The 72,089-nt window shown below is 41.1% G+C and overlaps 3 protein-coding genes across 3 annotated transcripts; all 3 read right to left on the bottom strand.

The window, feature by feature from the left end:
- Positions 1-37,404: 37,404 nt before the first annotated feature.
- On the bottom strand, positions 37,405-40,199 carry LOC113303590 (putative disease resistance protein RGA1). Its single transcript, XM_026552636.1, has 2 exons — positions 37,751-40,199; positions 37,405-37,655 (listed from the first exon to the last, which is right to left on the bottom strand). The coding sequence occupies exon 1, from the start codon at positions 39,529-39,531 to the stop codon at positions 38,272-38,274; it is 1,260 nt and encodes a 419-aa protein (XP_026408421.1). The 5' UTR covers positions 39,532-40,199; the 3' UTR covers positions 37,405-37,655; positions 37,751-38,271.
- LOC113304912 (putative disease resistance protein RGA3) lies at positions 39,748-41,443 on the bottom strand. Its single transcript, XM_026554033.1, has 3 exons — positions 41,150-41,443; positions 40,432-41,031; positions 39,748-40,128 (listed from the first exon to the last, which is right to left on the bottom strand). The coding sequence occupies exons 1-3, from the start codon at positions 41,441-41,443 to the stop codon at positions 39,748-39,750; spliced, it is 1,275 nt and encodes a 424-aa protein (XP_026409818.1).
- Positions 41,444-47,716: 6,273 nt separating this feature from the next.
- LOC113304911 (phospholipase A1-Ibeta2, chloroplastic-like) lies at positions 47,717-49,387 on the bottom strand. The gene has a single exon (XM_026554031.1). The coding sequence runs from the start codon at positions 49,385-49,387 to the stop codon at positions 47,717-47,719; it is 1,671 nt and encodes a 556-aa protein (XP_026409816.1).
- Positions 49,388-72,089: the final 22,702 nt, after the last annotated feature.

Raw genomic sequence — 72,089 nt, 5'->3', positions numbered from 1 at the left:
TTATTCTCACCGTACAGTCTTTTGTATACTGCATTATTCTTCTCTTGAACTTTTTAAGGTTCACTTTTTCCTCATCAAACCAAATTCTATTTCTTAAGAACCATAGTTCCATCATAGGTATGGAAGCAACAAGTATCAAAATATCTCTTGCAGCTCCACTTTTATGCTTAGGAAAATGCATAACATCTTCATATGATTCTGGATTATAGAATAGGAAAATACTTCCAAGCCATTTCCATATTAACTGAATGAAGTTGTAAAACCACAAAATATGCTCCAGGTTATCAATATCAACACCACATATATAACATTTTGAAGCTAAACTAAATCCCTTTTTCGTCCTACTTTCGTCAGTTGCACAAATCCCTCTCACTAACTTCCATACATTGCTTGCTGTTGTGGGATGAAGAATTGGATTCCAAACATATTTTCCCCATGTTACTTTTTGATAATTTTATCTAATTAACTCCACAACTGATGATACAGTGAACTCTCCTGTCATTGTCCCAGTTCAAATTCTTGTATCATTCTTCTTAGACAAAATTGGTAATTCCTCCTTTTGAAAATAATGTAACATTCTTGGGGGATTAACCATTCTCCATTAAAAATCAATTCAACAACTTTCATGTTTTTGTTCTGTAACATATATTCATCTACCTCAATCATATCATTTAGAGACTTTTCTTTAATCCAAACATCATTCCAGACTGAAATATGCTCACCTGATCCTGTAATCCATCTTGTATGTAACTTTACTTCATCCATAACCCACTTTAATCCAGGCCATACTGAAGATTTCTTGTATCCGGTAATCCAATCACCATTTGAATTTGTAAATTTTGCTCTCATACATCTAGCCTATTCAGCCTCAGAATTTTGAATTTTTCAAACTAATTTCATTAGCAGATCTTTGTTTATTACTTCCATTCTCCTGATGCCCAAACCTCCTTCTTCCATTGGAGCACATGTTGCATCCCACTTTAGAGTTATACTTTTTCTCTCATACGGATCCCATGTCCACAAAAAATTCCTTATAAGTCTTTCACAAATCTTCACCACACTTGCAGGCCACTTATACACTAACATGTTGTATATGGGAATGATGCATAATACTGACTTTACCAGTGTTATTTTCTTTGAATAGAAGCATTTTCCCAATCCATCCAGTCAATCTATTTTGCACCATTTCCACCACACCCCAAACAGTACTTGATTTTACAGCTCCTGGTTTTAAAATTACACCCAAATACTTATCTGGGAATGTAAAAAGATTCATTTGAAGTTCATTTGCAATCTGTTGTTTTCTGGCTTCAGTTACGCCTCCCACAAACAACTTTCTCTTCATTTAATTAATCACTTGTCCAGAGGATGATTGATAGTCAATTAACAACTTCATCACTTTTTGTATATTTCTTTTGTGCCCATTGAAAAATAAAAAAACATCATCTGCAAATAGAATATGTGTAGGGTGTACACCTCTGAAATTTACCATTGGTACTATTTTATTTTCCTCCACCATTTTACACAAACTTCTACTCAATACATCCTCAGCAAGCAAAAATAAAATTGGTGATAATGGATCATCTTGCCTCAATCCTCTGCTCACTTCAAAGAACCCAATTGGCCCACCATTTACCAAAACTGAAACTCTAGCTGAAGTAAAAAGTTAATGGAGCCACATTATGCACTTTTGAGAAAAACCAAACCTTTTCATGACTTCAAAGAGAAATTCTCAGCTTAGTGAATCATAAGCTTGTGTAATATCCAATTTTAAACCTATATTTCCACCTCTTCTTTTTGTGTCAAGTTCATTTATCAATTCAGATGCCAAAACAATTTGTTCTTGAATACATCTAGTTATTATAAAAGCACCATGTTGCTGAGACACTAGTTTCTCCATCAGTCCATACATTCTAGAGGGCATAATTTTTGTAATAATCTGAAAACTGAAATTACTCAGTCCTATAGGCCTAAATTGGTTTGGTTTTCAGCACACTTTACTTTAGGTAATAGGAATATAAAGTTAGAATTAAGACATTTTGGAATGAAACCTTTCCTCCAACAATATTGTATTGCATTAATTACTCCATCACCAATAATCTCTCAAGCATATCTGTAGAAGAAACCTGAAAATCCACCAGGACCAGGGGCACTGTCAGCATTTAATGAAAAAACTGCTTCTTTAATCTCTTGAGCTGAAAGGATTCTTTCTAACATATTGTTGTCATCTGAATTGACCACTTCTGGTATAGCATCAAAAATTCCTTCCATAAAGTTGGCCTCTTTGAATTTAAATTTATCTTTAAAATGATTCTCCAAAGAGTTAGCAAGCGTTGCCTGATCACTAACTATAGTACCATCATCATCTTCAAGTTCAATCATAACATTTGCAGTTTGTCTTAGCTTTATTGTTGTATGAAAAAATCTGGTATTTGCTGCACCATCCTTTAACCATTGTACCCTTGCTTTTTGCTGTAAAATTGAATGATGTTGTTGTGTTACTATCTCCTGCTTTCCTCTTGCTACCACCAAATTGTTCAAAAGTGAAATATTACTTGGGTCTTTATCTGAATTTATAGTTGCCTTCATAACTTCTTTTTCAGCTTATACCAATTTTATTCTTATATCACTAAAAGTTCTCCAATTGCATTCTTTTATTCTTATCTTCATGGTCTTCATTTTTTTCATGAACAAAAAAACAGGATTACTTTGCACCTCTTCAGTCCAAACTTCTGTGATTACTCTCTTGAAGTCTTCATGTTCAAGCCAAATCTTTAATACTCTGAAAGGAGCATTTTTTGGTTTGGGAATCATTACACAAGAACCCATTAATGGAATGTGATCAGAAATACTTCTTACCCCCTACCTTATAACTCCATGTAGGATATTTCTCAAACCATTTTACATTACATAGAGCTCTATCCAAAGTGCATATAATTCTTTTAACTCTTGCTCTGTTATTGCACCAAGTATACTGCAAACCTGAACTTGGAGCTTGGACTAAACTGCAGACTCATCATTTCATGAAAGTCTTGCATTTCTACTCTTGAAGGAGATCTGCCACCAAGTTTTTCATCAACACTTAATACAGTATTAAAATCACCAATTAACATCCATGGTAGATCCATAGCATTTATATTCATTAACTCGGTCCATAATTCTCTTATATCCACATAGAGTGAAGCTGCATGAATACCAGAAACTAAAACCCCTCCCACATTTACAGTAATAGTCTTGTTATTGATACCACTATAGGTTCAGTAATTGAAGTACTCCAAAATAACCATATATTCCCTTTATCATTGTGAACTGAATTATTTATTAACTTTTTATTCATACCTGATAACTTTAGGCTTTTGCAATCTTTAGAACTCCATTTTATTTTTGGTTCCGCTACCCAAACTAAAGTAGAACTAAAATTCTTAACTAAACTTCTTAATTTCTCTTTGGATCTAGGTCTCTTAAGCCTCTGAGATTCCAAAAAATTGTCTTCATAGAGAAAGATTAGATTGAGAAGTACAAGGACTTCTCACCCCTTTTTTCTCTTTCACTGAATTCATAAAAGTGTGCTTCCTTGTTGTAATCAAACTGATATTCTTTGGTTTAACAATTTTCTTCACAACTTCTTGTACCCCTTGCTCCCTTTCAGCTTCCAGGGTGATTTTAATAATAACAGAAGAACTACTAGTTGCAACATTCAACAACATATTTACACTTAAGGAAGGAAATTCATCAATCACTAAATTCCGTAGAATATGAAATTTACTTGTATTGCCATTTTTCTGAACATTAGCATTCTCATTTGTCTTATCCAAAGGAGGGATAATAGCATCAACTATTTCATCTTCACTAAGCATTTGATTCTCATCATCATTATGTTTCTTTGTCTTGGAAGTGTTACAAATATCAAAGCCAATAAGAGTCTGAATATGCTTCTCCTTAAGTTTCCATATTTTTCTTTGCACCTTTGGTTCTTCACCTATAACACCTTCCTGCATCGGTTCTTTTTCTGCACTCTACATTCAGTAACCAGATGACCAACCATTTTACAATGGCTACAGAAACTAGGAATTTTCGGAATCTGAACCTCTTGTTTAAAACTGCCATATTTAGTCTTGACCAAAACTTGATTAGGAATTTTTGAGCTAAATCCACTTCTACTAAAACACTGGCATAATATCCAACCTCCCTTTTTAGACTTATGTCATCCACCTTTATAGCTCTTCCAACTGAATCACCTAGAGAGATTAATATCTTTTCCTTCCAATATTCAATAGCCAAACCAGGAAAATTTACCCATACAAAAGCAATAGTAGTTTTCTGGTATCAATATTCAATAGCAGCAGGATTAAAATTTTGTTCCCAAAGTCTTAGCTTAAGTATCTGATGATCAACTTTCCATAAACCATTCCAAATATGTTTCATATCTACTTCATTTGTTAATTTGATGATAAAAAAAAACCTTTTCCAAGACGAATCAATTGGTAGGTATCTGTTGTTTTCCATTGTTTCCTCAAAGATTCTTCAGCAGCAGCAAATTTTAGTTTAACAAAATCTAATCTCCCAATTAAACTATAATTCCATTCACTAGTACTTTCATCAATTTCCTCATCAGGTATATATAAAGATGGCACAAAACTAGCAGCTTCACCTTCAATTCTATTCTCATGAGATACAGAGAAGAAACTAAAATTAGGGTTATTCAAATTCGATCCCATTTTTCGATTAACCAAAAACCCAAAAATTCTCTTACAAACCACCAAAAATCAAAATAGAAATCTCTTTCAGACAGTTTAATTATCAGTAACTAAGATCGAAACTAAAATCGACACCAATCATTGGATTCAGCCGAGAAAATCACCTGAATTAATGAAGAAGAATATCGAAATTCGATGTAGAAAAGAGAAAAAAAAAATCACCGAGGTCGTCGCCCGATTCGCAGAGCGCAACTCAGCCCGATTCGCAGAGCGTTCACTAATACTTTACCACACTTTATTGCCATTGTAATATTTGGTCTAGTGGTCTTTGAATCTAGGCTTGTGAACCTATTATGCATCCAAAAATAATGTGAGATAGTTCCATATTCTTTTAGAGAACTAACATTGCAGCAAAATTTGATTCACTTCTTCTTCTTTATTATTGCAGAAGCAGCAGCTGGTTGATTGTATTTTATACCTTCTTATGTTCAGATTATCTATTGTGGGGAAGGCATTTTGAATTCCTAGCCAGGCTAACAATTGAGCTTTGGTAGGCACCTTTTTGTTCCAAACTTGCTTGTAGTCTGATTGTTACCACCTTGTTGTCGCATGAGCCATTTGTAGCCTTCCTGGGAAGTGTAGCTGGATGCTAGCTTGTAGATGATTGAGTCTGACTCATCCCACAACAAGGGTGGATCTCCTAATAAGCTTAAGACGTTTAGAAGTTCTGTCTAACCTGTTCGTTAGGATGTTGAGAGAGTTGAAGATTTCAATCTCCATTACTGATCAGCTCTGTAACCTTGGAATCTTTCTTTGTGGATGCTTTGAAGGCCTTTTTGTTAGTGAAGTAAAAAGGGGTAAGAGATTTCCAGGGATCCTTCCGTAAGCTTTGATGGCGTTCTAAGTTAGAGGCTTGTGATTTAACAATTTCTATAAAAATAAACTAATAAATACTCCGCAGAATATCCATTTTAATGAAGATGTCGATTATTGTAGTTAGGTTTAATTGTGTTCTATTTATTAGTGAAATTCACCGATTAGCAAAGAAGTTTGATCAAGTTAATAAATTTTTAGTTTGCAGTCCATTATCATATTGGGAGGATGTTTAATTACACCTTAAATAACTTTTCCAAAATTACGAAAAATATTATCAGTGATAGGTTCGGGACAAAAGCTTTATAATAACTTACTGAAACAAAAATGTATACTTTTAGTGAAACAAATAACTTTTTATACTGATTATCGAAAACAATTTCTGCTTCTAGGCGGAAACCATGCTAGTTGTCTCCCCCGTAAATGCACCTTGTAATTTTTGACATGCGTATGACCCGACAGTAAAATAGTTTAGTTAATTAAGCGTCACCTACGATTATTTCAGCCTTGTAAGTTTACACCTATGCAAACAACGACACTCCACTGAGTTACGCAACGGATGACTTAACTTTATTTTTCTATTGGGTAGTTATCTTTTTATTGTTTTTTTTAATGAGGTTCAAGGATATAGCCAACTAGGGTAGAATGGTAAAAGAGTGTCCTGATGGTTGGAAAAAAATCCACAGTAGGGGGATATGCGAATTTTGTTGGGGATATGAGATGATAAAACAAAAAAGGTCGTTTTGAAGCAAAATGAAGAACCTTGTTTCTTTATATTTTTTGTAATAACTAAATTACTCTTATACTTTTAATAAAGTTTCATTTTTTTTAAAAAATAATATTTATTTATTTCGTAAGTTTTTTCTTGAAGTATTAATTTTTAAAAATTTTCTGTTCTTGTTCTTTGTGGGAAATCTGAAAGAAATTAACTTCAAAATTTTAAAATGGAAAATAGAAAATAAAAACCTCTTGAAATCTCACTTCCTAGATGGATCTCTCCTAGCTAATAGGAACCTGGTTAAAGTAAGCTCAGTGCCTACCTTGCCGGGGATGGCTCCCATGCCTAATTTTGCCTATCCAACTCTATTTTCGGCCATCCAAAGTCTATCTTTGCCTCCCTTCAAAAAAAATTTCCTACCCATAGGAAATTTTTGGCTCCGCCACTGAACAAACTATGATGCATTTTTCTGTTATGAAACCAAAACCGGTGGAAATGGACTAATAATTCGTAACTTTGGAGGTAGTCACTTGGGATCAAAATGTGAAAGCTACGTTGGTGCATTTAGACCTGAACACTAGGAGTGCTTAGTTATGTTGGAGGAAGTAGTGCATAATCCTTGGGACAGACTACCGGAGGCTAGTTTAGCTAAATGTGCTTGTAGAAAGAATGTTTCTGTCGGTTAGGAAATTATCCTAGTTTTTGAACTTTTACTATTTTATTTGGCATTCCCGGATAATAAATCTCATATACAAGAAGCATTTTGTCGAGTCCAACTTTGTGCACCCCTTGGAAACCGGGGTGCACATTCCTCCCCTCCCTATTGGAGGAATTAGTCGCCTAAAACCAGTTTTACTCCAACTTAATTTCCTTATTTATTTATTCACAAATAAAAAGAAAAAAATAGGAAATAGGAAAGCTCTTAAAATTTGGTTCTATTCCTTTATTTTTTGTCGTTCTTGACAATAAGAGTTGGTTTATCTTCATCGTCCTTTCAATAAAAAATCTTAGTCATGGTCCTTTGAAAATAAAAATTTATCATATTCGGATGAACTCATTTTTTCTTTTCCATTCAACCAGTTTATCTCTATACCCATGGATTTGGAATTTTCGAAAAAAAAAATTCTTTTCATCTTAATACTAGGTTGGAAACCTGAAATAGATACCTATCATAGATTTTCCAAACTTCTGTTAAAACATAGATTTACAAAATTTGGGTTTTTTTTTTTCTTCGAATCTATGAAGAAAATTATAGGATTTAATTTCGGGGGAAAAAGGTTCCCGAAATAACAAAGATTTCGTGTAAGGTTGAGTTGCAGAACTAGGTTAGGAGAAGAAACTAAAGCCGCTGGTGGTTGAATCGAAAATGGGTTTTGTTCTGACAGAGGATAACTTAGGGTTTGAATTTGATTTAAGTGTCACTAGTTGAAGACATGGAGTTGGTGTTGTTGGAAAGTGAAAATACAGTATAACTTCTTTAATATAATACTCGATAATATAATATTCTCGCTTAAATAATAATTTTCCCGGTCCCGATTCGGTCTCATAGTGGTAAAATAATAAATTCGATAAAATCATAAAATAATACATTTTAAAAATTCCCCTTAAGGATTAACAGGTCCCAAATAATATATAAAATAATAATACTACTGTTGATGGTGGTTTTTAGCTCAGGGTTAAAATCGTAAAACCTTAGTCTGACGTGGCGTCACTCTGTAAGTAAACGGAGCCGTAGGTACCAATATCTTCACTAGCACATTTATTGAGCCTTTCAATACGTCTACGAGAAATTTACCAGGGTACTTTTTTTTACATATATGTTATGTTCGACGACAGAACCCTCAGTACTGACTGACATCATCTCCTCACATGCCATCCACGCATGCTGGACAAGCTTGCCAACAGCGCATGTCGTATATTCTAATTAGGGTTTCAACACGCTAAACCTTAATTTCTACACCTAGATGGCCTTAGACACGTCACCGCGCCAAAGGTATGCCAACCATGCCAGTCGCACCACCGTCCCAAAGGAATTCCAACCATGCCAGCCACACCTCCATGCCAAAGGCATGCCAACCATGACAGCCGCACCACCATGACAAAGGCATGCCAACCATGCCAGCCACACCTCCGCGCCAAGGGCATGCCAACCATGCCAGCCGCACCATCGTGCCAAAGGCATGCCAACCATGCCTCCGCGCCAAAGGCATGCCAACCATACCTCCGCGCCAAAGGCATACCAGCCGCACCACCGTGCCAACGGCATGCCAACCATGCCAGCTACACCTCCACGCCAAAGGCATGCGAACCGCACCACCGTGCCAAAGGCATGCAAACCATGCCATCCACACCTCCGTGCCAAAGGCATGCCAACCATTCCAGCCGCACCACCATGCCAACGACATGCCAACCATGCCAGCCACACCTCCTCGCAAAAGGCATGCCAACCATGACAGCCACACCTTCTTTCCAAAGGCATCCCAACTATGGCAGCCACACCTCCGCGCCAAAGGCATGCCGACCATGCCATCCGCACCACTGTGCCAACGGCATGCCAGCCATACCTCCGCGCCAAAGGCATGCCAACCATGCCAGCCGCACCACCGTGCCAACGACATGCCAACCATGCATACCACACCCCGCGCCAAAGGCATGCCAACCATGCCACGCGCACCACCGTGCCAACAGCATGCCAACCATACCAGCCACACCTCCGCTCCAGAGGCATGCAAATCATGCCAGCCGCACCACTGTGCCAAAGGCATGCCAACCATGCCAGCCGCACCATGGTGCCAACGGCATGCCAACCATGCCAGCCACACCTCACACGCTAAAGGCCCAACCATGCCAGCCGCACCGCCGTGCCAACGGCATGACAAAGCCATGCCGACGATGCCTCCATGCCGCTGGCTACCAAACCGAGGGTTGCAACAATCAATGGCTACCCCTGCTTCTGAGATACAGATATCAGCCGTATAAGTTCGCCACCATCCGCATGGAAACTTCTGGCCCAATGAAAAATTCCACGGTTTATGCAAAACCCTAATTTGGTCGCGCCTAAAACATGCCTAAGCCATGACGACCATGCCTCCATGCCACTGGATGCCACACGGAGGGTTACAACAATCAACGACTACCTCTTCTTCTGAGATGCAGATCTCAGCCGTACAAGTTCGCCACCAAACGCATGGAAACTTCTGGACCAATGCCAAAATTCCACGGTTTACGCCAAACCCTAATTTGGGCGCGCCTAAAACATGCCAAAGCCATGTCGGCCATGCCTCTATGCCGCTGGCTGCCAAACGGAGTGTTGCAAAAATCAACGGCTACCCCTCCTTCTTAGATGCAGATCTCAGCCGTATAAGTTCGCCACCAAACGCATGGCAACTTTTGGCTCAATGCCAAAATTTCACGGTTTACGCCAAACCCTAATTTGGCCGCGCCTAAAACATGCCAAAGCCATACCGGCCATGCCTCCATGCCGCTGGCTGCCAAACGGAGGGTTGTAACAATCAACGGCTACCCCTCTTTCTGAGATGAAGTTGTCATCCGTACAATTTCGCCAACAAACGCACGACAACTTCTGGCCCAATGCCAAATTCCACGGTTTATGCCAAACCCTAATTTGGCCGCGCCTAAAACATGCCAAAGCCATGTCGGCCATGCCTCCATGCCGCTGGTTGCCAAACGAAGGGTTGCAACAATCAACGACCACCCCTCCTTCTGAGATGCAGATCTCAGTTGTACAAGTTTTCAACCAATCGCATGGCAACTTATGACCCAATGCCAAATTTCACGGTTTATGCCAAACCTTAATTTGGTCGCGCCTAAAACATGCCAAAGCCATGTCGGCCATGCCTCCATGTTGTTGGCTGCCAAACAGAGGGTTGTAACAATCAACTACTACCCCTCCTTCTAAGATGCAAATCTCAGCCGTACAATCTTGCCACCAAACCAAACGATTTGTCGCAACCTCTTGGCTGTGATGCCAAAATTCCGCGGTTTGTCCCAAACCTTAATTTGGCCGTGCCAAGAGCATGCACGATCCATGCCTCCATGCCGTTGGCTGTCAAACGGAGGGTTGCAACAATCAATGGCTACCCCTCCTTATGAGATGCAAATCTCAGCCGTACAAGATTTCAACCAAACAAAACGATTTGTGGCAACCTCTTGGTTGCGATGCCAAAATTCCGCGGTTTGTGCCAAACCCTAATTTGGCCGCGCCAATGCATGCATGAGCTATGCCTCCATGCCGCCGGCTGTCAAACAGAGGGTTGCAACAATCAACGGCTACCCCTCCTCCTGAGACACAGATTTCAGCTGTACAAGCTTGCCACCGAACCACACGACTTGTGGCAACCTTTTGGCTACACTGCCAACTCTTTGGTCACATCATCCTGATTGGCCGCGTCAAGAGTCTGCAGCATGGCTTGCGCAGCTGGCTATCGACGGAAGGTAGCCACAATCAAACGGCTACCCTTCCTCTCAAGATACAAAATATCGACCGTCGAAGGTCTCCACCGAACCGGCAAGCATCTCAATTTTAACTTTCCAAACAATAGCAACATGCTACACGTTTTCCACGAAAACACTCGAGACATCAAGACATGTCACAAACTGGGGGATGCTCATCAGGGTATTGGTCTGGAGATTTACAGCATGCGGCGTGCAATACGCCCGTTACAAGAAAGTGTCATAAGAGTAAGGAAGTTAGTAATGACAGGAAATAATGGTGAAACGTATCCTTCATTATGGAAACATCAATTTCAGGCGTTACCCGTTACCACTTCTTACGAGGTCAGGGTACGTTTTGTTGCGACTTGTATAAATAGGTCTCACCTATTTTCACCAAAAATAAGTTTTGGTCAGGACAATACAACACTCAGAAATCACTTGTTATCATTCTACATTGCTAGCGTTTCACTTTATGATACAAGTCGTAAAACAACCACTCTTCCAGAATCAACTATTCTGGTATCAACACTCTCTTCGCTTCCCTCCCCAAGACCAACCCTTCTTCTTCCCTTTGTGATCGAAGCAAGTCTGGAACGGCCATTTCTTGGTTTAGGCCGTATTTTTACAAATTTATCTCTCGAATCTAAAGTACTCCCGTGCAGTACATTGTTTAGGGTTTAGACTCGTTTCTCACCCATACACGAAATTACCAAAATGAGCAGAAATCGTTTTAACCCTCAAACAATTGGCGACCACAGTGGGAGATTAATCTCTCGGTTACAATATCAATTTCCAATTCCCGATTACATCTTTCAATTCCGATCTCAATATGGTAGAACCCAGGTCCGGATCAGCAGCAAGCCCTGAGAACACCAGCGCCGAAACCATCCCCGGTACTAAAACTCCTTCCAGTGGCATTAATACGCTACCTATCAACACCAACGGCACGGAAAGCGATCCTTCAGGTGTTCCACCACCGTCACCAAAGCTGCTGCTACTCCACCTTCAGGGCGAGAGACTGGGGAAGGCAGAAGAAACTGACCTCCTTTTACCACTGTTTATTTGATGGTAAGACAAAAGGATATCGTAAGGCTCATACAGACATGGCTACAACTCAGAAAGAGATACCTATTTTCCTAAAAATACTAACGGAGCGTCCACCACAAGATTCATGTCAACCCCAGATGGAGCTGACAAGGAATACTTTTAACAACCGGTGCAGGCACTTCAGCAGGACGCACGTTTATATATGAATAGGATCGCTTTGCTCTTGAACGCCCAGTATAGGAGAATCAACAATCAAATTTCATCACACGTGAATATCAGGAACGACCTCTCCAAAACCGAGGCAAAGAAAATTAACAACCCTCCTGAGTTCACAGAGACCATCTTCCCGCCAGGAGGTGCATGATTTCTGGGGATTTCGCCCACAAAATCGTGCAGTCTATGATGAAACATTTATGTGAGATTTTATATTTATCTAAGACACAGCGTCAAGACATATTTGAATCCCTCAACCGCATTGCATCAGGAAGGAAGTTGTTTCCATCTATGGAAGTCGTTCCCAAACCCCAACCTCTCCTGGGAAGCACGATTGATAGATGGAACTGGGGACTCCTAACCAGTGTTCGCTTGAAGGATGTCGAGTTTGACAGAATGCTGATTGACGCGGTCTCCGACTTCAACATTGTAACCCTCGAGGCTCTGAGAGTTGCAAGGGAAAATAAAACAAAAGAAGCGTATTCTTTCCCAGAGAGAAAAAAATGACTTGCCGACCAACACTATTCGTGTCGTCTTCCCGTATGCCATATCATATCAAGTCGTTTTTCGAAGTCAAGGGTTAATAGCGCCCTCACTGAAGTTTTCTATAGGAGCTGCTTCAACGCTCTCTCCAGAAGTCGCTCCGCTTAAACGTTCTCCAACAGCGGCTCTGCTTCAACGTTCGCTCCAGCAGCCGCTCCGCTTCAACGTTCGCTCCAGCAGCCACTCTGCTTCAATGTTCGCTCCATAAGATGCTCCATGATCCGAAGTCGAAGCTTCGGCGTTTTTCTCCATAAGTTTCAACGTCGTCTCCAAGAGCCGAAGCCGCTTCAACGCCTCCTTCATGCCAAGGTTCATGCCCATGGACGCCGCCCCCTCCTGCCGAGGATCATGTAGTAGCCGCCACCCCTTGTTTCCAAGGATCGTGTCGTAGCCTCCACTCCTCCTTTCAAGGATCTTGTCGAGTCCACCGCTATTCCTTGCCGAGGATCATGTAGTAGCCGCTACTCCTTCTTTCCAAGGATCATGTCGTAGCCGCCACTCCTCCTTTGAAGGATCGTGTCGAAGCCGCCGCTCTTCCTAGCTGAGGATCGTGCCGTAGCCGCGACTCCTTCTTTCCAAGGGTCGTTCCACCACACTCCCCATGTCAAGGATCATGATTGCAGCCATCCAATTTTCGTAGTCGTGGCCACCTTTTGATCCATCCCGCTAAAGCTCGTGGTCATGGACAGTTTGCTCGCTGACGCATCCAGCTAATCCCTTTACTTCCATGGACTCCCATACAATTCCATCTAACTACTTTTTTCCCACGACAATGTAGTCTCTTCTGATCACATCTGGTGCCAGGAGTTGTTGCCGCTCATTTGTTGATTCCAGCCAGGGCTTCACCATATCAACAATTACTAAAAAGATAGAAACTCGTAAACCGCACTTGGGGACTGAGGATCTACACGGAAGCCCTTCACTGTCAAAGCTCAGAAGACACGATCAACTAAAAGGTCATAGCCACGACAAGGACATCTACTCTTCAAGGGTGTGGCGTAAGAATATCATCACCTCTCTGTCTAGAAGACTCCTGCAACACTTTACGAGGCCGCGGTGGATCCCAAGCCTGCTTAGAGGAAACAATTTCAGAAACTAAAGAAAAGTGCGACTGGGGACTGCTCATCACAATCCATCCCGACGACCATCAAAGATTCATGAGATAACTTCAGAGATGCGGCTGAAACATTTTCTTGAAGAAACATAGGGAGCCACGATAAAAAACATAACTCTCTCATTTCTACATCTTCGTTATCCAAAATATTTCGTCAATTGTGATATTCTGAGCATCCCAACGTGGAGGTAGATTCAGGCGATGCAATTAAAGTAGGCTACACATGGGGACTACCAGCATGGACGCTTTCACTCCTCTCAACCAGGTTATTTCTGATTTCAACATCATCACTGTCGAAGTTTTACGAGCCACAGGAATTTATCAACATGAAGCCGTACATGTGCATCGAAGACCACAAAAGTATGCCACAAAGATACATTCACATGTTCGGCCATGATATCGGATCTAACATAAATATAACTGGGGACTTCCCACCGCATCCCATTCCATACGATAGTCCAAGGTTCAGACGATGGTTCGAAGGATGTCTCTTGGAACAAAGTCTTTGAAAACTTGATAGCAGCACATCGGCAACAGAACGTCTCCCAACCCATCTATTTCATCTTGTGGCTCCGGAAGATTTGGACCGACAACGCAACCACAATCTCCAAGGTTACCCCTGACATGATCTTTGCCGAGCATATATTGCATCCATCCATCCCAAGAATGCGATGGAGTTTGGTAAATTTTGGAATCCACTGGAGAGACACTACAGACGAAAGCACGGATCCGGACGACCAACAGAAAACAAAAGAGGGTCGATACCTCTTTTCATGCGTACGGAGTTTCTATAGTTTGAAAATAATAAAGATTCCTTCTTGATCCATGTACGGGAATAGATGACTGGACGCGACTACGCCACCTCGGGCCCGCAACATCCCTCCTGAATTCTTCCTGAGTTTTTCTATCGGACCGTGTTCACCTCCTAGACGAACTCAAAATCTAAATATTCCCGCGCGAGGAGATAGGAAATTCTTTTCCGATCGGAATGGAGGGGCGGACCGTCAAAATCCGAGTTCGTACGAGAATTCTACAACGATTCATGCCAAACCCTAATTTAGATAAAGTTGCCATCATTCCACGGAACTGAAGCCAGTCGTCATCCTTCCACGGAACTGAAGCCAGTCGTCATCCTTCCACGGAACTGAAGCCAGTCGTCATCCTTCCACGGAACTGAAGCCAGTCGTCACCCTTCCACGGAACTGAAACCAGTTTCCATCATTCCAAGGTACTGAAGCCAGTTTCCACCATTCCGTGGACTGAAACGAAAGAAGCACCAACGGCTCACGCCCAAGCCATGCCAAGACCAAGCCAGCGCCCGCGCCCGCGCCAAGTTTATGATAGTGGCTCCATTCCAAGCCGACCAATGATGACGGCTCCATTCCAAGCCGACCAATGCTGACGGCTTCATTCGAAGCCGACCAATGCTGACGGCTTCATTCCAAGCCGATCAATGCTGACGGCTCCATTCTAAGCCAACCAATAATGACGGCTCCATTCTAAGCCGACCAACGCCAACGCTCCATTTCACACCAATTTTATGCTGGAGGCTCCCTTCCAAGCTGATGCCAACAGTCTGCATATCAGCCAGCAACCATCTCTACCACCCCGCAGCCTATCCAGCGGCACAAAATTTACGCAAAGACACCAACGCAAGAGTTATGGATTCTCTTTACCTCCCGAGAAAAGGTTAGTCGGATCTTCCTGGCCATTTTTTCATAATTTGCCGTTTCGATTTTTCCCTTGTCTGTCACCATCTCATGCTTACCTCGCAACGAGGCCTCTGTTCCGAGCTAAGAAGGGGACCTAATGTTGATGGTGGTTTTTAGCTTAAGGTTAAAATCGTAAAACCTTAGTTTGACATGGCATCATTCTGTAAGGAAACGGAGCTGTGAGTACCAATATCTCCACTATCACATTTATTGAGCCTTTCAATACGTCTACGAGAAATTTACAAGGGTACCTTTTTTTACATATATGCTATGTTCCACGATAGAACCCTCAATACTGACTGGCATCATCTCCGCACATGCCAGCCACGCATGCTAGACAAGCGTGCAAACCGCGCATGTCGTATATTCAAATTAGGGTTTCGACACTCTACACTAGTACAAAAAGGCCCTTTAGCCACAATATATTACCGTGACCAAAGGTCTATGGTCATGGTATTTTATTTTTGGAAAACCGTGACCAAAGCCTGCAAGGACAGAAGTATGTTTATATGGTCTCGTTAATTCACCGTGACCAAAATTTCGTTTAGTCACGAGATTTTATATGAAGTCGTGTCCAAATTTGATCATTAGTCACGGAATATATCTCACACCGTGTCCAAATTTTCTTACTTGTCTCGTTTCACAGTTTACCCCGTGACGAGTTTGCATGTTGGTCAACCATTTGATATTCATTAAAAACGAAAATAGACAAAGCAGTAGCTAACAGTAAATAGATCATAGATTCCAAATCAAACAATACATCTCAAGTTATAGAGCACACAGATCGGGTGCAATTTAGGAGCTGTTAGTTCCTGAATATTCCATAAATAATTATAATTAAATACGTACAACACTGTTAACTTGAACGAACAAGAAATGGATGAAGATATCTCTATATGCTAAAAGTACTTGGAATAATAAGATATTCAGAAATTCCCGTTCGCCGTCAGAAAACCCCAACGGACGGAGGAAATTTTGAATTCAAGTTTGTTGTACTATCTTGTTTGTAATGCGTGGAGATTGGAAGACATCCAAAGATGTAAACTCTTTAAGTCTGCTACCTGAAATTTACAGATGTATGTCATCAAGCTAGAGCAAAACTATGAGCACTCCAGATTAAAAAATGAACTGCATGATCGAGAATGCAAACATAACTTCAGTAGCAGGGAACTACCATTCGTGGCATCCACTAAGAACCAACTTAGGTAAAAACAGAAAATTCATAAAATTGAATGTCGAATAAATACATCATGGATGTATATATATGCCCTGCCCTTTTGAAAACAAAAACTTTTTTCTTTTGCCTGCTCAATTCAAAATTATAACGGTATTACTTACCACTTAGCGTCATTGAGGGATATCTGTCCTATCATTAGCAATGAATCAATTGGTAAAGCAATATGACGAACTTAATAATATTCCCGAGGATATTATCCTCGTATTGCAATGTGAAAAATGTACTAAGTTTATTGCTAAAGGTACCAGATGCAATATCGGAAACATCAATGGGTAATGATGATTAAGAGTGATCAAAAATTTCTAAAATGAACACCGAACTTGATTTGCAAATGAAATGAGAAAACAATCAATCAGGATATACATGTGATCCTGTCGCTCTCCTACTAGGTACTTCACAAGCATATTGTAGACACCAGTCGCATTGCCAAGCTGGGCTAGTTGTCTTCATCTTCTTTAGTTTTACCAGAACGCCATGCTTCAAGTCCTGATAGTTACAATTTACAAGATTAATAAGACTACATTAGAACCGTAACTAAGTACATATAACGGTAATAATAAGTCGATGGAACTCGACAAGACTTCAAAAAAGATCATGCAGAGATGCATTACCTTTAGTAACTCTCATATTTTCTGAGAAATGATGTTCAACTCCTAGATCTGTCTCTTATTTGTCCTATCAAAATTGAAGGAAATTTTTTTATAGTTAAGCAATTATAGTATAGAATCTATAGATCGACCAAATATTTTTCTATAGTTTATAAGCAAAAATGTACCCAGTGAGCTTCATATGATTATTCCTCGACTGTATCAGAATGATGGAAGAGAAAAGGTTCAAATAGCCAAAAGTTTTAATAAAACTGGGAGAACAGTATTCACCTCTGCAAAGAACAGATTTAGGAAATTCCCCAAAGAAATAAGAGTAGAATAAATCAAGAAGTGACAACTAATAACTCCCTTCGAAAAATTATAATAACAACTGAAGAGTGCTAGTTCTCATATTATATCAGAAGGAAGGTGCATAATCCATATCGAGTACTGACATCCAAAGTCCACAATATTCAAATAGCTCATCCCAATTATTAAGTGCTTATGCCTCTTCTTCTCAAGCACATCAAGTGGATCCATGGCAAATCAAACTGCACAAAGTTAACTCGGAATATCAAAATAATGAACATAAATCTTAGAAGGTTAGACATAAGTCAGACCTAGAAGAAAAAGATGAGTTACTTTGAAGATTCAGAGGCTACCGTGTTGACAAGAAGTTACGATCAAGAAGACTCCACTGAGAAATCGAACGATCTACTTTGAACAAACTAAATAAAAATGATTGAAACTCAACTTTTTGAATCCTAAAATTCAACCGTTAATAGTAATTGAGCGAACCCAAAAAAAGTTCTCGAGTTTCTGAATAACATAAATTACTTGGAAACAGTAACAATCCGAAATTCACATAAAATAAAACATGCAAAATCTACGTTAACAACCCAAAATACAGTAAGCTGCGGGACTATGTAGCATCACAACGGAAATACGAGGAACGAAATACCGACTTAACATACCTTCATCGTCGATAAACATATAAGCATTATTCCCAATTATTCTCTATGAACAAATCTTTGGCGTTTACAAACATGATTGATTCCCAGTATTTCTCTATCAACCAATAACACAGCGTTGCAAGGAGGATCAAATCTTCCCCTTCCACCCTATACAACCTGAACTCTAAAGTTATGATTTGCAGCAGGTAACCTAAACCCTAAGAAAACAAACAATCTGGGTTCGCCATATTCATACATCAAGCATAAAAATCGAACTTACCACAATGAAAATGCACCGCTTTTTGTCTGCTAGGGTTTCTCTTTTTGAGTTCCGAGTCTTCCGATAGTAGAGGGAACTAATTTCTCTGGATCTAAGTACATTTGGGGGAAAATAAAATATAAAATGGGGAGTTGAAAAATAAGAAGAAAAAAAAAACGGAATAAGTGGGGAAACTGGGGTGTGGCTTTTTGAATCTTCAGTCGCAACAGTTGGGATATGGGGATTGAGGTTAATCAACCACCAAGTTCACCCCGATTTTCTCTCGCACATGATCGTAGTTGAGACGGCCAGTTGAGACAGTTAGTCATTAGAGACGTGTATTTCATGTAGATTTAGACACGCGTCGTCTAATATTCCGAGATCATTAAATACCTACGAATCTAGAGACAACACTAATCCAAAACCCGGGACCAAAGATATGATGAATGGTCACGGGATTTTAAATCACCGTGTCAATTAGAAATTTAGTCACGTAACAAGATTAAACCGTGACAACGACAACCGTGACCATAACCCAATATTCTACTAGTGCTAAACCCTAATTTCCACAACTAGATGGGCTGATCCATGCCAACCATGCCAACCACACCTCCGCACCAACGGCATGCCAGCCACACCTCCGCACCAAAGGCATGCCAACCATGCCAGCCGCACCATCATGCCAAAGGCATGCCAACCATGCCAGCCACACCTCCACCCCAAAAGCATGCCAACCATGCCAACCGCACCACCGTGCCAAAGGAATGCCAACACTGACAATCACACCTCCGCGCCAAAGGCATGCCAACCATGCCAGACGCACCACCGTGCCAATGGCATGCCAACCATGCCAGCCACACCTCCGCGCCAAAGGTATGCCAACAATGCCAGTCGCGCCACCGTGCCAAAGGCATGCCAACCATGCCAGCCACACCTCCGCACCAAAGGCATGCCAACCATGTTATCCGCACCACCATGCTAACGACATGCCAACCATGCCAGCCACACCTCCGCGCCAAAGGCATGCCAACCATGCCAGCCAAACCACCGTGCCAAAAGCATCCCAACCATGGAAGCCAAACCTCCGCGCCAAACGCATGCCAACCATGCCAGTCGCACCACCATGCGAAAGGCATGCCAACCATGCCAGCCACACCTCTGCACCAAACGCATGCCAACCATGCCAGTCGCACCACCGTGCCAGAGGCATGCCAACCATGCCCGCCACACCTCTACGCCAAAGGCTTGCCAACCATGCCAGTCGCACCACCGCGCCACAGGCATGCCAACCATGCCAACCTCACCGTCTTGCCAAAAACATGCCAACTATGCCATCCACACCTCCGCGCCAAAGGCATGCCAACCATGCCAGCCGCACCACCGTGCCAAAGGCATGCCAGCCACACCTTCACGCCAAATGCATGCCAACCATGCCAGCCGCACCACCGTGCCAAAGGCATGCCAACCATGCCAGCCGCACCACCATGCCAACGACATGCCAACCATGCCAGCCACACCACCGTACCAAAGGCATGCCAACCATGCCAGCCAAACCTCCACGCCAAATGCATGCCAACCATGCCAGCCGCACCACCGTGCCAAAGGCATGCCAACCATGCCAGCCGCACCACCGTGCCAAAGGCATCCCAACCATGAAAGACACACCTCTGCGCCAAATGCATCCCAACCATGAAAGCCACACCTCCGCGCCAAAGGCATACCAACCATGCCAGCCGTACCACCGTGCCAAAGGCATGCCAACCATGCCAGCCACACCTCTGCGCCAAAGGCATTCCAACCATGCCAGTCGCACCATCGTGCCAGAGGCATGCCAACCATACCAGCCACACCTATGCGCCAAAGTCTTGCCAACCATGCCAGTCGCGCCACCGTGCCAAAGGCATGCCAACCATGCCAGCCACACCTCCGCTCCAAAGGCATTCCAACCATGCCAGCCAAACCACCGTGCCAAAGGCATCCCAACCATGATAGCCAAACCTCCGCGCCAAAGGCTTGCCAACCATGCCAGCCACACCTCTGCACCAAACGCATGCCAACCATGCCAGTCACACCACCGTGCCAGAGGCATGCCAACCATGCCAGCCACACCTCTACGCCAAAGGCTTTCCAACCATGCCAGTCGCACCACCGCGCCACAGGCATGCCAACCATGCCAGCCTCACTGCCGAGCCAAAAGCATGCCAACTATGCCATCCACACCTCCGCGCCAAAGGCATGCCAACCATGCCAGCCGCACCACCGTGCCAAAGGAATGCCAACCATGCAATCCACACCTCCACGCCAAATTCATGCCAACCATGCCAGCCGCACCACCGTGCCAAAGGCATGCCAACCATGCTAGCCGCACCACCGTGCCAAAGGCATGCCAACCATGCCAGCCGCACCACCATGCCAACGACATGCCAACCATGCCATCCACACCTCCGCGCCAAAGGAATGCCAACAATGCCATCTGAACCACCGTGCCAAGTCATCCCAACCATGAAAGCCACACCTTCGCGCCAAAGGCATCCCAACCATGCCAGCCGTACCACCGTGCCAAAGGCATGCCAACCATGCCAGCCACACCTCTGCGCCAAAGGCATTCTAACCATGCCAGCCACACCTCTATGCCAAAGTATTTCCAACCTTGCCAGTCGCACCACCGCGCCACAGGCATGCCAACCATGCCAGCCTCACTGCCGTGGCAAAAGCATGCCAACTATGCCATCCACACCTCCGCGCCAAAGGCATGCCAACCATGCTAGCCGCACCACCGTGCCAAAGGAATGCCAACCATGCAAGCCACACCTCCACGCCAAATTCATGCCAACCATGCCATCCACACCTCCGCGCCAAAGGCATGAAAACCATGACATCTGAACCACCGTGCCAAAGCCATCCCAACCATGAAAGCCACACCTTCGCGCCAAAGGCATACCAACCATGCCAGTCATACCACCGTTCCAAAAGCATGCCAACCATGCCAGCCACACCTCTGCGCTAAAGGCATTCCATCCATGCCAGTCGCACCACCGTGGCAGAGGCATGCCAACTATGCCAGCCACAACACTGTGCCAAAGGCTTTCCAACCATGCCAGCCGCACCACCATGCCAAAGGAATGACAACCATGCCAGCCACACCTCCGTGCCAAAGACATGCCAACCATCCTAGCCGCACCACCGTGCCAACGGCATGCCAACCATGCCAGCCACACCTCCGTGCCACAGGCATGCCAACCATGCCATCCGCACCACCGTGCCAAATACATGCCAACCATGCCAGCCACACCTCCACGCCTAAGGAATACCAACCATGCCAGCCGCACCACCGTGCCAAAGGCATGCCAACCATCGCAGCCACACCTCCGCGCCAATGGCATGCCAACCGTGTCAACCGCACCACTGTGCCAAAGGCATGCCAACCATGCCAGCGACACCTCCGCGTCAAAGGCATGCCAACCTTTCCAGCCGCACCACCGTGCCAAAGGCATGCCAACCATGTCAGCCCCACCACCGTGCTAACGGCATGCCAACCATGCCAGCCACATCTCCGCGCCAAAGGCATGCCAGCCGTACCACCGTGCCAAAGGTATGCCAACCATGCCAGCCACACCTCCGTGCCAAAAGCATGCCAACCATGCCAACTCGCACCACCATGCCATCCACACCTCCGCGCCAAAGGCATGCCAACTATTCCAGCCGCACCACCATGCCAAAGGCTTTCCAACCATGCCAGCCGCACCACCATGCCAAAGGAATGACAACCATGCCAGCTACACCTCCGCACCAAAGACATGCCAACCATGCTAGGCGCACCACCGTGCCAACGGCATGCCAACCATGCCAGCCACACCTCCGCGCCACAGGCATGCCAACCATGCCATCCGCACCACCGTGCCAAATACATGCCAACCATGCCAGCCACACCTCCACGCCAAAGGCATGCAAACCATGCCATCTGCACCACCGTGCCAAAGGCATGCCAACCATGCCATCCACACTTCCGCGCCAAAGGCATGCCAACCGTGTCAACCGCACCACTGTGCCAAAGGCATGCCAACCATGCCAGCGACACCTCCGCGTCAAAGGCATGCCAACCTAGCCAGCCGCACCACCGTGCCAAATGCATGACAACCATGCCATCCGCACCACCGTGCCAACGGCATGCCAACCATGTCAGCCACATCTCCGCGCCAAAGGCATGCCAGCCGTACCACCGTGCCAAAGGCATGTCAACCATGCCAGCCACACCTCCGCGCCAAAGGCGTGCCAACCATGCCAACTCGCACCACTATGCCAGCCACACCTCCGCGCCAAAGGCATGCCAACCATTCCAGCTGCACCACCGTGCCAAAGGCATGCCATCCCCACCTCCGCGCCAAAAGCATGCAAACCATGCCAGCCGTACCACCGTGCCAAAGGCATGCCAGCCACACCTCCGCGCCAAAGGCATGCCAACCATGCCAGCCGCACCACCGTGACAAAGGCACGCCAACCACGCCAGCCACACCTCCGTGCCAAAAGCATGCCAACCATGCCAGCCGCACCACCTTGCCAAAGGCATGCCAACCATGCCAACCATGCCTGCCGAACCACCGTGCCAAAGCCATGTCAACCATGCCAGCCACGCCTCCGCGCCAAAGGCATGGCAACCATGCCAGCATCACCACTGTGTCAAAGGCATGCCAACCATGCCAGCCGCACCACCATGCCAGCCGCACCTCCGCGCCAACGTTATGCCAACCATACCAGACACACGTCAAGCACTAAAGGCCCAACCATGCCAGCCGCACCGCCGTGCCAAAGGCAAGCTAACCATGCCAGCCACACCTCTGCGCCAAAGGCATGCCAACCATGTCATCCGTACCACCGACATGCCAACCATGCCAGCCGAACCTCCGCGCCAAAGGCATGCCAACCATGCCAGCCACACCACCGTTCCAACGGCATGCCAACCATGCCAGCCACACCTTCGCACCAAAGGAATTCCACCCATGCCAGCCGCACCACTGTGCCAAAGGCATGCCAACAATGCCATCCACACCTCCGCGCCAAAGGCATGCCAACCATGCCATCCACACCTCCGCGCCAAAGGCATGCCAACCATGCCAGACGCACCACCGTACCAAAGGCATGCCAACGATGCCATCCACACCTCCGCGCCAAAGGCATGCCAGCCGCGCCATCGTGCCAAAGTCATGCCAACCATGCCATCCACACCTCACAATGGCATTCCAACCATGTCAGCCACACCAACGTGCCCAAGGCATGCCAACCATGCCAGTCGCACTACCGTGCCGACGACATGCCAACCATGCCAGCCACACCTCCACGCCAAAGGTATGCCAACCATGCCATCAGATCCACCGTGCCAAGGCATCCCAACCATGTAAGCCACACCTACGCGCCAAAGGCATACCAACCATGCCATCCGCACCACCATGCCAGCCACACCTCTGCGCCAAAGGCATGCCAACCATGCCAACCACACCTCACCGCCAAAAACAAGTCAACCATGTCAGTCGCACCACCGTGCCGACGTCATGCCAACCATATTAGACACACGTCACGCGCCAAAGGCCCAACCATGCCAGCCACACCACCGTGCCAACAACATTCCAACCATGCCAGCCACACCTCCGCGCCAAAGGCATTCCAACCATCCAGCCGCACCACCGTGCCAAAGGCATGCCAACAATGCCATCCACACCTCCGCGCCAAAGGCATGCCAACCATGTCAGACGCACCACCGTGCTAAAGGCATTCCAACCATGCCAGCCACACCTCCGTGCAAAATTCATGCCAACCATGCCATCCCCACCATCGTGCCAAAGGCATGCCAACCATGCCAGCCACACCTCCCAAAGTCATGCCAACCATGCCGGTCGCGCCACCGTGCCAAAGGCATGCCAACCATGCCAGCCGCACCACCGTGCCAACGACATGCCAACCACACCTCCACGCCAAAGGCATGCCAACCATGCCATCAGAACCACCGACCCAAAGGCATCCCAACCATGATAGCCACACCTCCGGTCCAAAGGCATGCCAGCCACACCTCCGTGCCAAAGGCATGCCAACCATGCCAGCCACACCTCCGCGCCAAAGGCATGCCAACCATGCCAGTCGCACCACCGTGCCAGAGGCATGCCAACTATGCCAGCCACAACTCTGTGCCAAAGGCTTTCCAACCATGCCAGCCGCACCACCATGCCAAAGGAATGACAACCATGCCAGCCACACCTCCGCGCCAAAGACATGCCAACCATGCTAGCCGCACCACCGTGCCAACGGCATGCCAACCATGCCAACCACACCTCCGCGCCACAGGCATGCCAACCATGCCATCCGCACCACCGTGCCAAATACATGCCAACCATGCCAGCCACACCTCCACGTCTAAGGAATGCCAACCATGCCAGCCGCACCACCGTGCCAAAGGAATGCCAACCATGGCAGCCACACCTCCGCGCCAAAGGCATGCCAACAGTGTCAACCGCACCACTGTGCCAAAGGTATGCCAACCATGCCAGCGACACCTCCGCGTCAAAGGCATGCCAACCTTTCCAGCCGCACCACCGTGCCAAAGGCATGCCAACCATGTCAGCCCCACCACCGTGCCAACGGCATTCCAACCATGCCAGCCACATCTCCGCGCCAAAGGCATGCCAGCCGTACCACCGTGCCAAAGGCATGCCAACCATGCCATCCACACCTCCGCGCCAAAGGCGTGCCAACCATGCCAACTCGCACCACCATGCCAGCCACACCTCCGCGCCAAAGGCGTGCCAACCATGCCAACTCGCACCACCATGCCAAAGGCTTTCCAACCATGCCATCCGCACCACCATGCCAAAGGAATGACAACCATGCCAGCTACACCTCCGCGCCAAAGACATGCCAACCATGCTAGACGCACCACCGTGCCAACGGCATGCCAACCATGCCAGCCACACCTCCGCGCCAAAAACATGCCAACCATGCCAGCCGCACCACCGTTCCAAAGACATGCCAACCATGCCAGCCGCATCATCGCTCCACGGGCATTCCAACCATGCCAGACACACCTCCGCGCCAAAGGCATGCCAACCATGCCAGCTGCACCACCGTGCCAACGGCATTCCAACCATGCCAGCCACACCTCCGTGCCAAAAGCATGCCAACCATGCCAGCCGCACCACCTTGCGAAAGGCATGCCAACCATGCCAGCCACACCTCTGCGCCAAAGGAATTCCAACCATGCCTGCCGAACCACCGTGCCAAAGCCATGCCAACCATGCCAGCCACGCCTCCGCGCCAAAGGCATGGCAACCATGCCAGCAGCACCACTGTGTCAAAGGCATGCCAACCATGCCATCCCACCACACCCAGCCAAACCTCAGCGCCACGTTAGCCAACATACCAGACACACGTCAAGCACTAAAGGCCCAACCATGCCAGCCGCACCGCCGTGCCAAAGGCATGCTAACCATGCCAGCCACACCTCTGCGCCAAAGGCATGCCAACCATGTCAGCCGTACCACCGACATGCCAACCATGTCAGCCGAACCTCCGCGCTAAAGGCATGCCAACCATGCCAGCCGCCACCACACGTGCCAACGACATGCCAACCATGCCAGCCACACCTCCGCACCAAAGGCATTCCACCCATGCCAGCCGCACCACTGTGCCAAAGGCATGCCAACAATTCCATCCACACCTCCGCGCCAAAGGCATCCCAACCATGCCAGACGCACCACCGTACCAAAGGCATGCCAACGATGCCATCCACACCTCCGCGCCAAAGGCATGCCAGCCGCGCCACCGTGCCAAAGGCATGCCAACCATGCCAGACACACCTCACAATGGCATTCCAACCATGTCAGCCACACCAACGTGCCCAAGGCATGCCAACCATGCCAGTCGCACTACCGTGCCGACGACATGCCAACCATGCCAGCCACACCTCCACGCCAAAGGTATGCCAACCATGCCATCAGAGCCACCGTGCCAAGGCATCCCAACCATGGAAGCCACACCTACGCGCCAAAGGCATACCAACCATGCCATCCGCACCACCATGCCAGCCACACCTCTGCGCCAAAGGCATGCCAACCATGCAAGTCGCACCACCGTGCCAGAGAAATGCCAACCATGCCAGCTACACCTCTGCGCCAAAGGCTTGCCAACCATGCCAGCCGCACCATCGCGCCACATGCATGCCAACGATGCCAGACACACACCTCCGCGCCAAAGGCATGCCAACCATGCCAGCCACATCACCGTGCCAACGACATACAAACCATGCCAGCCACACCTCCGCCAAAAGCATGCCAACCGTGTCAGCCGCACCACCGTGCCAAAGGCATGCCAGCCACACCTCTGCGCCAAAGGCATTCCAACCATGCCAGCCGCACCACCGAGCCAAAGGGATGCCAACCATGCTCCACACGCCTCCGCGCAAAGGCATGGCAACCATGTCAGTCGCACCACCGTGCCAACGTCATGCCAACCATATTAGACACACGTCATGCGCCAAAGGCCCAACCATGCCAGCCGCATCGCCGTGCCAAAGGCATGCTAACCATTCCAGCTACACCTCCGCGCCAAAGGCATGCCAACCATGTCAGTTAGACCACCGTGCCAACGACATGCCAACCATGCCAGCCGCACCTCCGCGCCAAAGGAATTCCAACCATGCCAGCCGCACCACTGTGCCAAAGGCATTCCAACCATGCCAGCCGCACCACCGTGCCAACAACATTCCAACCATGCAAGCCACACCTCCGCGCCAAAGGCATTCCAACCATCCAGCCGCACCACCGTGCCAAAGGCATGCCAACAATGCCATCCACACCTCCGTGCCAAAGGCATGCCAACCATGCCAGACGCACCACCGTGCCAAAGGCATTCCAACCATGCCAGCCACACCTCCGTGCCAAATTCATGCCAACCATGCCAGCCCCACCATCGTGCCAAAGGAATGCCAACCATGCCATCCACACCTCCCAAAGGAATTCCAACCATGCCGGTCGCGCCACCGTGCCAAAGGCATGCAGCCGCACCACCGTGCCAACGACATGCCAACCACACCTCCGCGCCAAAGGCATTCCAACCATGCCATCAGAACCACCGACCCAAAGGCATCCCAACCATGATAGCCACACCTCCGCGCCAAAGGCATGCCAGCCACACCTCCGTGCCAAAGGCATGCCAGCCACACCTCCGCGCCAAAGGCATTCCAACCATGCCAGTCGCACCACCGTGCCAGAGGCATGCCAACTATGCCAGCCACAACTCTGTGTCAAAGGCTTTCCAACCATGCCAGCCGCACCACCATGCCAAAGGAATGACAACCATGCCAGCCACACCTCCGTGCCAAAGACATGCCAACCATCCTAGCCGCACCACCGTGCCAACGGCATGCCAACCATGCCAGCCACACCTCCGCGCCACAGGCATGCCAACCATGCAATCCGCACCACCGTGCCAAATACATGCCAACCATGCCAGCCACACCTCCACGCCTAAGGAATACCAACCATGCCAGCCGCACCACCGTGCCAAAGGCATGCCAACCATCGCAGCCACACCTCCGCGCCAATGGCATGCCAACTGTGTCAACCGCACCACTGTGCCAAAGGCATGCCAACCATGCCAGCGACACCTCCGCGTCAAAGGCATGCCAACCTTTCCAGCCGCACCACCGTGCCAAAGGCATGCCAACCATGTCAGCCCCACCACCGTGCTAACGGCATGCCAACCATGCCAGCCACATCTCCGCGCCAAAGGCATGCCAGCCGTACCACCGTGCCAAAGGTATGCCAACCATGCCGGCCACACCTCCGTGCCAAAGGCGTGCCAACCATGCAAACTCGCACCACCATGCCATCCACACCTCCGCGCCAAAGGCATGCCAACTATTCCAGCCGCACCACCGTGCCAAAGGCTTTCCAACCATGCCAGCCGCACCACCATGCCAAAGGAATGACAACCATGCCAGCTACACCTCCGCGCCAAAGACATGCCAACCATGATAGGCGCACCACCGTGCCAACGGCATGCCAACCATGCCAGCCACACCTCCGCGCCACAGGCATGCCAACCATGCCATCTGCACCACCGTGCCAAATACATGCCAACCATGTCAGCCACACCTCCACGCCAAAGGCATGCAAACCATGCCATCTGCACCACCGTGCCAAAGGCATGCCAACCATGCCATCCACACTTCCGCGCCAAAGGCATGCCAACCGTGTCAACCGCACCACTGTGCCAAAGGCATGCCAACCATGCCAGCGACACCTCCGCGTCAAAGGCATGCCAACCTAGCCAGCCGCACCACCGTGCCAAATGCATGCCAACCATGCCATCCACACCACCGTGCCAACGGCATGCCAACCATGCCAGCCACATCTCCGCGCCAAAGGCATGCCAGCCGTACCACCGTGCCAAAGGCATGCCAACCATGCCAGCCACACCTCCGCGCCAAAGGCGTGCCAACCATGCCATCTCGCACCACTATGCCAGCCACACCTCCGCGCCAAAGGCATGCCAACCATTCCAGCTGCACCACCGTGCCAAAGGCATGCCATCCCCACCTCCGCGCCAAAAGCATGCAAACCATGCCAGCCGTACCACCGTGCCAAAGGCATGCCAGCCACACCTCCGCGCCAAAGGCATGCCAACCATGCCAGCCGCACCACCGTGACAAAGGCACGCCAACCACGCCAGACACACCTCCGCGCCAAAGGCATGCCAACCATGCCAGCCGCACCTCCGTGCCAAAGGCATGCCAACCCTGCCAGCCGCACCACCGTGCCAACGGCATGCCAACCATGCCAGCAACACCTCTGATCCAAAGGCATGCCAACCATGCCAGTCGCACCACCTTTCTAACGCCATGCCAACCATGCCGGCCACACCTCAGTCCCAAAGGCATGCCAACCGCAGCACCGTGCCAACGACATGCCAACCATGCCCGGTACACCTCACGTGCCAAAGGTCGAACCATCCCAGCCTCACCGTCGTGCCAACGGCATGCCAACCATGCCAGCCACATCTCCGATCCAAAGGCATGCCAACCATGCCGGTCGCACCACCTTTCTAACGCCATGCCAACCATGCCGGCCACACCTCAGCCACAAAGGCATGCCAACCGCAGCACCGTGCCAACGACATGCCAACCATGCCCGGTACACCTCACGCGCCAAAGGTCGAACCATCCCAGCCGCACCGCCGTGCCAACGGCATGCCAAAGCCATCCCGGCCATGCCTCCATGCTGCTGGCTGCCAAACGGAGGGTTGCAACAATCAACGACTACCCCTCCTTCTGAGATACAGATCTCATCCGTACAAGTTCGACACCAAACGTATGGCAACTTCTGTCCCAATGCCAAATTCCAAGGTTTATGACAAACCCTAATTTGATCGTGCCTAAGACATGCCAAAGCCATGCCGGCCATGCCTCCATGTCGCTGGCTGCCAAACGGAGGGTTGCAACAATCAACGGCTACCCCTCCTTCTGAGATGCAGATCTCATGCGTACAAGTTCGCCACCAAACGCATGGCAAATTCTGGAACAAATGCCAAAATTCCACGGTTTACGCCAAACTCTAATTTGGTCGTGCCTAAAACATTCCAAAGCCATGGCCATGCCTCCATGCTGCTGGCTGCTAAACTGAGGGTTGCAACAATCAACAACTACCCCTCCTTTTGAGATACATATCTCAGCCGTACAATTTCTCCACCAAACGCATGTCAACTTCTCTCCCAATGCCAAAATTCCACGGTTTACGCCAAACCCCAATTTGGCCGCGCCTAAAACATGCCAAAGCCATGCCGGCCATTCCTCCATGCCGCTGGCTGCCAAACGGAGGGTTGCAACAATCAACGGCTACCCCTCCTTCTGAGATGCAGATCTCAGCCGTACAAGTTCGCCACCAAACGCACGGAAACTTCTGGCCCAATGCTAAATTCCACGGTTTATGCAAACCCTAATTTGGTCGCGCCTAAAACATACCAAAGACATGCCGGCCATGCCTCAATGTCGCTGGCTGCCAAACGAAGGGTTTCAACAATCAATGGCTACCCCTCCTTCTGAGATGTAGATCTCAGCTGTACAAGTTCTCCACCAAACGCATGGAAACTTCTGGCCCAATGCCAAATTCCACGGTTTATGCCAAACCCTAATTTGGCCGCGCCTAAAACATGCCAAAGCCATGCCGGCCATGCCTCCATGTCGTTTGCTGCCAAACGGAAGGTTGCAACAATCAACGGCTACCCCTCCTTCTGAGATGCAAATCCCAGCCGTACAAGCATGCCAACAAACCAAACTATTTGCGGCAACCTCTTGGTTGCGATGCCAAAATTCTGCGATTTGTGCCAAACCCTAATTTGGTCGCGCCAAGAGCATGCACGAGCCATGCCTCCATGCCGCTGGCTGTCAAACGGAGGGTTGCAACAATCAACGGCTACCCCTCCTCCTGAGACACAAATCATAGCCATACAAGCTTGCCACAAAACCACACGACTTGTGGCAACCTTTTGTCTACGCTGCTAATTCTTCGGTCACAGCACCCTAATTGGTCGCGCCAAGAGCATGTGCAAGCCATGCCAGCACCGTGACCACGCCACTGGCTACCGACGGAAGGTATCCACAGTCAAACGGCTAACCTTCCTCTCAATATACAAAATCTCGGTCGTCGAAGGTCGCCACCGAACCGGCAAGCCTCTCAATTTTAACTTGCCAAACAATAGCAACATGCTACACGTTTTCCACGAAAACACTCGAGACATCAAGACATGTCACAAACTGGGGGATGCTCATCAGGGTATTGGTCTGGCGATTTACAGCATGCGGCGTGCAATACGCCCGTTACAAGAAAGTGTCATAAGAGTAAGGAAGTTAGTAATGACAGGAAATAATGGTGAAACGTATCCTTCATTATGGAAACATCAATTCCAGACGTTACCCGATACCATTCTCTTCCATTACTCAACTGTTTCCACTTCTTACGAGGCCAGGGTACGTTTTGTTGCGACTTCTATAAATAGGTCTCACCTATTTCCACCAAAAACAAGTTTTGGTCAGGAGAATACAACACTCAGAAATCACCTGTTAGCTTTCTTCATTGCTAGCGTTTCACTTTCTGATACAAGTCGTAAAACAAACACTCTTCCAGAATCAACTATTCTGGTCTCAACACTCTCTTCGCTTCCCTCCCCAAGACTAACCCTTCTCATTCACTTTGTGATCGAAGCAAGTCTGAAACGGCCATTTCTTGGTTTAGACCGGATTTGTACAGATTGATCTCTCGAATATAAAGTACTCCCGTGCAGTACATTGTTTAGGGTTTAGACTCGTTTCTCACCCATACACGAAATTACCAAAATCAGCGGAAACCGTTTTTCAACTACTAAAAAAATAAAAAATAATTTTCATACATATATTAAATTTTCTTAAAATATGATTGAATATTGGTTTGTTTATCTTAGAATTTCAAATCAAGTTGTATTTAATCCCTAATGTGTGTAGTGCACTTAAGAGGCTTAGAGTCGCATTGTTGTATTGCAATAAGAAGTGATGTAGTGTGATTTATGCTTGCAAGAAGGATTATCCCTTTTATATTCACATAGCTCTTTCCGCATTGCATTGTTAATTGCTTAGCGAGATACATCTTTGATATGAGAATACATCTTGGTGATTTAGAATGTTGTACGTGACCTATCTATATGTTAAATATTTTTAAGTTTAAGGTTTGTGAATGCATTATATATAGAAATTGTTTTTTAAAAATAATAATTTATTATTTAATTATAAAGTAATAATTTAGTATATTATCGATAATATAATATCGGAAATGCTATTCACAGCTCTATAACAACACACTACTCACAGCTCAACAACATCTAGAACCCACATCTATCAAATGGTGAATCCTTTTACCCATCCGTGGACCCCTCCTTAACAACCCTGAACCAATACCCTCTCAACATCTAGCATTGAGTGCTAAATAGAGCTGTGAAGGGAGTGCTGAATAGCATTTCCGATATAATATATCTTTTAAATAATAATTTTCCTTGGTCCCAAATGTATTATTTTATAGAAGTTATACTGTAGATGGTGATGCGCAGATGGAATTTGCTGTTAGAGTTGGTCTCAGTGATGCTGCAAATCCTTGAGAAATCAATTACAGAGATGTAGTGGTTGGTACTAATGGCGCAACTGAAAGGGTAGTGGATTTTCAGGTGTTGGTTTGAGGTGTTGTTGAATTAAAGATGTTGGAGCTGTTTGAGTGTACCCATAGTTCTGGTGGATGTTTCTTAAGAATTCAAGAAGCTCAAGTGGTTTTCCAGTACAGGGAAGACTTTGAATTTTCTCATGTGTATGCCTAGGATTTTACAGGCAAGTATGGTTGTTTGTAGTTAAATTGAAGCTGAGAATGAATAGTAACTGCAGTGGTTAAGATGTTGTAGGGATGATAATGGCTCAAATGCAGCTGAGGCAAGGCAATGGGATAAATGCAGTGGATAGATTGAATTTTAGATTAAAATACATGCTCAATTGATCCACCAAAAGTGTAAGGCTAATTAGGATTTTAGATTGTCAAATATGACAAGATGATATTTACACATATGATCATCATCATTATCAACCAGTTAATCATCAATTCAGATTTGAATAGTCGGTAAACATTCTTAAGACAATTTTAAGACAATTTTTACAGTTTTTATCTCTTCTAGAACAAAAAGATAAATCAAATGACGAACATTAAAAAAAGAGCAAAAGAGTGGTGGAGCGAGAAGTTGACTGAGATTATTTTTATTTTGTTTGAGAGAAAAATAGAAAACTACAAATTATTAAAAAAAGAAAAAAAAAAGAATAGTGGTTTTGTGGCCACCCATTCCTCCAATAAGGAGGGGAGGAACGTGCACCTCGGTTTTAGAGGGGCGCATAAAGTTAGACTCCATTTTGTCGGTTAGAAGATTATCCTAGCTAAATATATGCCACGGCCACCAACAATCAAATCCAATCCGGAGTCCTGACGCGGGCTACAAAGAGCAAAAGAAAAAAAGGATGCATCTTTGAAGGCTATATATCAGCCCCTATTTCTTTATTAATCAAGGTTTAGGATGTCACGTTGTGCTACCCAAAATTTTCTTCTTTTCAAAGAAAACTTACAGATAAATCATTTATTGTAGAACTTCGACAAATTAATTACTTAGCTAAAGTAATAAAAATTCTCCGATCCTAACTAAGCTTATAGATGCTAAGTTGTAACTCGATAAATTAATAAACTCGTTAAAATAATAATTTTTTCCTATCCTAAAGCTATTAATTTATCGAAATTTTAATGTATTGGTAAAAAAAATCAATAAAGAAAAATGAACGGACAAAAAACCTGATGATCCCCAAAGGAAAAAAAGAAGCTAATTTATATGTAGGTCTTTGCCCATCCCCTGTGACATTATGAATTGCGCTAGGATTACCGTAGGTGGAAGGTCGGACTTGAGCAACGCCCTTGTGCCGTGAGAGACTTTTTGTCTAAAATGTAAGTACACATCTGATGACAAGCCGATGCCACCTCTAACGTTAACTCGTTTCGTAGTCCAGGGCCATCGTGTCCCACCTCTGACGTTAAATCGTTTCGCAGTCCTGGGGCCATCGTCTCCCACATATACTCCTGCTTCGCCACCTCGCTTTTATAGAAGGGAGGCAGCATTAGAGCCGTCCATAATCAAACGGATATCTTGTGACCACCTCTAATTTCGCTCTTAAGATTCTTATTACGGCACGGGCTTTCGCAAATTGTGGAATGCTATCTTCTGGTCAGAAGGCCGTTCTTCTCATCCACAACTTCTCCCAAGTGATCGACCGGGCGATGCAGTGGCACATTGAGGTACTTATTTACATACAGATGTATATCTAACTTGCTAATATTAGAAACAAATGAAAACTAACCCCACTTTTATTTTAGGGTTTGCTTTAATGCGCCGAGCTGGAGAGATGCATGATGCTTTTGCACTTAACCGGGACAGAGTTATATCCCTTACTTCCAGCAGCTACCAAAGCGAGATCTCGAGGCTTCAAGATAAAATTGGCTCACTTGAAGCTGAATGGGCGAATGGCCAACATGAGGTTGCCAAGCTCCACGAAAGCATATATCATCGAAGTGAGTCAGTTATACCTCAAAACCTCGAGATCCGTCTTTCATAATTGCTGGACCTAAGGGATATAAGTCTATCCCGCTTTAAGTGCAACCGCATTATGTATCTGTCTCGTGGCATAAAAGCCAACCCTAAATAAAATTTGGGGTTAGTTTCCATTTCTTTCTGATATTAATAAGTTAGTATACCGTATATTTGTGTGTAGATAAATACCTCAATATGACTCTCCATCGCCCGGTCAATCACTTCGGAGAAGTTGTTGACGCAGTTGACGGCTTTCTAATCATAAGACAGCATTCCGCAATTTGCAAGGACCCATGCCGCGGCAGGGTTCTTAAGAGCGGAATCAGAGTATAACACATGATCTCCGTTAGTTTTGAATATGACCGGCATAAATGCGTCGTCACTTCTATAAAAGCGAATGGCGAAGAAGGAGTGTGTTGGGAAACGATGGCCCCGGGACTACAAAACAAGTTAAGGGTGTCATCGGCTTGTCATCACATGTGTACATTCTAGACGAAAAATCTCTCACGGCGTAAGGACACTTGCTCAAGCCCGACCTTCCACCTCTGGTAATTCAAGTATTGCGTCTCTCGGGCTCGCGTTCTTTGGCTGCAACATTGTCAGAAGGGATTGTCCGAAGGGTTCGATTTGTTGGGAGAAGACATTCTATATATAAAAAAGTATATATTAGATTCGGAAAGAACGTGCAGTTGTAAAAGGAACTGCAGAAATGTGGCATCACCATTGTAATTATATTTGGGATTTCATTCCGGCAGCAAGTGTTAGTACGATTTGGAGAGAAAGGAACTGCAGACGTTTCGAAATTCCAGGGACGGACCTAGAAAAGATAAATTTCCTTTTAAGATCCGGACTAGAAGCCTTGGTCGAGAAAAAAAAAATTGCTTGTGGACTGGGAAGCCTACCCGGGCTAAAGCCCCTTTTAGCCCAGCTATAGGTCCGTCATTGCGAAACTCAATATCTTTATAAAACAGATGATGACTTGGTTAACGAAGTTAAATCTGCAGTCCTAGCTTGAGTAGCTGCAACAGGACATCGTACTCACTTGAGTTTCTCAAGTTGTGTGTTAAATACCTGGGATTTTATCTTCATGTAATCTATAGCTTTTTTTTTTTCACCTATCTCTGGTAGAAATTATGTACATTCTTCTACTTCTTAATACAACATTCCTTTTGATCAAAAAAAAAAAAAAAAAAAAAAACATGCAGTTGTAAAAGTGGGAGAAGTCAGTTACATGTGAAGAAGGAAAATACAGTTATGTTTATTAAGGAGGCAAAGCTAGTTTCTTCTCTTTTTTTTTAGGCAGGAGGCAAAGCTAGTTAAGATTTACGCAGCTATAAAAGAAGCTTTAAGAATTGAATGAATACAGAGAGTCGGTATCTTTTAATCGAACGGAGGCGACATGGCGACAGATCACGTCTTTCAAGCATCAGGTATCTATAAAATTATGCAGTTACTTCAAAGTTAAGTGGAAAGACCAGTTATATACATATAATATATGTTAGGGGAATTAATTATTACCTTGCTAAAATTGGGAGAAAAGTGAGAGACTAAACAAACAAGCTACAAAAAAAACAAAAAGGTAAGGTTAAGGAAGACAAAGTGTTCTAGTAAACAAACAAGATGAAGAAAAGACAGAAGAGTTAGAAAAAACCTAAAAGAAAGAAAATAAATCATTACCTTGGATTGCTGTTGATCTGATGAAAAGGAAGATTAAACCAGCGGCAAAAGAAGACAAGAATGTTAAAGGTAGAAGGCAAATAAAGTGCGTTGTTTAATTGAACAGAGAAGAGATTAAACAATGGAAGCTTACTTGAAGAAAAGAAAGAGAATAAGGGGCGCAGAAGTTTGATTGTGGGTTGTGCATCCGCATTTATACCCAAATGCAAGGGTTGTATAAGATAGATATCTGGGATTTCAAAAGGATTTGGATATCGTCAAATATTTCGTAATACGGACTTTACGGAGTACGTATATGGAGTACGTATTTTGTCAAATACTACTGTATTTACGATTAAACTCATATGACGTGGAGGAAGCAGCACGTCGGCTACACTGCACACAAGAAGTTGTTCACGCTCGTGGAAGAATAGATTTGAGTGGCAGCCAAGTGATAGGATATCGGACCGCTGGTTCCATAAAGACACTTCACCAGTGTAGGAGTGAAGTATCGCACATGTTAGTAAGCATGCGAAGTGAAGACTATATAACTTAAACGAGGGAGATCGCACACATCAAGGTTGAGATGACACACCGGATGATGTCACGAGTAAAGTGTGAAGTTCTATGCGAAGTATAGTCTGAGCGAGAACGAGTGAGTGTACATGAGCGAGTGTATCGCATAGAAATTCCGAAAATAAAGGATCTCTTAGTTGTCATTCACTATTTAAATACATATATAAAGAGAAAGGCAGGAGATGGAGAGGGGATCATTATTATTTTCTTTATCATCTTCTTCCCAAAAAAAGAGTTCCAAATACTTATTAATGGAGTCTCAATGTAATCCAAATGTAATTTCAACAATCATAGTGAACCCCAACCGCGTGGATGTAAATCACATTGCTCGAACCACGTAAATTTTGTGTCTTATTTTACATTTCCATCATTTTTATCTTCATTTTCATGTTAAATAAGTTTAGATATAGAAATTGTTAAAGGGGTGTTAGTTGTGGGATTTCCTGCGACTACAACCAGGATTACAAAACAACGTTAAAACTGCCAACTTGATTACCTAGTTGTAGGTAGATACTTTTAGTCCCAAAATATAACGGGGAAAAGCACAGAGATAATAACAAGACTTGATCAGCCCCATGATTCATGAGCATCACTTATATGTATATATATGGTGTCTGCCATCCCAACCAGGTTGGCGCCATGAACAACCACCACCAATCATTTGCAAAGGCATAAGAAGTCGAGAATACTACAAAAGCATCATCCATAATAAAAGGACTAAATGTGGCAGAACTCAAGTTGTCGTCAGCTGCTCTCAGATGTATCAACAGTAGGTGATAAAATTCTGAATCGACGTCTTGGTTCTGGTTCTTCATATTTACACCATTATCACCCGCATTCTACATATTTTTAGTCCACCAAAAGAGTAACTTTAATAAGATTGCAAAATGATGCATTGATCAAAAGAAGGAGCTCAAAGAGAGAGAGGAATGACCTTCTAGATAAATTTGCAGCGAACAGATCTACTTCTTCTCCTGATTCATGCACCATCAAGTGAAATAACTTTTATTCATCGGCTAGCTGGATCCCTAGATGTCTTCCATTTGAAAATCAACTCTCAGATAGTCAAGAAAGACAAGAGATTTCTTGAGATTGTAAGGTATCGATTCTTTCGATTTTTCGCACTTCCATATAATTAATTTCTGTAGAGAAGTGAACGATCGTAAATCCGGGAGTAACGTTAAAACAGGACAACCATCCAAACTTAATGAGCGGAGAGAATTTCTGATATTCTTCAAGTTGGAGTTGATTTTAGAACATGAAAAAGATTGTGTTGATCCGAAATCATCTTCGTGATCAGCATCCTTGTTATTGTAGTAATTTCTTAGATCATCGTCTTCAAGAAAACCTTGAAAATTAGAGCAATATTTGATGGATAGTTGTTGAAGATTCGGAGTGATATTTTGGAGTAGCACACCCACTGGAATATATATTAACTCTGGAGAATGTGATATATCAACGGATGTCAGAGGGCCATCCTCCAGTAGCAAAGAATGGGGTTACTGCCTTACTATTGGTGTCGTACAATTCCAGTTCCTTGAGAAAATGAAATGAGTTTGGTGTGGTTCTCAGTTTTGGGAAGCAATTGATTTCTAGCTTCTCAAGAGAAGAAAACGAAATATAAATTGGAAGCGGCGGAGCAACCCATTCTTCTAAATTTTCCATTGAAAGCTTCAAATGAATTAGCGAAGGAAACAATGACATTGTAGTAGCATTTTCAGTAGTACCACCAAGAATATTGTTGCAACTCCTGATTCTTTCTTCTTCTTGCTGGTAATAAAACTCGTCACCTAAACACTTGACTGACTTCATTTTCCAAATCTCAAGAACACTAAGACATGGAAGCAGACCAAGGGCTGGTAGTTTCTCACATCTAATGCAACCCCAAAGAATTATTTCGACTAAAGTCGGAAGGCAGGTGGATGAACCCATCCATTTCGGAAACTTCAGACCCGGAAAATAATTTACTTCCAACTTTTTTAAATTAACGTTAGGCTCGAGACCCTCCAACACCATATTCTGAACATCGTCGTCATCCTCGAAAATGGAACCCCATATTAAACACAGATAACGAATGTTCACCTTATCTTTTAACTTCGCTCTTGCTGCATCAGTACCACCTCTCACGAAATCCAGATTGTGAATCCATAACTCTTGTAAAGAATTTAGATTGGCTAACTCTATAATCCCGTCACTATCAGTACCACTATTACAAGAGATGGTTTCCCTGCAGTTCTTCACCAAATAAGATTCTAACACTTCAAGGCAAGTTAAAGTTTCTATACCTCTAGGCATTTCATCTTCCTTATTCTTTCTCCAATGTTTGAAAATTCTCAGTTTTGGCAAATTTTTGATTTCTTTGGGAAGCTTACAGTTTCCGAAATGGATTAACTCCAAGTTGCTAAGGTTGTCGATGCATGACTCAGGTAAGACTTCAATCTTAGTATTAGATAAATCTAGGCACCTTAATCTTCTCAAGCTTCCAACTTCTCTAGGTAACACTTTTAAACTTTCACAATATTTGAGTTTCAACTCTCTAAGATCTTTTAACGACCCAATATCTAGAGGTAAGGCTATTAATCTATAGCCCCGATATAGATCTAACGTCTGCAGATTAGTAAGTTGAACGACAGAATCAGGTAGCATTTCAACATCCGACCACGAGAGATCTAGGTGCCTTGACATCTTCAGAGACCCAATGCCTAGAAGAATCATTCTAACATTTACGCATTTACGAAGCACTAATGTCTGTAAATTGTAAGTTGATGAATGGATACATCATGTCTTAAATCAAACCAACAATAAGACAGGTCAAGATACCTCAAATGCTTATGCTTAAATATCTCAGGAATGTCTAAATCATGCCGATCAAGCAGACAATTTACTCTTAGATTCTCTGCATGCACTAGATAATTACCCAAATGATCATTTTCAAGTGAAAAAACGGACCTCAATCTTTTTATTCTTTCCAAGAGTTCTTTTGAAAATGTTACTGAATTTTTTTTTATCTAAAACTAAATGCAAACGACGAAATTCAGAAATAGATTCCATTTCGCTGGAATTCACAGTCTTGATACCGTGAACACCATTGACACTCTCCGCAAGATCATGCACCAAATCATGCATCTTGCATGTTTCGATGTCGCCCAACTCATTCTTTGCCACATCTTGGAAAAATGAATTGGCCAGCAAACTATGGAAATAATCATCGCCAGCATCTTCGAGCGATATTCGACTCCCACCATGAGATGGATAAATGAAACCCTCAGCTATCCACAACCGAACTAGAATTTCCTTCTGAATGACCCAATCCTTTGGGAATAAAGAGCAATAAGAAAAACAAAGTTTCAAATGCGAGGGTAATTTATCATAGCTTAATTTCAAGATAGATAAGATTTTAGTTTTCGCATCTATCGTCTTGAAACTATCATGATGTAGCACTGACAACCAATCAGTCTCAGTATTATGCAAGCGCAAAACATTACCCAGAACAGTAGCAGCTAGTGGTAAACCACCACATTTTCTTGCAATTTTCTATCCTATGCATGTCATGTTTGGGGTCTTTAATGCTCCACCAGGGGAAAATGCTTTGGTCTTGATAATGGACCAACAAACATAATCTGTTAACTCTTTTAGGATGTAAGGTGAGGTAATATCTCGGACAACTGACGCAACCACATTGCTACGAGTAGTGATTAAGACTTTACTTCCATGATCACCTACACTAAGCAAACCCTTGAGTTTATCCCAATCCTCTGCATCCTCATTCCACATATCGTCGAGTACTAGTAAATATTTTTTGTTGTTCAACTCTTCTCGAACCTTACTAAACAAGACCATGTCATTTGATATATCATCACACTTCTTACTGGTGACTGACTCAATTATTTTCACTAAAATCTTCTTGATGTTAAAGTCATCAGACACACAGACCCAAACTCTTATATCAAAGAAACTTTTTATTAAGTTATCTTTGTAGACCATTTGAGCAAGTGTAGTTTTTCCAATTCCACCCATACCCACTACGGAGACGACAGAAAATTTCATGGACAATGATGATGATGATTCCAAAGATGAAATTAACATATTTATTATGGTTACCTTATCATTATCTCTTCCTAGGACACTTGATTCATCTACAAAGGATGTAATTAGTCGGTTTTGTTGCACAGAATTGCGATCACGAGTGTAACTATCTGGTGTAAAAATTTGAAACTGAAATTTTGCCATATCGATAGAAATTTCATTTAATCTCTTGTTAATATTTCTGATTTTGTGAGCCATCTTGAAATGAAACGCAAGCGGGTTGGAAGATGAAAAAAAAAAGTCGTACCTTATTTCTCGTGCCACACAGTTTAGATCGATGCATGGCTTCATAAGAAAACTCGCCCATAACATCATCAGCATCATACACGACATCCTTGAGCCTTTTTAACCAAAGTCTCACCAAATCAAATTCCTCTTGCTGCTTCTCAGCATCCGTTGTTACAGCTGCTATCGTCTCCAAAGTTCTTTCAAGTATTTCCAACTCATCTTTGACTCCCCAAGCCATGCCGATCTGTTGAGTAACAACAGAACCCAAATTTCTCACTAATTCAGTTGCGCCAGAAACGAGTAACCTTTCCATCTTACTTATAATAATTCGGTTTCTAAAATAACAAAATCGATGATTGAGAGCAAATTCAGTTAAACAGAGAAAAGCGAGCAAACGGAAGTAATCTTTGTTCGGTTTTTGAATTTTCAGTAGGGATGCGAATTAGCAGCTAAGATAGATATCAAATTCATTGGTTTCGTCAATCTCAATCAAGACAGTGGAACTGGAATTCAACCATTAATTATTTAGGACCATAACTTTATTATGCATGAGTCAAAGTTTTGAATAGTCAGACAAATCTCCATCACAACTTGGTAAAGAATATCTACACAGCAGGCCCTAAACTGTGCATTTTCACACTTCTCTTGACGCGGGAGTCGAAAGTAGCTAACCAGAACTAGCTAGATTCTGCTGTTTAGTTCCAGATGGTAGTTACTTAAACAAAGCTATATAGGTTTCAGTCTTCCTTAAACGCACAGCACAACAAGTCACCTACTCAGCCGTCATCTTACATTCACACACTGTTACCCCGTCTACTGTCACTTGGTCTGGATTATGTTGCAACAATATTGATCTTTTAGTCACAACTTTTCTTTTTATTTACCGCTTTATAAATAAAATGGGATTCGTTGCATTAATGTAAGGAATTAAGTGGCACAAGTGTACGGTGTTGGCATTTTTAGGATAATTGTAGGTATTAAATCTTTTATCGTGGAAAAAAAAACACAATGGGTAAAATTCTATATACACTGGTAGAACTGGGAAATGTACGTGGGAGCGGGACTATGGGAGCTCTACGCTGTTGTTTCCTTCAGTTAGGTTATTGTTTACAATTGATAGTGAAACGGGTAGGATATAAAATGGAGATAAAGAAGTATTTATACAGTAGTTGTAAGAGAGAGGACTTCACTTCCTTGAAGGCTTCGACAGTGTTAACTTTGCAAGAAAGGAACAAAAATAATATTCAAAAAAGATTCGTGACAAAAATAATATTCAAAAGAAATTAGTGTAAAAGGGTTAATATATTAGAAAGAAATTTTAAAATCGATTGCAACTAAGAAGAAACTAAATTAACCATGCACCATCCTACCTAGGGAAATCTTTTTTAAATTTTTAGAAAAATGAAAATAAAAAAAAATAACCGAAAGTAAAATGATTTCACTTGGAAAATAAACAAAATTTAAATTCTTGAAATACAAAATATTGATTAAAAAAATTTAATATTTTAAAAATAACTACAACAAATTCGTCGTATGTTAGAAATTAATGCCTCACATGCAACCTTATATTTAATTAAGACTGAGTTCAGTTTTTGGACGTTGGTTTTGAATTTTCTAATGAAAAGGAAAAAAAGATATCCTAAGGAAATTTTAAGCCAAGAGGTAAATTACATTTAGTCAATTCCACATAATGTTTTAGACATGGATTGATTTTTGATGAAAGTAATCAGAATGAAAATTAGTTAGTAACAGGATTAAACCTAAGAAGATGATTGACATAAATACATATATGATATTTTGGAGATAACTGAAAAGAAAAAAATGCTCCTCTTGGCAAGAAAACAACATTCCATATTTCAACTTCAAAAGGTAAACATTTACGATTTGTTTTGGTCGTCCTTACACTTTATTGCCTATTTTCCATCCCAAGAGCTTTTATACTACTGTATCATATACACTTGTAAGGTCAGAAAGAAAAGAAGAAAAAAAAAAGTCAAACACAAAACACCTCATCGTCTGTGCTTGTAAACAGTAAAAGGTTGGAATTTGATTTTTCCGTTCAAAGTCAGATGTACAACCAAAAGCCAAAGTTTGTTTTTGGAGAGCAAGTCTTTGAAAATTTGAAACAGAATAAAATTAAAGAATTTGTAGTTTAAAACAAAAAGAAGAATACAAGAAAATAAGGCAAAGCACCATTCTTCCTATTTACTTGTATCAAATTCAAACTCGAAGCTAACAATTAGACGGATCATGCAAGCAACTTATGACGCATTGAATTGCGTTCACGGTGCAATGCATTTAAGTTGATCGGCACTCATCATCATATGACCCTACCATATTGACGACACAAAATTGGTTAAAAAGATCAAAATCAACAATTCTTAGGTGAAACAGACTGGTAAGTTTTGATAGTGTTTATATGGATAGGAATCAAAAAATATTGTTCAATTATCCAGTTTGGATGTTTCACCCAGAATTTTGTTTATTAATTAACTGGAATGGACCAATATGTCCTTGTCTTCTTTAATTTTGGGTGAAAAAGACTTTCGATCCGAAGAAGAACAGGCTTCTTCATCCTCAAACATATTTTCTTTCTTTTCCCCCAACAAGACCAGATCTAATCACGGTCACTATTACGGCAATTGATAAAAACCATCGTTTGTGAGTTATAATTCGGAAAAACAAACGTCGCCGCCACAACCACCAGCAGAGAGGTACATGTAACCTAATAGTTAATCGATTATGCAAATGAGAAAATGGGTTTTCTTAATGCTTTATTTTTCATGAGATTCCAAACTTAAATTCTTTGAGATTAATTCTTAGATTCACTATAATTTGAAGTACCATTATTAGCTATTGATGTCTTTGTTTTGATAGTTTATGATTCTGATTGAATTCATTTGGGTTGTATGAATTTGATACCAAACTTAAATTATTCATTCAACCAATTTTATTTCAATTTGGGTTAGAATAGTTCTCACAGATGAATTTCAATTTCGGGGTTTGATTTTTAGGTATATGTTGATGAAGTAAGGGATTATGTAGTGATGGATTAGGAGGTTGTTACTGATACTTATGTATTTGGAAGTATCATGCAGGTTGTCTTTGATTAGGCCATGATGTTGAGAAATGGTTTTGAGTGATTTTTTTTTTTGTGAATTGTTAAATGTATGGAATGCAATTTGAGTTTGTTTGTGGTAACTAAACTTCAGCACTGAAATATGTTGCAACATGTAATTTAATTTTTCACTGTAAATAATTATAGGTGAATGCATCAATTTAATTTATTTATTTTTGTGTTAAAGTTGAACTTTTTATTAGCTTGGTGGTCATCTTCCTTATTTGGATCATAACAATAGTCTAGAGCAGTTTAATAAGAGTGAGGTGCTCATTACTGATGTTCTATGCAGGTTCATTTCTATCAATTTTGAATTTTGATAGTATTCACACGCTGGAACCACTCTCTCAAGGCCAAACTGATAGGTACTCATTGCTAATGGAGAGGCCAAATAATTGTGATGCTGGAAACATTTTTACATTGAAAGGAGGTATAATGCTTCTTCTCTTACTAGTCCACATCGCTATTACGATGAAGAAAGATCTTCTTCTAGCATTGGGTTTCCCATTCCTCAATCTTTCTTTAGCTTTTTCTAATGGTGAAAAGTCTAGAAACTCCTCATTTACAAGGATAAGTGAAGGGTATCGATTTCGGCGTAGGAGGTCGTTCAAGTCTGGAATGTGGATTTTGATTGAAAATGTATACAGAAATGATGTAGCCCATACACATGTATACAATTTAAATTCTTTTTGTCATATCATAATGAATTTTTTGGTTTTATCAATTATAAATGTTTTTCATTTCTTATAGTAAAACTTGAATAAATCTAAGTAATTCACAGATTAAGCCTGGATGAAACCAATTTTATCCTGCATTGAAAGACAGATTTTTGAGTAGTATGAAACTGGTTTCATGATGCTTATTCCGACAAAAACATATATTCATTCTCTGCACACTCATAAGTAGACAATTTTTTCTTTGGACGAAACCAGTTTCACCCTGCATATTTTGACGAAAATATATACTTTTTTGTCCATGTATGTACCTGGTTTTATCCTGCATATTCTCACAATATTATATGAAATTAGCAACAAATTATATTGAATTAAATTTTTCATACTAATTGACCTCCAACTAAGATATATACATTCTTAGATGAATTCATTTTCATAATTGTAAGCGAAGAAACATTTTTACAACGAAAAAACGTAATATTAAATTACATCAATAGTTTTTTTAGTAGCGACTATATTGATAACCAGCCTAATGAAATGACGGTCATAGTTCCCGTTCAACTTCCAATAATTACTTCAATCATTCATAATTCATATAGGAGGTCTCCTCGTTTTATGCTCATTTCATTCCTTGGAACTGCTCCGTCTTCATAGTCACAACCATTAGTCATCACAATTTTATGAGGTAGAGAATGTATATTTTCAAAGTAACGAATGCAAAACCAAGTCTTGATTTACTTTGTTTTATATAAATAAATAAAAAAGTAAAATAACCAATGTTAATACATGAAATAGGCTCTTCTAGTGTCACCACATGATGAAATCAGTTTCATCCAGTAATAAGACAAGGTATAACTAGTTGTATCTAATGAAAACACAAAATAAAATCAGTTTCATCCTTTTTAAATTTGGATGAAACAATTTTAGCTCAATTGAAAACATGATGGAACCAGTTTCATCCAATTATAAGCATGGATGAAATTAAGACAATTTCAAAACAAACTATATCAATACTTCAATAGCACTATAACAATCATAAAAAACATATACAATTCGATACTTGACTTTTATTATTTAAAATGGGATTTGAGGCAAAACATATATAAAAACAATTTCAGCTCAATCCAAAACAGGATGAAACCAGTTTCATCTCAATCAAAAACATGATGAAACCAGTTTCATCCTAGTATAACATGGACAAAAGTAATTTCAGCTCATTCTAAAACAATGGTAACACATGATGTATTTGGATTCATCTTGTAATAAAAAAGGATGTATCTGGAATCATCCAGTGATAATAAATGATAAATTGCACTCACCCAATTATAACACAACATGTAACTAGATTCATCTAGTGATAATAAATAATGAGATAAGCACATTCTCTGTATAGCGTACCATATATAAATTCGCTCTAACTAAATCTAGATGAATCCAATTTCTTCCTAGTTCGAATGGGTTAGAGAGAAAACCAATTCACAACATACAAATGACAATTTTGTAAACCTAGATGGATGATTCTGGTTTCATCCTGGTTTAATGGGTTAGAGAGAAACGATTTGGTATGAAATCAATTTCACAGTTAACATATAACCATTTTTGTAAACCATGACGAATGATTCAAGTTTTATCCTAATTTAAATGGGTCAGAGAGAACCAATTTCATATGCAGATGAAACCAATTTCATTATTATAAAATAAATTTTTAAGAAAACGTAAAATTAATAGATAGGAACAATAGTTACCCTTTTCGTGGTAACGGTTAAGATATCAACTGGCTAGGGTTTCTGATGGTGGTAACATAAACTTCCGATTTGAAATCATGGTGGTAGTGGTGGTAGTGATTAATGTAGATGAAACTAATGTGGGTTTTTGTTGTCAGTGATGGTGATGGTGATGGTTAATATAGATAGAAGAGAGAGTTTGATCATTTATGGTGGTGGTGGTGGTGCGGGAGAAAGTTTGATGTACAAGAAAAGAAAATTTTGATGTTAATGGCGGAGAAAGCTTGAGCAAACTTTCTGCTCATGAAGAAAGATGGAAGACGATAAATATTTTTGAGATGACGTAATAGAAAAATAAAAGATGCTTCAAGAGTACAATAACAATATATTATTTAATTCTTTCCCGTCCATTTCACTCATGCGGAAAGTTTATCCGTCCATTTGACCCAGAAAAAATACATTTTTAGCTAAATAGCCCATTTTCTGTATTTACAATTGTTAGGCTTCTTTCCAAAATTAGTCTCACTACTTTTAAAGTTTCAATGCTAATAATAAGAGGTATTATTTTGATTAGGTGTGTACTAAAATTCTATATACAAAACATCGACCACCGTTGAATTGGTACATCTCCGAACAATTGGGTACTCCTATTAACACCGTTTTATTCTGGTCAACCTAAATTGAAACTTCATTGGTTGGAACATTAAAAGTTGACTCTATCTGAGGGCAGTTTTGCATTATAATATGACCACATACTTGATGCATCTAACCTATTGGCATTATTCTATACAAGTCATGAACTTTTGCGTATGCTCTCTAGTCCTGAGATCTTCTCCTTTTATCCCATATTTGAGCACAACGCATTGTCCAACATGACGCATTTTTATATGTGAACTCATGAATATGATCAAATTTTGATTCTGACTTTGTCTCCAAAATTTGACGAAGTAAGGTAAACCTCTTTCGAAGGTAGATTATTCAACAAAATCGATCCGCTTACAAATTAAAAAAAAAAATAGCCTTAACCAGGTTCTAAAGCAGTTAATGTAGTAACAAAGTCATTGGTTTGATCAATAATAAGATGATGGACTAGGTAAACAATTTTGTAATGATAATGGACTACTAATTCCCTGTTCAAAATTCAATTCCTGCAACGACTTAGCTTTATTTATGTATAGTTTTTTAACATTAGAACCTTGCTCATGCAACAACTTGAATAAACTTCTCTTTGCATTTGATCTAAATGGACGATCTGATGCCAAAAACCCATCCACCAAATGTAAATAAGCTTCCAAGTCATGACAGCACGCGACATCAGCATTCGGTTTTAGATACGGCGACATTTTACTATCAAGACGTAGCTCGCTACCGACATGTGAGTATGCCCACGGCATGTTATTATCCAATATATTCAGCATTGTGTTTGCTTTAACTTCTTCTCTTAGTTTGTAATCGAGGGTTTCGTTTACAAACATCCCAGGTACACGAGTGATCATATCTTGCGAATTCACAATTCTTAACACCTTGACACCGTTAGATTTGATCCTATTTGCGAAACCTCTGTTGCCGACACGTGGTCCGCCGAAGGTAAAAACAGCCACTGGTGGTGCATCAGCGACCGACTTTTTTATCTCATCTGCCGCTAGTACCGACAATGCAGCTCCGAGGCTGTGACCAGTTATTGTAATACTCAATGACTCGCCTTTGTAAAGTTCCATGAGTCTCTGAACCTCCCGAGTTATGGACTCGGATAGACTTGGTATATGAGTTCCCCTAGTCTTGTAAAGACTCCAAAACCCACATTCCACTTTAGCTTGCAAAAGTTCTTGACTCGGTGGTGACTCTTCTGCATCATTGACACTGATCAAGAGATCTCTGACGTTCTCCGCCCATTCCAGACACGTAGAAGTACCCCGAAGAGCGATAACTATATCTCTTCTCCCCATCCGTTTGATCTCTTTTTGATCATCGCAAACCGCCACGTAACCGATCCAACTAGATCGCTGAGTCATCCAACCCAAATCAGGTATCACATCATCAAACCACGGCGGTAATCCAACAGAGGATGTGGCATACAAACTCTTGGTAACCTTGTATGATCTTTCCGGTAATGTTACATGACGTAGCATCGGTGCTTGGTCAGTTGGCGTAGCTAGATCGGAATGGAAAGCCATGTAAGCTGCTTGTATGAATTCTCCATATCTAACGATTTCTCGCCGGAGATTTTCGTCTAGTGGATCAAGTAGACCTACCCAATCATTACTTCCATGATATTCAGGCCACCTGCTAGCTAAACTATTCCTCGGTGAATACTTCGGCGACGGTGAAAGTAACCGTTGAAATTGTTTCGGTGACAGATTCTCTTCCACTTCTTGTTTCATCATATCTGGCCACATTCTTGACAAATCTAATGCCTCTAAGAATCGCTTATAATTGTTTTTCGAATTTGTTTTCTCAGTGGAGGGTTGTTGTTCTTGTATTTGTTCTTGATCATGAGATGGTTCAGCTAACAACTTCTCTAAATTAGATATATGGGTCTTAAGATTATATGATTCAACTGGTTTGATTTTTGTTGTGGCCGAGACTGAAAGAGAATGAATTGGCTTTGATGGCAGCTGCGGCGGAAACTTCGGGTTGAGAAGTGAACCTCCGGGGAGAAAACTCAATTGTTTGCTGAGTAAACTGTATGTGTTGATTACTACGGATGATGCCTGAGAAGGCCAGGTTAAACTAGCCTGCATGGAAGCAGAGGAAAACAAGGAGAAAACTATAGTTAGGTAAATGGGGTTTTGAAAGGGAAAGAGTAGGATATGAAATGGAGATGTTGTGCTTATATAGTTGTAAGAGAAAGGACATCGTTTTCAACCAAAACGAAAGGAAGAAAAAAGGATTTTATCAGGAAAAGGGAACAAGAATACTAGTATTTAAATTTAAATGAAATTGATAATAAAAACAATTTATGAGAAAAGGTTAATATATTCAAGGGAACTTCAAAATTGATAACAACTGATAGAAGAATATTTGTATGCCGTAAATTAACGCGACACATCCTACCTTGTATTTTAGTGGGATTAAGGGAGACTGAGTTTGGTTGTTGGTATTGTAGTATACCTGAAAAAATGGACCTCAGTAGAAAAGTCTTTGAAAATGTCATTAAAAATGAACAAATTTTTAAGTCCGTAAAAAAATCGACGAAAAAATATAATATACAGTATGAATCAAAAGTTTCAAAATTACCTATTAAAAAAAATATATTTATACTTTGAAAATTATATAACATCCCATATTCTACTTTACATTTTACTAATAAGTCTGATTTTTGGATATTTATTTTGAAACGAAAAAAGAATATTCCCTCCCCTTTTGGAAAAATAGATACTTTAACATTTTCATGTTAATCGTTAATCTAATTTCAATCGTGCTACTTGAACAGTTGAGTAACAGCTGCTTGACCGTTATGCTACCGTGCTAATGATTTGCTGGAGAAAAGGATGGTTCATTGTTGACACGTCACAGTAACTAAAGACAATAAAATGGATTTTCTAAGATGAATAATTCCAATTAGTTTAGAAACGTATTATCTTTCCCTTCTTTTGTTCTTCTTCACAGGTGAATCAAAGATTGAAACCCTAGATGATTTTTTGAGGCCATATAGTTTCAGTAATATGAATATCATTCACGGGAATCTTGACAATCCTTGTCATAGATTCATTTATTTTGTTCACATAAAATGAACAAAAACATCGACATCGTTAACTTTATCCAACAACACCATCATCATGCACCTTTACCGTCTCCAATCCTTCGTCTTCTTTCTACACGGTCTCCAATATCAAAACCAGTAACATCATCATGCACCTCTACCATCTCCATATCCTCCACAAATCACCAACACCACCATCGACATCATCAACTTTATCCAACAACACCATCATAGATACCAGCAACACCACCATCAAAATGGGTTTTCGTAATTTGATTAAATTTCTCAAATTAGGGTTTTATGTTAATTCGATTTCAGAAGATAAGAAATTGGTACTCTGCAATTTCCCAAATTAGGGTGTTACTCTGTTTTTTGTTGAGATTGCAGAGTACTCTGTTTTTTTCCAATTGGTAAGGATGAAGACTATGCTCAAATTGGTAAGTTTCTTGACCTTAATTGTGTTTTGATTTCAAATTCGTTCATCTTAATTAGATTAAACCGGTTTTATCTTGTGCTAGATTTAGTTGAACATACATGGCGAAAATGGGTTTCATCCTATACTAAATTGGGTTGAATTTGGTTTCACCCATTTTAAACTACCATGCAACTGGTTTTCATCCTATACTAAGTTGGTTTGAATTTGCTTTCACCCATTTTAAACTAGGATGAAACCGGTTTCATCTATAGGTGGGATGAATCTATGATTTTTGAATTAGGTATCACTCATTGTAAACAAGGATGAAACTGGGTTTCATCCTATACTAAACTGGGTTTCATTCTAATGATTAGGATGAAACTGAATTTGGTTCCATCCACATTCACACTAGGATGAAAATTGTTTCATCCCATTTTAAATTGAGTTAAATTGAAATTTGTTTCCGTACAAGCTTAAAATAGGAGGAAACCAATTTCATCCTTTCTTAGATTGAATAGAATTTTGTTTTCATCCATGTTTGAACTTGGATGAAACCAGTTTCATCTAATTTCAACTGTGGATTGAATTTGGTTTCACCCATGTTTAATCTTAGATGAAACTGGTTTCATCCAGTTTTAGATTGGGTTGATTTAGGTTTCCCCATGGTGAAACCAGGATGAAAATGATTTCATCCTGTTTTAGATTGGGTTGAGCTGGTTTCATCATGTTCAAACTGGTTTATGTATGTTTATATTGCTCATTGTTGTTATGGAGCACTATCTGTTGAGTGTTTGAGCTCACGTAATGGTAAACTGGCCCTTTTATCCATTACTAGGGTTCTTGTTTGCTGGGTTGTTTGTCTGTTGAGATATATGGCTACTTACTGTCATTTTTTGAACTACTGTTATCCTTATTATCTACAGCTTGTTTTTGTTTTATGGTTTTGAACTATTGTTATCCTTATTATCTTGCGAAATCCACCTGTGATCCCATCAACCTGTACCCATTTGAAAATCTCAGGCCAACATACTTCTGTGCAGCTCATACTTCATTCTTTGTTGCTCCATTATATTCCGTTTCAGCTCAACCTGAACCTGTATGCCTATGCCTGCTATTTCAGCTCCATCTCAACTGCATCTCATTCTCTGCTCATACATCTACCAGCACCTCATTTGAGCCTCATTCTAGCTTTCCAGCATCAACTAGTAGCACTATCTCTTCAAAGACATTGAAGTCATGGCATCAGTTCCCATTACAGCAACTGCAACTCAAACTCACTGCACACCAACTTGCCTTACCACTCTCCAGTTGTTTCAATTCCTAAACATACATCTGATAGTTGCAGGTTCATCACAACCCAGGCCATTGCATTCAATCCTTGGCAGTTATCCATGCATGCAACTGGACTGCAATATAGAGCTCCACCATTTCAGCGACTGCAATCAAGCAGCAACATCTCATTACGGCAGCAACATCTCATTACGGCAGCAACAGCGTCACATCACCAACTGAAGCTGCACATTACAGCATCTCTGCAAGCCAACTCCAGATCTTACACTTCCAGCTCTAACCCGCGGAACCAATTCTGCTTTATGAGACTACTCTGTTTTACGATAACCATTGCTTCATGATTACTATGTTCTATGAGATTACCAGTTTTATGAGATTGCCCTGTTTTATGTTACTCTGTTTTATATTGCTAAGATTACTCTGTTTTTGCTAAGATTACTCTGTTTTATGTAACTTTCATATTTTCTTTTTTGCAGAAATCGAGTTCAATTAGAAGTTGGTGTTGTTGTTATTCATGAAGCAATGGTTATCGTGGAAGTAGGTGGACTGGTGATGACATCATTTGGACTCGATTGTCAACTGAAATGGTTGTAATTATACGTACGTAGAAGCTCTGAGTAGGTTGTGTTGTAGTAGTTGTTGTGTAAAATGATAAAGCTCTGAGTAGGATCTGTTGTGTAAATTTTTTTTTTAATTACCCTGAAACAGAGTACTCTGTTTAATATATTAACTCATGAAACAGAGTACTCTGTATTTTTTCTGAGATTGCAGAGTACTCTGTTTTTTTTTCCAACCTTTACTAACCCAACGCAGTAAAGATTTGTAGAACATAGGGACATATTTGTCTCTTCAAGTTAATAAATAAAAAATATTCTGGGCCAAATATCCATTTTGGCTAAATGAACAGTATTTTTCTATTTTTGGGCTATATGAACAGTATCTAAAGCTAACAATCTATTTCACCCAAGAATTTTCTGTTTTGGTCTTTTTGACCAATTTTGTGTTTAATAAATTATCTCTTTGAATCTAAAAATATATACTCTTATTATTTCGGAAAACGGGAAAAGCTAAATAAAACGTGGGTGCCTAGAGTTTTTCTCATGCTCCTTACTTGTTTTCCATCCTACGAGCTTTATTTTTCCTTTTTTCCTGTCAAACCGGTGAAAAGGGATATTTTCTTAATTATAATATATATGACAAAAGAAAATAGGTTTGTAATGGACCTATTTTTTGAGACCAATACCATTGTAGTTGGAAAACTTATAACGCAAATGTTAAAACGGAAGCAAATAATATGGGTCAAATCTGGAACAAACAATCAAGCCCTTAGATTATGCTGCTTTCCACTGCATTACCAATCCCAATATTGGAATGTTTCCCCTCTCCATCTTGCAGATTTTGTCATGTCTTGTCCCAAATTTGGACGAGCTCTTGTTATAGCAAAGTCGAACTTGAAACTAGTAAGGTCAAAAAGAAAATAAAAATGGTCAAGCATAAGACAGCGCTCATCGTTTGTACTTGTAAACAGTAAAAGGTTGGAATTTGATTTTTCCGTTCAAAGTCAGATATATGCATAACCACCAAAAGGGTGTTTGGAACTTTGGAGTGCAAAGTCTTTGAAAAATTGGAACAGAATAGTAAATGAACCGACTTGCAGCTTAAAAGTAAAACAAAAAGAATATAAAAAAAAATAAAGCACTATTCTTCAATTTATTTATCAAACTCAATACATCTACGTTATCGAGTAAATTTTTATCCCTTTTCCTTCAGGGGTGGTTGAGACTTGAGACTGGGAGTAGTCTGGTCGTGTTCTTTAATGAACTTAGTGAAGTATCTAAAATCTCTTTTCACTAATAAAGAGCGAAATCGAATCAAAACCTGCTTCAGTTGTGTACTGAATCGTCTAAGTTCGGCTATTTTCTTCTTGGAATATATTGTTTTTAAAAGACCAAGTTCTTATATATGACGCATTGAATTGCGTTCACGTTGCAATGCATTTAAGTCGATCTGCACTCAGCAGCAAATGACCAGCCACATTGAATGTTTGGCTGTGTTTCAATTGGTCAATACAGCATACACACAGATGAGGATTCTTCTGGTCAACTTAAATTGAGGATTCCTCCCTCCGCATACACACAACTTGGTGGGAAAGTTAAGTTGACCATCTGACAGTAGTTTCGTACAGGGATATAATAATGTGACCTCATACTTGATGCAACAAATGACATTATTATATATAAGTCATATTAGCAAGAAGTTTTCCGTATTCTATCTAGTCCAAGAATACAGAGATTTTCTGATGAATATAATTCAAAGTGTACCTGCTATTGAATAGCAGTTGGAGGTTAGATGTGCCTTCAATAATGCAGGATGGAGAGAAGTAGGACTGGAGCTTCAATCAAAAAAAGAAGTAGGACTGGAGCTAGAATTCAAGTCTTGATATCCGCCGTGCTAGATCCATGATCAACGGTTTCGTTTTTATGGCGAATGAGCTCTTTGAACACCTAACTTTTACACTACAAACTAATCCATCAGAATTATTGATTTTCCACTGGATTCATTTTTGGACACCCTTGGCTGCCCAAAATCTCCACTAGGCTTATGATTATACAAGCCCAAACAAATAATATACACTGTACAAATTTATCACTCCTACTAGAGACTAAAAGTCAGACGTAACTAGGTTTGTTCCTAAGTTTTCTTTACACCTTCAGTCCGGGCTCGGCCCCCGAAGATTCTAATTTGGCCACAGATGAAGGGTCGTTTAGGTGTGAGCAGGGGCATAATCAAGAGTCGCCTACTAGAGTTTCTTTTTTTTTCTTTGATGGGTAAAGAATTTGTTGTTGGCGAGTTTCGAATTCAGGTCACTGATATCATCACCCAATGACTTTACCAATTGTACTACAACGACACCGGCTTTAGTCCACTAAATAATAAGTCCCTATATTTTTATAAATAAAAATGTTAGTTTCCTTGATATTATTTTCTAGCTTCTCCACCGGGTGTAAGCGGGGCAATCCATCATTCTATAAAAAAGAAATAACACCTTGAGTGCCTCTCAGTCATGACTTTGGTCCGCAATTAGTTAATTTTTTAAAAAAGAAAAAAAGTATTGTCGCCTTTTCTCTACTTTTCATCATAGCGGCCCAAAACGCTTCTTTACCTCTTCCTTAATTTGTTTTAAAAGGGATAGTACATATTAGAGCTCTAACACTCTACCCTACATGCATAATTATTGCTCTTAGAGCATCTTCAATGCAAGGGGTTAAGGTCTTTAAGAAGCATTTTAATATTGTAATGAAGGGTTTTTCAAAATACATGCTGCAAATCAAAGTTTATGTAGTGGTTTTTCTGTTTCTCCATCTAGTGTCACTGTTAACCATTTATATTAGCAGGTGATATTATTTTTTTTGTAGATAATAATAAACAGGAGTTACATAATTTGTTTTCAGTGCTACATGTTTTGAGTACATTGCTGGTTTGAAGGTTAATACCTCTAAAACCAGATTCATAGCAGTTGGTGATGTGCCGGAATTATCTACCTGGGTTGCTAAATTTGGTTGCTCAACAGACTCTTTACCTTTTATGTACTTGGGAATGCCGCTTGGTGCAAAGTCAGGTTCAAAGATAATTTGGAATCCAATCCTTGAAAAGTTTGATGCTCGACTATCTTTTTGGAGAAGAATTAATCTTTCCAAGGGAGGTAAGATGGTACTATTAAAATGCATTTTGTCTTCGTTACCTTCTTATTACTTCTCATTATTCAAAGCGCCTATCTCTGTCATTAAAGCTCTTGAGAAAAAGATGTGTAATTTTTTTGTGGGAATACAAATAGGGCGCTAAAACATAACATTTAGTTAACTTGGATTTGGCTCGCTACAAAATAAAAAGGTGGGTTGGGTATAAGCAATCTTCGTCTAATGAATCAAGTTATGTAATCTAAATGAGTATGGAGATTTGGTGTTGAGAAGAATAAACCACGGTATAGGATGGTTGAACATAAGTATGGTTTTGACTTTTCTTTTTTGGATTCCGGGAAAAGTAACTCAATCTTATGGAGTTTCTTTCTGGGGTGTTATCGCAGACTCTGCGAGGCTAATTGGCGAAAACTCCAGTTTATTTTCGCATTCAGGAAGACATATTTTTTTTTGGAATGTTGTCTGGTGTGTACAGATTTCTTTGGCCATTGTCTCCCCTAATCTCTACAAGTTGTGTAGAAATAGAAATGCAAAGGTTGCAAATATGATTTCTTCGGAAGGTGGTTGGCAGTTTGATTTTAAATGTACTCTTTCAAGCATGGAAGTTGATGAATATGCTTCTCTTCTTACAATAATTGGCGATAATCTGTCTAACCTTGATGGAGTGTCAGATACTAGTCCTTACACTCTTCGGGAGTGTTTTCTATTAAAAGTGTTTATTCCAAGATGATACAGTCTGCGGGAGTGGATAATTTTCCATCCTTCTTCATTTGGAAATCGTCAATACCTCCAAAGGTTAATATTTTGTCTGTAGTTTGGTTCATGGCAAGTTAAACACGAAGGATATTGTTCTAGGCAAAGGAATTGATATAGATGATTTCTGTGCGCTTTGTGGTTACCATGAAGAGACACATGATCACCTATTTCTACATCGCAGAGTTGCTTCAAGGGTTTGGTCTATGTTACTTCCTAGATCGTGTTGTACATGGGTTACTCCAAGAACAGTAATGTTGCTGGCTTATTACTGGCACAATTCAAATTTCCCAATCAATCGAAATTTCATCTGGAGCTTAATTCCGGCAGCTATTTTCTGGTGTTTATGGAATAAACATAACAGCCGCACTTTCAATGACAAGCATGTATTTAAGACTGATGATGACCTAGGAAATGTGGCTAAAACTCTAATCCTTCTTTGGGCTGATGCAGAAGGGGAACAACTACACGTGAACTTCTCTAGTTTAGTATTGACAGATTGGGAGAATTTGTTCCTGTAACACATTTTGTAGTCACGTTTTGTAATTTATTCTTTTTTTTTCTTCCTTCTTATTTCAGTCTACTTTGGTAGCCTATTGTACACTCTTCTTTTTTAATACAAATTCTCTTTTCTGATAAAAAAAAATGTCTTTAAGAAGTGTGACATATATTGATTATGTACAAACCGTGAAAGTTAACTAAACAAAAACCGTTCATACACAGAAAACAGGTGGGCCCCATAAGTGGGGAAAAGCAGGAGTCCCATTTAAGGGGTTAGATGTGTGTGGATGGTTTTAAGGTGGTTCATTCCCACGATTTCTCAAGAATTTTTGGAATTTAAGACACAATTTCCACCAAATTTTTATTTCCAATGCAAAAGTCAAAGTCATAAGGAAAGTTGACATGACTATTGGGTTTAAAGAGAAAGTCTAATCTAGATTTTTTTCATGACCATGAGTCTCTTTACTTTTTTAAGAAAACAAAAATAGGCAAAGCCCATGGCTTATACACTTGAATGTTTTGAATGTTCTGCCCTGAACTAAGAAAGCAGTCTTCTAGTCGAGATCCAGGTTACGTGAAATATTTGTTATATGTCTCAATATCAACTTGTGGGACTCTGGAGATCACTGTCATTACATAAAATAGGTGGGTTGAAAGCTTGGTTACTATGAATTCTGTTAATAACACGAAGTTTAACTAAAACAAACCAGCTCACTTTTCTCTACATGTTCACCTTGGTAAGAGGCGTAGTGTAATATGCTCAAAGATGCGACATGGCCTGAAATGAAGCTTTATCTCAAGTTTACGTTGCGTGTTAAGAGGAACATTGTCCTAAGGTCAATATTGCGCCAACTATGGCGCATTGCGTAGGCTACATCGGTCAAAGGACAATATTGCACCATCGCGGTGCATTACGAGGGTTAAATAGGCCTAGAGCCGATAACGCGCCATTATGGCGCAATACGCAAGCTATATTGTCTAAGATTGAATGTCGCACTAACTGGTGCATCTGGCAAGTTGGCAGGATGTCCTTGAGCAAAGTAGCGCTACCATAGTGCATCATGCGGGCAATTGGCTAAGGTCCAATAACGCGCTACAATACCGCAACAGGATGGCCGAGAGAATGTTGCGCTATCATAGTGCAGTATTGGAATTTGCGTACAGGCAAGAATGGAAACACAACTATCTTAGCGCTTTATTCGGAGTTACATGACGACAACCATGAATAGTGAATCAACGTCAAAGTGGTTATTTAACTTTGATTTGTAAAAATGTCAATAAAACATATATAAGATGGGTAGTTCTTTTTTTTTCTTTTTTTTTTCTTTTGACACATGGGGAAGGGTAGTTGGTTGAAGGTGCATATAGCGAAAATGTACCTAAAGCTTCACAGCTTAGCTTATATGATCTAAAACATCATCGTAGCGTATGGCTTGGTCAAGAGAGCTATATGATGTTTGGGCATTGAATTCACGGCGTTGTGAACTAGTGATGCGCCACCATGGTACAACAAAAGATAAGGCCAATGATGCATATTTTTGCGCATCAATTTAAAAGGTCCCTTTTGGCCTAATTGGACTAGGTCATTATTGTTTGGTCACGACATTGCAACACGAGTTGTCTTAAGTTGCTTGTCCCGACTAGAATGAACTACGGTCAGTGCTTAATCCCTTAAAGGTATGAAGAAGGGTACGTAAGCGGCCGCAATGAGTTGCAGCATTGACGGTCCAATACATTATCGCTCATATCATATAATTACGAGATGATAGTGACATATTTGCCTCTCATATCGTCTAAGCTCCATGATGCGATGCAAAAGATATGTAGCAGTCCAATATTTCGTCCTTCGCTTATTTATTTATTAGGGCACAATTAATAATATTGTGACATTTTTAGTTTATTTTCTTTTGTCTTGTTTTGTTGTGGAAAACCAACCACTTGGTTGGATAGCTTTGGTGGTAAGAGATTGCTGGTCAGGGTGTTAAATTTTTTCCGCTGTGCGCCTTGTTTCTTGTGTTGTTGGCTAACTAGTGTAATAGTTTATTAGGAATCTGTTAAAGTCTGAATCATCGTCTCTGAGCTTAGTCATCATCCAATAGTGGCCACGTGGCGAACCTCTTATTGGAAACATAGGTTACATGTTAAGGATGTGTTTGGCAAAAAAAAAAAAAAAAGGAAAAGATATGCCTGAAACACTCGATCTTATCTGCTGTTTATTCTTCCTATTCAACATCTGTAGCATAGAAAGTGAGAGTGCTTAACTTTGTAAAAAGGAAGAAAATAGAGGAGGTTAGTGAAATCTAACTGAAGTCTTGGAGTTTGATTCAAAATAAGGTTAGTGATAAACGTGATTGCTTAAACTAGATGATCTCAGTAGAACCTTATGATTGAACGAAAAGGAGTTTTTTGTTGGTGTTCTTGACTGGAAATTAAAGGTATGAATCAACTCTAACGGTTCTTGTCCAAAAATATCTTATCAATAATCGATTGAATCTCCTACTACTATTTCTATCTTGATCTTGTCAAACTCAGTATCAACAGACCTAGGTTTTTATTGAAATTGATTTTCATGTTTATGTATTGACTGAATCATTGTAGGATTAGAACTCGAATTAAGGATGGGATTTGTGAATTTTATGGTTTTGTGGAACACCAGAACCTTAGGGTTTTCTTTTGAAATCATTTTTCTCTTTATTGTTTGTTATTCTTGTTTTTAATCCCTGACTACTGATTCATGAGGAGTTGAACCTTGATAGGAAGGAATTAGACATACTGTGATGTTCATGATACCATGAATTTTAGATTTCTTATGAAATTTTGTTGAACTGAAATACAGAACAACCCTTGAGTATTTTCATATAGTGTCAGGTGTTCTTTCAACCTTGTAGTGAATTATTTAACTTTGCGAATTAACTTGAATAGCTTATTCTGTGATTCTACGGATCCTATTAATCTCTAATTTTGTTAATCCCTGTCTGAAATGACCTAGGGGTTTCATTTGTAATTGATTTTGTGTCTTCATATTAAGGTAATATAATAGTGTTAAGTATTTGATATCATGAATCTAAAAATCATCATGGAACTTGGGTTCTAGAGGATAGTTAGATGAAATGAGTTAAACATGCCACATCAGATTTTTCTTGTATAGTTTTGGATCGTTTTGACCTGATGTCAGGCATGTTAAATCTTGAAATGGATTGGGAACTATTTCCTTAATAAAAATAAATCTCTAAATGAGGATTCCAACATAGTAATAAGTATCCAGTTCAATTATTGCACTACGAGCTATGCCAGTTTCAGTAATGAATGTTTCACATTTTTGGCAGTCATATTCTTCAACAAGTTGAACACATTTACATCTTGAATTAGCCTTAGTTCTAATGTTAATGTTTGGAACCTTCTTTAGTAATTCCATATTAGTATCCTTTGTTGAAAGGAAATGTATTGTTTCTATTTTATGGCTAGGTCATTATGTTTGGTTCTGGAGATCAGGTTCTGCAAGGTTGTTCTGTTTCTATAACGTAGCTTCTGTGTATTTAAGGTGTCTTCGGATTCGATAGGCGGACAACGTAGGTTAGGGTTTGAGTTGTGAGTTAAGGTGGGGAATTACATTTCTCTTTTGTGACCATTATTGTCTTTTAACAAAATTATGTTTATGCACTTAAACAAATTCATACATTAGTGTCTTTGTTAGTCTTTCCATTACTTGGAAATGACCTGAAATGTTTGCTTGTCTGTATGAATGTTATGGGAAACAAGAGTTTCCATCTGTGGTTTATAGGAACTTTGCTCCTCCATTTATAACTATTTTCTTTCGAGCTTTTATGTTATGGATAGGGCGATACACTACAATATTACTATCTAGGTGCTGGAATTTGACATTGAATATTATACATTGTTTGAAGGAGGAGTAAATTCCATATACATTATTGTTATGTGTGCGTTGATCTTCTTTTAAATATTTGGAATACTTAATTGTTCATTTCATTGAGACAAATGTTTATCTATGTTTGGGAAATTTGCATTATTTGAAACTCAACTTTGATGATTATTTTTTAGAAGTGTAAGTATCCATTGGAAAGTTACTTCAACAGTATATAAAGCTCGCTCCATAGGAATTCAATGGCATCCCACTAGACCCCGAGAAGGCGGAAGAATGGTTGCAAAGTGCAGAACATATTTTAGAGCATGTATCCAATGATAGAGGTACCCTGGGTCAAGTTGGCTACCTACATATTTCGAGGACCAGCACGAGATTGCTGGAAGGAAGTAATGAAAGTGGAATGTGGATTAATGACCCGGAATAGGTTTAAAGATTTGTTTATGGAAAAGTATGTACCTGATGCGGCAAAAGATAGGAAATTTTATGAGTTCATGTTTTTAACGAAGGGTGGTATGTCTGTTAGCTCTTATACTGATAAATTTATAAGGTTGTCGCATTACGGAGAGAGTTGGTAGCCACGGATGAGGCTAAAGTGAAGAAATTTATCAGGGGATTGGATCCCGAGATGTGAAAACAACTTTCGTGTCTACGAGTCAAGACTTATGAGGATGCTTTGAATAGGTCTCTCTATTATGAGAAAGAGATGGTGATAGGCACATTTTTGTGTCTTATATAATCTCAATTGTATATATTATTAGTGCTCGATTTTATATTTATTATGGCTTTTTATGTCCCTGTAGGTATTTTTGGAGAAATAAGCTTTTGCGGCGAAATTGGCTAAAAAAGTGGTTTTTGCGCTCGTGGGAGAAAATTACTATACGGACTCTCACTTTAGATAAGGGGAGGTCATCTTCTTCATTTGAAATTTGAATTTTGGAGGGAAAATAAGAACAAAATTAGGGTTGAAGAATTGAAGGTGTTCTAGGGAGATTCAACGGCTGAAATCAAATGGGTTTGTCCCTCTTGACTAAACAGAGCTGGTAATGGTCTTATTTTTGCCCAGAATTGGCTAGACAATCCGCAATAGATGAATCAAGTTTTATAGTTTTTGGCGGGAAAAATATGCATGCAACCGGCAGAGTTGGGGATTGAATTCGATCGATTTCCAAAGTGATTCAATAGATGAAATTGATTGGGTTTACTCCCTAGGCCTAAACAAGCCTGGTGAAGTCTTTTGTTTGAACCCAAATTGGCTAGAATAGCCGGAAAAAGAAATAGCAGTCAGGTTTTGCACGGGTCTCTGTATGACTTATTTTTGGAATTCTAGGAAGACTAAAGGCAGGAAACTCTTCCCAAAGATACGTATCTATATAAGGAAGAGTTTGAAATAAGTTGGAAAGCTCAGAAACGCGTGAAACAATTTTGGGAAGAGATTATTGCCGTAACTGCCAAGAAAAGAAAAGAAGAGATTTAGAGAAGTTTTGGGGAGATTAAACCGCTATGTTGGCTATATATAAGTTGTTGGGAGTTCATAGAAGGGAGTCGAGACTTTGGGGGATCGAGCGGAGGGCTTGGTGAAGCTGCAGAGGTGAAAATAAAGAGTTGCAGAGAAGACGTTTCTGCTGCTGAAGAACAACGTCGTAGAACACTTCGCAACTTAGCAAGAAACCGTTACCTAATCTTTCAAATCCAATACCTTTGTAACAGCTTTGCAACAGCTATTCCTGTTAGAATATATTTGTAAGGGAAGTTTCCATAACAGTGGATTCTGTAACAATTATATCTGTTACAGATTCACTTCTTCAATAAAAACACCTATTTGAGCCATGATTAAATATTTTGGGCGTGTTTTTGACATGAGGAGCTTAACCCCAACACTGGGATGATGGAGGAAGCCCTATTTCACAATCACTTGGTAACTATAATTGATTATTTATGACTTTTGCACTTGTTTTAATCGATTTATGATTTTTCTTGATTAGTTGTGATTTTGTTTGATGTCGCATGCTGGGTTTTAGGAACTTTTGATGCGTCATGCTTGTGATTTACATCTAATGCTTTATAAAATCTACTTTTGGCAAAGAAAAGAGTCAACAAAAGAGCTAGAATTGTTATGAGTCATGAACCAATTGAATGTGATTAGTGGTGAAATCCTAAGTCTCAGTACCTCTCGATATTCGTGACAACCTTGTGAATATATTTTTAGTATTTTTATTCTTAGTTCTTAAATCAAACCTTTACACAATCCGAGTTGAACGAACTTTACTACCACTTTCAAAACTACATCAATTTTTGGCGCCGCCGACGCGGATTTGTATTAGGTTTTAGGTTTTAGATTTATTTTATTTATTTTAGAATTTTTGATCTCTTTTACGCCTTTGGTATTTTTCGATTCTTTTCAGATTGGAGCGAAGTTACAAGGAAAGAAAAAAGTACTATAAAAGGAAAGCATCGCCAAAGAAGGAAAGAAGAGAGAAATATGAAAGGAGTGAAGAAGAATATTTTGTATATAGTTTTTTGTTTTATTTTTAGAAACTGTAAATAGGGTTTTAGTTTTTGTAATTTTTCTTTTTATTTTTGGACACTTTTTGGACTTTATTTTTGGACTGGACATTATTTTTTAAAACCCTACTGAAGGGTTAAGATTAAATATAAACTGTTTGCAGGGAAGGACGACAGTTACGATACTTTCTCGACCCCTCGGGTTCGTACACTGACATCGGAGTCGGTGGTCTGAGTCGACTTCAACGGTTCATCGCCCGTCTGGTACGGGAGGTAAGACTCTATCCACCCACGAATCCCCTGTCAGTGGGTTTTATTTTGTGTGACAACTCACACCCCTGCAATAGAATGTCGAACTGGTATTACAAGAGCCAATACAACGAATATCCGACTGAGTTTAAAAATGGACGTTACTACTTTGACCATAATGTGAATAGTGGTTGGGAGCATCAGCCTTTTCAAGGTTATGGCTCATACCTTGATGAGCCCAATTACTATCCACACACACACCGGTCATACGAGCAAAATTCTTATATTTCTCCTTTAGAAGAGTCCCTCAGGAAATTAGAGGAGTCGACACGTAAGTTAGCTGAGATGAATGACTTAGTTTATGACGAAAGAGAAATTTCTATAGAGGAATCCTTCAAGTTGATAGCTGAGACGAACGAAAGAATTGCTCGAAATAATCTTAATTTCCAATACAGTGATTCCAATAGTACCCTTGAAAATGAGGATAGTTATTTGCACAATCAAGATGACGAGGATAAAATTGGTAACACTACTTGTTTAGATGAGGTTCAACCATTTTCATATTATTATGATGATTATGATGTAGATAGTGTTGATGAAGAATTTGAAATATGTAGGCATAGTGATCAGGAATTTGTTACTCCAAATGAACTTTATGATGATAGTGTTATTTCTGATTCAGATCCCGATAATTTTAATGATTATTCACATATTCAAAAGGACGAGGATTTGATTAGAGATACCACTTCTTTAGATGATGTAGTATTTCCTTTTGATTACGAAGTCGATAATGGTTTAGAGGAACGAGTTTATTCTGAGAATACCGTTTTAGAGTCTAGAGATTTAGAAATAATGGTCTTAGACGAAGAAAATGAACTCGTACAACTATTAAATATGAGTGAGGATGCGTCACTTGAGTATAACCTAGAAGAATCAATTGACTATTTTCAGGATTCCAACGATCTAGAAATTAAGGAAATTGTAGCTAGTCTATCTAGAGATACCCAAAACTCTAAGTCTGGAGGTGATTATCATTCTCCATGTGCCTTAACTCTTAGAAAGGTCCCTCACTTCGGACTTGACATATGTGCCTCAACCATTTTGCAAGATTATCTTCATGCACGTTTTCCTGAACCTAGTGATGTCCATAAGGAAGTTCAGTTGTTAGAAACCCATCCTATGGTTGATGAGGTTAGACCAGGCTATGATACCAAGATCGACTTTGTTTTCCCACCAAATATTTTTCAACCAATTGTTAGAACGTATAAATTTCAGATGTGTTAATTATTTAGTTTTGAGACTAAACCTAATTACTTTAAGAGATTAGGGTCGATACATTTGCTTAAGATTGACCACCAGTTTCATCGTGGTCGATTGTGTGAGTCAAAACTGATTGACTTTAAGGATCCTCAACTATTCAGGTTATTATTATGTGCTTTTAAATTTTTACTTGAGTTTCTTCATACTCTAATACCTAAACCGGATCTTAGCTTTGAGGAATTCCAACCCATGAAAATATTTTATTTGGACCCAGTTATAGAACCTGAACCTGAACCACAGCTAGATGTAGTTGTCTTAAACAGGAAACTAGACAAGGGTGTGCTTTATTTGATTATTTTCTTGACAGGATGCAGATTCCTTTTATTTGTGATAGCTCTATTTGGTTTTGATGACCCACAGAAATTTCGGCTATTACTTTATGATTCTATGAGGTGACTAATCCTTTCCTTAACACTTCTTGGGAGGTAACTCAACATTCATGCGACACGGTAATATCTTTCCTTATCTCTTTTGCTTCAAATGGTAACAGTTTCTCCTTGTTCATGCTTTTAATTTCATCTTTAGAACATTGAGGACAATGTTAGATTTAAGTTTGGGGGTATGGGAGAAACTTTATAGTTGCAGTATGAATAAATAAACTCCAGAGCTTAGAAATTTATGCCTATTGAGGATTGCACTAACTAATCTAAGTGGATGGAAGCATTTTGATCGTAGGAGTTGAGGAACCAATCTGATTAGATGGAAACATCTAGAAGAGTCTATTCATAAAAGCACAGAGCTCAGGTGTTATAAATAACATGATAGTTTCACCATATCTCGTTGAGTCCTTTTCACTTCTATTTTTATGTTTTTAAACCATGTTTCTCTAAGTGATAGGTGGGGCCCACGATTCAACTTGTTACCAATGCTAGGGTGAATTAGAGTGATTGAGTTACAAAGAAAAAGAAAAAAAAAAGACCAGACCAGACCAATTAGACCTAACGGATCAAAAAAAAATTCAGTGAATAAAGTCGACCACTGGTTCCCTTGTATATGCCAGATGTGTCGAGCTAGAATTAGGATTATCGATCACTGGTTCCCGTGTATATGCCACTGTGTTGATATTAGTCAGACTAGTATCTCAATCCATTAGGATAGGTTCATTTTGGCGGAGGCCTTCAGACAGATATGGGAAACGCCGTTCACTTAGTAAACATCAAAACCATCTATGTTTTTCTCTATATCCATTTTCTTGATCTATCCATGTGATTAGTTTTGACTGCGGATATTGATGTCCATAGTGCGACTATATGAGTAGAGCTCTGTCACTTTATATGAATTTTAATATGCTTGAGTGAAAACTCGTGTACAACAATTGGAATTTCGCATCAGGGTACTTCCTCCTGTAGTCAATAAGTATGCCAACCAAGGAGATTCTTTAGTGCCTTCCAAGGTTCTGCCTAGATAGCTAGGGTCTGGAGTGTAAAGGTTTTGTGGGTATATCTCTTGTAAGCCCTCCGGAGACAACACTCCACCACTAGGGACACTTAGGGGTTTAAAGGCTTATTGCATACGCTAAATGCAATCGACGATGCCTGCGTCAGTGAGTTATGATTTTATTTTATTTAATTTACTCGAGGACTAGCAAATAATAAGTTTGGGGGTATTTGATAGGCACATTTTTGTGTCTTATATAATCTCAATTGTATATATTATTAGTGCTCGATTTTATATTTATTATGGCTTTTTATGTCCCTGTAGGTATTTTTGGAGAAATAAGCTTTTGCGGCGAAATTGTCTAAAAAAAGTGGTTTTTGCGCTCGTGGGAGAAAATTACTATACGGACTCTCACTTTGTATAAGGGGAGGTCATCTTCTTCATTTGAAATTTGAATTTTGGAGGGAAAATAAGAACAAAATTAGGGTTGAAGAATTGAAGGTGTTCTAGGGAGATTCAATGGCTGAAATCAAATGGGTTTGTCCCTCTTGGATAAACAGGGATGATAATAGTCTTATTTTTGCCCAGAATTGGCTAGACAATCCGTATGAGATGAATCAAGTTTTATAGTTTTTGGCGGGAAAAATATGCATGCAACTGGCAGAGTTGGGGATTGAATTCGATCGATTTCCAGAGTGATTCAATGGTTGAATTTAATTGGGTTTACTCCCTAGGCCTAAACAGGCCTGGTGAAGTCTTTTGTTTGAACCCAAATTGGCTAGAATAGACGGAAAAAGAAATAGAAGTCAGGTTTTGCACGGGTCTCTGTATGACTTATTTTTGGAATTCTAGGAAGACTAAAGGCAAGAAACTCTTCCCAAAGATACATATCTATCTAAGGAAGAGTTTGAGATAAGTTGGAAAGCTCAGAAACGCGTGAAACAATTTTGGGAAGAGATTATTGCTGTAACTGCCAAGAAAAGAAAAGAAGAGATTTCGAGAAGTTTTGGGGAGATTAAATCGCTTTGTTGGCTATATATAAGTTGCTGGGAGTTCATAGAAGGGAGTCGAGACTTTGGGGGACCGAGCTGAGGGCTTGGTGAAGCTGCAGAGGTGAAAATCAAGAGTTGCAGAGAAGACGTTTATGCTGCTGAAGAACAACGTCGTAGAATACTTCGCAACTTAGCAAGAAACCGTTACCTAATCTTTTAAATCCAATACCTTTGTAACATCTTTGCAACAACTATTCCTGTTAGAATTTATTTGTAAGGGAAGCTTCCGTAATAGTGGATTCTGTAACAATTATATCTGTTACAGATTCACTTCTTCAATAAAAACACCTATTTGAGCCATGATTAAATATTTTGAGCGTGTTTTTAACATGAGGAGATAAACCCCAACACTGGGATGATGGATGAAGCCCTATTTGACAATCACTTGGTAACTATAATTGATTTTTTATGACTTTTGCACTTGTTTTAATCGATTTATGATTTTTCTTGATTAGTTGTGATTTTGTTTGATATCGCATGCTGGGTTTTAGGAACTTTTGATGCGTCATGCTTGTGATTTACATCTAATGCTTTATAAAATCTACTTTTGGAAAAGAAAAGAGTCAACAAAAGAGCTAGAATTGTTATGAGTCATCATATGAACCAATTGAATGTGATTAGTGGTGAAATCCTAAGTCTCAGTACCTCTCGATATTCGTGACAACCTTGTGAATATATTTTTATTATTTTTATTCTTAGTTCTTAAATCAAACCTTTACACAATCCGAGTTGAACGAACTTTACTACCACTTTCAAAACTACATCAGATGGAAGATCAACTTGCAACAGTATTAGAGAAAGACCGCAAAAATTTCAGCAAGACAAGACCCAGTAAAGAGGCCAATTTTATCATCTCCTAATCAGACATTCTTCAGACCACCAGTAAGACCATGGTCAACGGGATCAGCATCAGTACCATCTACAATACGTCCACCTACAGTTAGACCTCAAGGGAGATGGGTACGTTTCCAGCAAGTACGTCCTGCTACACCAACAAGTTCTAGTTCGGGTTCTTTCAAATTTTATTCTTGTGGTGAAGGGGGTCATCTTAGGAGAGATTGCCCAAAGAATCCATCAGCAGGGTTAGCCCAACAAGGAGCGGTATATGCAATGGAGCCAGTAGTAACTTCCAATCAAGAAACATCAGAAGAGAATCAAGTGTTTTATACAATGGTAGAAGGGAATGGTTCGGCGACCGATCAAGCGAAGGTAATATGTTATTATTCAATCATCTAATTCATATGCTGACAGACACCGGCTCTACCAAATCATTTATTAATCTAAGCATAGCATGAACTGAAGTTAGACATGGTATGTAACAACAAGATATTATCTTTGGCCACACAATTAGGGAGAAAAACTTTTCCTTTCCGAGTTTGAGAAAAATGTGTGATGATGTTTAATGACCAAGAATTGTTTGCAGACTTGATAGTGTTAGAAATGTGTGGTTTTGATATCATATCAGGTATGTATTGGTTAGCTAAATATCATGCTAGTGTGGATTGTTATGAAAAAGGAGTTACTTTACATTTACCTGGTAAATCTCCGTTTGCATTTGTGGGTTTCATAGAGCCACAAAGTCTGTTTCAGAAATTGAAAAAGGCTGGTCATGAAAATGGGTTTGGTTTGCTTGCTTGTGTCACTGAAGATACGGTGATAGTGGAGTCGGTACCTTTTGTATGTGATTTTAGAGATGCTTTTCCAGATGTTCTTCCAGGGTTACCACCAAAGAGGGATATAGATTTTAGCATTGATTTACTGCCAAGAACTTCTCCAATTTCGAAAAATGCTTATCGAAAGGCTCCTTGTGAAAAGAAAGAATTAAAATCACAGATAGAAGAGTTATTAAGTTTATGATTTATTAAACTTAGTTTTTTTCCGTGGGGTGCTCCTGTTTTGTTTGTGAAAAAGAAGGATAATACGTTTAGGTTGTGCGTTGATTATAGGGAGTTGAATAAAGTCACTATTAAGAATAGGTATCCACTTCCAAGGATAAATGATTTGTTCGATCAGTTGAAAGATGCCAATTTTTTTGCTAAGATAGACCTTAGGATAGTGTATCATCAGTTGAGAATCAAGGAAGGTGACATTCCAAAAACAGCTTTTAGGACAACGTTAGGGCATTATGAATACCTTGTTATGGCTTTTGGTTTGTCTAACGCTCCAGAAGCTTTCATGGATTTGATGCATAGGGTACTTTGGACGTATTTGAATGAATGTGTGATTGTATTCATAGATGATATTTTGATTTATTCAAAGACTCATGAATACCATGAGATACGCTTGAGGAAGGTTCTTCAAACTTTGCGTAAAAATCATCTTTATGCAAAGTTTAGTAAATCCCAGTTTGGTTAAATGAAGTTAAATTTCTTGGTCATGTCGTTTAAAGTGGGGGAATTGTAGTAGATCCTTCAAAGATTGATTGTGTATTGAATTGGCAACAACCAAGGACAGTTTCAGAACTCCGAAGTTTCTTAGGACTGGCAGGTTATTATCGTCTGTTTGTGCAGGGTTTTCCTGTTATTGCTTCTACATTGAGTCGATTGACACAGAAAGGGGTTAAATTTGAGTGGACGGCTGAGTGTAAGTTTTCATTCCAAGATTTGAAAGGCCGTTTAACTTCGTCACCGGTGTTGATAGTACCGAGTCCAGGGGAAGTTTATGACGTCTATACATATGCATGTAATGTTGAACTTGGATGTGTGTTAATGCATAATAGACAGGTCATTGCATATGCTTTCAGGAAATTAAAGATCCATGAAAAGAATTACCCTACGCATGATTTAGAGTTGGAAGCGGTTGTGTTTGCTTGGAAGATATGGAGGCACTATCTATATGGTGAGAAATTCAGGTTATATTCAGATCATAAGAGTTTGCAATACTTGTTTTCTCAGAAAGAATTGAATATGAGGCAAAGACGCTGGACAGAGTACATGAAAGACTATGAATATACTTTATTGTATCATCCGGGTAAGGCAAATGTGGTGGCTAACGCTCTTAGTCGTAAGACGGAGGGAATTCTAACACAACTGATGGTTAAGGAATGGTTGTTATTAGATGAAGCTGCGGATTATATATTCCAAGAATCTGAAAGTGGTAGTGTTTGCAGGTATTTGACACAAATGACAGTACAATCTACATTGATTCAAAGGATAGCCAAGGCTCAGATTGAAAGTCAAGACTTCGTAAGGTATTTAGACATGGATAATGACAAAGACAACAAGGACTGGAAGCTGCATTCTGATGAGGCTCTTCGTTTCAAGAATCGGTTATGGGTGCCGAAGAAGACGGGGTTAGAACTGAGGAATGAAATGTTGGATGAAGCGCACCGATCTCGTTACACTATTCACCCGGGCGACACTAAAATGTACAAAAACCTAAGGAGAAACTTTTGGTGGCCCGGAATGAAGAAGTCTATTAATGCATTTGTGAAGAAATGTTTGATATGTCAACAAGTAAAATATCAAAACAAGTTACCATGGGTCTTCTTCAACCTATACCTGTTCCAGATTGGAAGTGTGAACATGTTACAATGGATTTTGTTAGTGGGTTACCTAGAACTAGTGATGGTATGGATTCCATATGGGTTGTGGTGGACAGATTAACGAAGATGGCTCATTTTGTACCAGTCAAGACTACTTATTCAGTTGACAAATTATCACAGGTTTATGTTTCTGAAATTGTTCGGTTACATGGTGTTCCGTTATCCATCATATCAAATAGGGGTGCTCAATTTACATCTGATTTTTGGAAGAGTCTTCAAAAAGCCTTTGGTACCAATGTTTCTCTTAGCTCGGCTTTTCATCCGGTCAGATGAACAGTCAGAACGGGTTATTCGAGTATTGGAAGATATGCTTAGGGCGTGCATATTAGATTTTCAAGGTAACTGGAAGAATCATTTGTCGTTAGTGGAATTCGCTTACAAAAATAGCTATCAGGCAAGCATTAGTATGGCACCATTTGAAGCGTTATATGGGAGACCGTGTAGATTACTGATATGTTGGACAGAAGTTGGAGACAGTTTGTTGACTGGGCTGATAATAATTGCAGAGACCACAGGGAATATTAGGATCATTAAAGAACGTCTGCGAGCAGATCAGAGTAGGCAGAAGAGTTATGCAGACCATAGTCGATGTCCACTACAGTTTGAGGTTGGGAAGTATGTGTTGTTATGAGTGTCGCCAAGAAGGAATTGGACATACCGTGATGTTCATGATACCATGAATTTTAGATTTCTTATGAAATTTTGTTGAACTGAAATACAGAACATCCCTTGAGTATTTTCATATAGTGTCAGGTGTTCTTTCAACCTTGTAGTGAATTATTTAACTTTGCGAATTAACTTGAATAGCTTATTATGTGATTCTACAGATCCTATTAATCTCTAATTTTGTCAATCCCTGTCTGAAGTGACCTAGGGGTTTTATTTGTAATTGATTTTGTGCCTTCATATTAAGGTAATATAATAGTGTTAAGTATTTGATAGAGATTTGATATCATGAATCTAAAAATCATCATGGAACTTGGGTTCAAGAGGATAGTTAGATGAAATGAGTTAAACATGCTACATCAGATTTTTCTTGTATAGTTTTGGATCGTTTTGACCTGATGTTAGGCATGTTAAATCTTGAACTGGATTGGGGACTATTTCCTTAATAAAAATAAATCTCTAAATGAGGATTCCAGCATGGTAATAAGTA

Source organism: Papaver somniferum, chromosome 8 (genome assembly GCF_003573695.1).
Source record: "Papaver somniferum cultivar HN1 chromosome 8, ASM357369v1, whole genome shotgun sequence".
In the NCBI taxonomy this organism is placed as follows: Eukaryota; Viridiplantae; Streptophyta; class Magnoliopsida; order Ranunculales; family Papaveraceae; genus Papaver; species Papaver somniferum.
The sequence above is the reverse complement of the archived record's forward strand: the minus strand, read 5'-3'. Positions and strand labels throughout refer to the sequence as shown.

Bases quoted from the DNA above. Each gene is read 5' to 3' on its own strand.
- LOC113303590 (XM_026552636.1), bottom strand. From the start codon at position 39,531: ATGATTCTTCTAGGCATTGGGTCTCTGAAGATGTCAAGGCACCTAGAT.
- LOC113304912 (XM_026554033.1), bottom strand. From the start codon at position 41,443: ATGGAAAGGTTACTCGTTTCTGGCGCAACTGAATTAGTGAGAAATTTG. The intron at 41,032-41,149 runs GTACGACTTTTT...GCAAAATTTCAG, and splicing joins TGTGTGGCACGAGAAATAAG to TTTCAAATTTTTACACCAGA. The intron at 40,129-40,431 runs GTTTGTTGGTCC...TTATTCCCAAAG, and splicing joins TAAAAGAGTTAACAGATTAT to GATTGGGTCATTCAGAAGGA.
- LOC113304911 (XM_026554031.1), bottom strand. From the start codon at position 49,387: ATGCAGGCTAGTTTAACCTGGCCTTCTCAGGCATCATCCGTAGTAATC.